Source organism: Suncus etruscus, chromosome 20 (genome assembly GCF_024139225.1).
Source record: "Suncus etruscus isolate mSunEtr1 chromosome 20, mSunEtr1.pri.cur, whole genome shotgun sequence".
Classification (NCBI taxonomy): Eukaryota; Metazoa; Chordata; class Mammalia; order Eulipotyphla; family Soricidae; genus Suncus; species Suncus etruscus.
The window spans coordinates 11,669,616-11,741,704 of NC_064867.1; the positions used below are offsets into that span (position 1 = coordinate 11,669,616).

General features: G+C 33.8%; 1 non-coding gene and 1 pseudogene across 1 annotated transcript; one reads left to right on the plus strand and one right to left on the minus strand.

The window, feature by feature from the left end:
* Positions 1-2,695: 2,695 nt before the first annotated feature.
* LOC125998538 (uncharacterized) lies at positions 2,696-2,813 on the minus strand (annotated as a pseudogene).
* A 37,146-nt stretch (positions 2,814-39,959) lies between these two features.
* Positions 39,960-40,092, plus strand: LOC125998464 (small nucleolar RNA SNORA51). Its single transcript, XR_007492031.1, has one exon. It is a non-coding gene; the product is annotated as a small nucleolar RNA SNORA51 (small nucleolar RNA).
* The last annotated feature ends 31,997 nt before the right edge of the window (positions 40,093-72,089 follow it).

The window sequence follows — 72,089 nt, forward strand, 5'->3', positions numbered from 1 at the left end:
TTTCATTTTCATGTGATTCTGTTTGTTGAATTAGTATAAATTTAGGCAGAATTTAAATGTTCTTACTTGAAAAATGATTAGTCAATAAATAAATTTGAGGCTAAAGAACTCTGTGAAAAATAAGATGATCAATTCCTTCAGGACTATGAGGAAGCCCACTTAAAAACTACTCAGCAAGGGGCCAGAATGATAGCACAGCTATAAGGCATTTGCCTTGCATGCGGCCGATCTAGGACAGCTCTTGGTTCAATCCCCAGCGACCCATATGGTCCCCTGAGCCAGGAGCGATTTCTTAGTGTAGAGTCAGGAGTAGCCCCTGAGCGTCACAGGTTGTGGCCCCCCAAAAAACAAATACTCAGCAAATTGAAATAACCTAAAGAGATGTGAAAACCTTCTAACTGAAACATTAAAAACAAAAAAAGAATGAATTATCATGTCTACTCAAATTGCAGAGAAGCAAAGATTTTTCTCTTAACCCATTTTTTTGTTTCACATAGAGTGACGAAAAGTGCAAAACGTTGGTTAGGTTTGGCTTGACATGACAGCCAAATCAATGTGAACAATTCCCTATAAATTCCCTAAAATTCCCTCCATTAAATACTATATAAAATGGCTATAGCTTCTGGCGATAAACCTGTGCAAGTATGGCAAGCTAATATTTTCATAAAATTTTATAAAACCTGAAAATGTTTTATTTATACATTTATAAGAACATTTTAGCTATCAAAGATAAATATGTGTAATAAAACAGATTACATTGTACAATTCACTATAGATTATAGAAATGCAATGCAGCCATGTTCGCCTATAAAATCAACAATCTTTTCTTAACAACTACTTCAAATTTATTTTAATAGAGATATACCTCTATATGGATAGGAGGGAAATGGGCATTGGCAGAGAGAAGCAAACACTGGTGAAGGGAATGGCATTAAGCATATACTTACAAACAATTCTATTATAGCCTCTGCCTTCTTCTCACCTGAAAACAATGTAATATACAGTGCCTAATATCTTTGGATCCCCTTATTTTAAATAAGCAAAATATAATATTGAAAAAATATCAATAGATTTTATCTCACCTGCTAACTCTTTTCCACTATCTAGTGTCTTTCTTGTTGAGAAGGATTCTGACACATTCTAAGTTTTGTAAAAATATATATACTCAATGGAGATGATCTCTCAGGTAAGGAAAGGAAAACTCATCATTTCTTTCTATTTTTACATGTTATCTGTAAGTGTTTCATGCTTTAACAGACATGGTAACAGACTCAGGTGAAGAACAAACAGCAACCGAGTAACAGTAGGTCTGATGCTGATTACAGTCTGTAACAGCAAGAATTGGAGACATATGCAAAGTCAGTTCTTTCTCTCAGGGTGATCCAAAATGAAGTTTCATCAATCAGTTAGATATTAAGTAGCTCTTCACATTATAATTGAACATTTTAGAGCACAGATATTCAGTATTGGCAAACCAAACATGAGCACTACCCATCACATGTTACAAGTTCATTAGTTCACTCAAAAGCTACACATTCCCCTTTTCAACCCTGATTGATCACAGGCACACACACACACACACACACACACACACACACACACACACACACACACACACACAGAAAATAAGAGACAAAAGCCAAACAAAACATTTAGACTCTTTTGTATCACCATGCACAAAAGCCAAATCAAAGTGGATTAAAGGCCTTGTTATCAGGCCTGCAACCCTAAATGTTACAGAGGAAAATGTAGGCAGAACTCTTTATTATATTGAAGCTAGAGGCATTTTTAAATAGTTAACTCCATTAACCAAGCAAACAGAAAGAAATATAAATAAATGGGAATATTTTATCAGTGGATTTGGAGGGCATCATGCAGAGTAAAGTTAGTGGGAGAATGACAATGAATGATCTTTCTTATTTGCAACATATAAAGAAATATAAAAAACAAAGAACAGAAGAGCTGGTCTTCAGTACAAAGCATGCTGCTTCTGGGGCAAAAAGAATGCACAAGGGACTGGAACCCTAAAACAAGGAAAGGAAGTGGTAAACTTGAAGGAAGAGAGAGACTCAAAAGGTACTAAAGCATTAAGCATGAAATACTATTGTCAGCAATGCTATAAACAACAGTGTCAACAGGGTGCGTGGTACTTCTTCATTAAGAACTGTGCAAACTACTGTGTCAAAAAGAAAAAGAGAGAGAGGTAAAATACCTGTAGCAGAGGCAGAAAGGGGTGGTTGTTTGAGAGGGAATCTGGCAGTGAGAAGAGGGACTGGTGAAGAGATGGTGTCAAAATATTGCATTGCTGGACCCCAATCAAGAATAACATGGTAATTCACAGTGAATTAATAAAAAGTAATAAGGGTTGGAGTTATAGTGGCACTTGCTTGACCCAGCTTTGATCCCTGGCATCCCATATGTTCCCTGAATCCTGCCAGGAGTGATTAATGAGCAAAGAGCAGGAGTAATTTCTGAACACAGGCTTGTGTAGCCTAAAACTCAAAATTTAATAAATAGAATTGTAAAGCAATAAATAATAAATTAAAAAATTAAAGATTAGTGACAAAATTTGGCACAGAAAACAAAAAACTCAAAATATTAATCTTCCTTATACTTTTCTTTTTGACAGATAATGAATCCAGACATTCCCAGTCAATATGCATTTAATTTTTTTTAAATTTTAAAAATATTTTTAAGCCTATAGCACCTAGTACTCCCAGGTGGTCTCCCTTTCAAGTACTAACCAGGTCCGACCCAGTTTAGCTTCAAGATCAGATGAAATCGGGCACTGTCAGTGTGGTATGACCATAGACCAAATACAAATTTTAATTTTGAAAGAAGAAGCTCTAACAAAAGGCCAAGAAGCACCGTCTACATTTCTTATCCCTTCATTAAAAGCATGGCATGAAGGCTGCTCTTTTTATGATCATAGACGATCAACGGGTTTGGGGGAACATTCTTTTCTGGTCCCTTATTCTAATGACTATTAGATTGTGTCTTATATGTAGAAAAACACTACCTTTTAGGATTCTTGTAAAGCCCAGTCACATCCATATATTCATGTAGAAAGTGAACAATCTAGTACAATGTTTCCTGGAGGGAAGCAATGACAGAAGAGAAGGCATGTACCAATTAAAATTTTGTAGCTTAATAATATTTTGCTTTAAAATTGTTTTTTTTTATTTGTTTTGTTTTGTTTGGGGGCCACACCGGGCCATGCTCAGGGGTTACTCCTGGCTATCTCCTCAGAAATAGCTCCTGGCAGGCACGGGGGACCATATGGGATGCTGGGATTTGAACCAACCACCTTAGGTCCTGGGTCAGCTGCTTGCAAGGCAAACGCCGCTCTGCTATCTCTCTGGCCCCTTGCTTTAAAATTTTACAGATGTTAAATACTTTGGATTTTGTTTTTTTAGCTTTCAGAAAAAATACAGAATCTTAATTGATGTTTGAAACTTAAAACTGCTATCTGAAAAAAGTGTTTGGTAACAACACAGAAGGAATTCCTTGGGTATACAACTCTAGGACTCATAGTAAAGATATTGTGCACAGATTATAGACAGTGTGGCATTAAAATTATATTTTTTATTATTTTTTTCTACTGGAGAGTTTTTATAATGATAGCATGCCTCAAGGTATTTAATTTTAAAGCCAATAAAATACTGTCTGTTTAGAGAAAAAATAATTGCAAAACAACCAACCTCAATACTGGGCCCAAACTAGGCAAGGGCCAGTTAATAATAATGTTATTCATTATGATCTTATAAATAACTGTCCAAGAACAGAAAGTAAACAACGTATGCACAGAGAAATTTAAGTGACACCAGTCCAGTGAAGACTGGTTTAAAAAATGTATGCCAGAAATTAAGTTTCTTTGTCACAATACAATTAATATTTTTAAAGTGCCCTTTACTTACCCTTATACTATAATCATGTTCTCTACATTTTCAAACTTCTACTTATCTATTTAGAATTCAACTAAATACTTCAGCCAAATAGTCACAAACCTGTCATTTTCTTCAATCTCTCAGGATAGGCTTCTCATATCACTTGGTCATCCTTCTATCATAATTTCCACAGTTTCATTGCATTATCAGCTTTTTTTTATACTGATTATTCCCTTTAAAAAGGCTTCTTTAAATAGAAAATAGAATTTATATTCATGGTTTCAGGGGAAGAATATCTATTGCATATACATTGAATGGGTCATTCCTTCCTTCAATCCTTCCTTTGCTCCTACTACTGCAATTTTTGATGGGAGTAAACATCTTTCTTCTAAGTAGAAAGCAATGTGAAGAATGTATTTCTCTGTTGACACACTGAAACTTTAAGAGAATATATTATTTTCCATTAATTGAGTGTACCACTTTTTTTGATTATCAATTTTAGTTATGACTTTCTCATTATCATTTCACTTATAAACATTCTCAAATAACTCATAAACAGCATTTTATATTATTATATAAATATATAGTATGTTAAATTATATTACTGCCTAACTTGGAGTATATTGTCAGCATTTGCCTATTTTTTAACTTTTTTTTATTTGTTTGTTTTTGGTTTTGGGCCACACCCAGCAATGCTCAGGGGTTACTCCTGGCTATTTGCTCAGAAATAGCTCCTTGCAGGCACGGGGGACCATATGGGACGCCGGAATTCGAACCAACCACCTTAGGTCCTGGATCAGCTGCTTGCAAGGCAAACGCTGCTGTGCTATCTCTCCGGCACATTTGCCTATTCTTAAAACAATATAAATGATAAAAGAAATCAACTGAACAATTAAGAGCTGTTGGAATGTTTCTTCATAGGATCTCATTAAATTCTTTTAAAAATCCAATACAGAAGTTCCTATGATGATCATTATTTACAAAAGAAACTTAACATTGAAGAACAAATATAATTAATCTAAGAAATTCAATTAGAAAATAAGAAAGTGATCATTTGTACTTGCATGCTTTTGATTCAATGTCCTACATTTAACAATATGTATGTACTGCCTCCTGTAAAATTCCCCTGCTCGAAACAAAAATTCTATTTAATATAACTATAGATTCATTGAAATACAGATGTTTACAACAAACAAAAACCCAGTGAGGAAATGAGTAACCAAAAAGTCACGCTACAGATTTTAGCATTCGATGGCTCTAAAGTAATCATGACTAGTTTACAGATTTGTGAATTTTGTAGGCAACAGAAAATTGGATGTAAGGTGACAGATGGTAACATGGTAGCTTTCTGATGAAGCTAACTTGTTTTGATTTGATAGAAAGGGAAAAGACATTCTAAGGAACTCCAGATGAAGTCCAATGTTTTGGGTGAAGGGTCAGATTGATGGCAGATGAAATTTCACTCAGAAAAGGGAGATAAAATATTGTTGGCAATGCATCAAATCAATATTCAGGTGTAGCCTTCTGGATATATATATTTTTTATCCTTCATCTAAAAGCCAGATCACAGCCTTTCAGTGTCACAGGAGTATAACATGGGAATGCAAGAGAATAAATACCACAAAACGATAAGTTTCCCTTGTAGCTTGCAACTGTCAACAGCTGGGCTCTAAACTGACCAAATGTTCTATGGAGAAAATAGTTTGGAGTTATTTTGGAGTTACTTTGATGATCTTCTTTACCGTGAAAAACCAATTTTCAAAAAGCAAACAGGATGCTTGTCAGAATGTGAAAAGGGAGAGAACCTAACACGGTGCAAAAGAATTATATTGGATTTCACTGCGTGTGCTTTAGAACCCAAAAGGAAAACAATCCTAGACCAAAAAGAAATAATTTTTTCAACAATATTTGGTCCAGAATCTAAGGAAGTATAGTGGGAAATGTGCCCATACATCTAGACTTTATGAGGTAAGAAAAAGTTAAATATTTTTATTTTTGCTAATGGCAGATACTGCATTCTATTTTAATGCCACTACTAACAATGAATGTGGAGGATAGGTCATTTGTCTTACACGTAGCAGACCTATGTTCAATCCTCCAACATCCCTATGGTTCCTTGAGCACCACCAGGGTTGATTTCCTGAATATAGAGCAAGGAGTAACCCCTGAATATCACAGGTGTGATCCAGAAACAAACGAAGAAAATGGTGTTCTTCTTATAACTGAAACCTAACTACAAACACGTTTGTAATCATGCTGAAATAAAGATATTATTAAAAAACAAAACAAACAAAAATATAGTGAATGTGAAATGCAGGTGAGATATTGGTGAGAAGGAATATCTGATTTATGCATTAATTTTTTTCTGTCTTATATGCGATTTTACAAAGCAAGAACTAGGGTCACAGGGAGGTAATGGCAAGTAAACAAATATATAAAAGGAAATTTTTCTTCTCTGCAGGATATAATCAGCTTGTGGCATTCAATGTCGCTGAAGGTCAGAGAGTCAAATACCATGGCTAAAGTTAAAAGGAAGTTGAATATTTTAAGATCAACGGTAACAATGATGATGGATAGCTAAGTGAGGGGTGGCCAAACCCCAAGGCAATACATGAACACATAACCTGAGAAGTCTCAAAAGGTTTGGTTTAGCCTTTGTGAATGTCCCTAATCTGGAAATATGATTAAACTAGTGTATGAGAGTTCAAGTACCATTTTACCTTCCTGCATTTACAGCTTTCAAGGCAGATAATATCAACTGAAGCTTCAAATAAATGACAGAGCATGGGGCATTACTATTTACTTAGTAATTCAAAGAAAGTCTTTGCTTATTCTTGAAGGACTCTTATGATGTGTGCTGGTAAAAAATTAATTCTAATTTAAGCCAGGAATTGTTCAGGGAGAAATTTAGAGTTCAAACACATTCCTGAAAGAAATAATATGAGACGACTTTACTTTTCAACTGCATATCAACTTACAATAAGAAGAGTTATTCTTCCACTTTTAGGAGTATAGTTAGGACACTTACATAAATGCCCATTTCAATATTCACCTGAGTGATATTTACCTTATGTTTATTTTTCTATACCTTAAAAATACCATCTAGAGCCATAGTTCAAAAGAGAACAACTCTTTGAAAATGTTATGTATTAATCCTTAAAACTAGTGAGTATATTATCTTAAGAGCAAATGGGGCATTCCAGATATGATTATAATATTAAAATGGGAGGATTATACAAGATTATCTAAATTGGACTATATAATCGCATGCATGCTTTTAAAAGTCTGTAGATGTGAGATAAAATAAGATGATATAAAGATATTAGGAAGAGAGTAAGAGAAAGAAAGGATGAGATATGAAGTTGCTTTTATAGTGATGTGAAATATAGAAACTATAGTCATGCATATATTCAAAAAATAGGTAGCTTCTGAATACTTGGAAATGCAAGAAAATCAAATATCCCTAAAGAGTCCAGAAAAAAACATGCAGACCTCCCAGCATGTTGATTTAATAACATTGGTATTTCAGAAAAAAAATAAATGCACATTGCTTTAAACCACTAAGTTTGTAGTAATTTGTTATAGTAGCAATGGCGAAGAAATACAAATTTTGGCAACCAATGTGGACTGACACTATGAAAACAAACCAAAAATGTGAAAGTGGCTTTGAGATTAATAATGGGCAGTCTAGAAGAATGTTGATGAACATAATTTAAAAAGTTTATGTTGGGATCGGAGAGATAGCACAGCAGTAGGGCATTTGCCTTGCATGCAGCCAAACCAGGACAAAATGGTCCTTCAACATCCCAGCATCCCGCAATCTCAGATATAGTCCCCCATGCCTGCCAGGAGTGATTTCTTAGCACAGAGCCAGGAGTAACCCCTAGGCACTGCCAGGTGTGACCCAAAAACCTAAAACAATAAATAAGTTTATTTTTCCTTGAACAGATTGTCAATAAAAAAAATACATGCATTAATGCAGATGTGAGAACTGGAAGAACTACAGATATGAGAAACACAACTGAGATTTATCATAATTGGACTAATACTAGATATATGGAATTCAAATGACTCAGAAGGAAAGGAGGAATACATTATGGAAGCTGGAGCACAGGGGATTCTTTGGGATGAGGGGGTTAGGGAAAGATGCCTCCAGGAGGACTCATATAGTGATTATCAACAGAGTGTGCTGAAGGTCAATGAAAAGGCCTGAGGAAGTGATGCTGCTCAGGTCTCAAGGTGCCAGAATACATAGGCCACGTCAGTGGTGCTAGAGGTCTCTAGGACCTACCCAGTGTTTTATAGGTGCCTCCAGAGTAGTACTGACAATGCTCAGGGGCCACTTGGTATCAGAAATCTAACCTGGGTTGAGTATATGGTAGACATACTATCCACTGTACCATCTCCTGTCTCCAGAAAAGGAGATAATTATAATTGCCTAAATTTTAGCTATGTTATGTTTTATAAATATGTAGAAAGCAGAATGTCAAAATGATAAATTAGAATACTTGGTTGAGGAGATATCTAAGCAAGTATTGAAGGTAACTCCTAGTGGGCTCACGGAACCAGATGGGCTTTAGGAGCTCAAAGCAGGTTAAGTCCTATGCACGGCATGACCCACTATACAATCAATCTTTCTTTTAGTTGTTTCTAATCTCTTATAAGAGGATAGAGAATAATTGAGTAAAACACTTAAGTCACAAAGCAAAACACAATCTCAGATTGTGATTTTTGAACTCATCAGTCAATCCAGATTTCAAATGATGTTAGGTTTTCAGGACTTTAAAATTGAATTGAAGCAGGCAGGCAGATAGAAACACCCCCCACCCCCCCTCACGCCCGTCCCAGGCAATGGGTTATTAAGATGCAATGAAAGCAAGACACTGGGAATGGAGAAGTTACTTTGTCATTTATAAGAGTCTTAACTGGTAACACTGCAGTTTCAGAGAAAACTAGATCCCCTAAGGAACATAGGTAGAAAGTTTCTTGTGGGACAGGTTAGGAAAATCCTGGGTTTTTGTTTATTTTGTTATGTTTTTTCTTCTTTTTACCCCTTTCTTTTTAAATTGATATTTATAACCTGTAGACAGACTCCTCCCAGTTTTTTGTTTGTTTTGCTTTTTATTTTTTTTCTCTTTTCTTTTTTTCATTTTCTTCTTTTCTTCTTTTTTTTTTCAAACAGTACCACATAATTTGAATCATCTTGTTCTGCTTCATAAATTGAATGGGAAAAAAATGGATGGTACCAGAATCAAACAGTCATATAAAAATTGAGTAGAAATAAAAAATGATCAGACTTAAACACCACACCCAAAGTCAAGGACAACAGAATCAATACCCAATCTTCAACAAGCTATACACAGAGGAGATCAGTTATACTAGCAGTCCAGAAGGCAAAAAAGGGGAATGCTGGGAACAGGGTTGTAGGGAGGACAACACTGGTGGTGGGAATACCCCTGATTCAATGTCACTATGTACCTTAAATATTATTGTGAAAGACTTGTAATTCATGTTGGTCACAGTAAAGATTATTTTAAAAAAAAAAGTCAACTTAGAGTACAGGATGTACACATATTTGCTCCCTGGACATCTGAATATGGTGCCCACATGCACACATTGCCCACATCTCCCCTCTTGAGATATGTAATTTCCTATTTTCCTATTTTCATGTTGAGCTGTGAGCTGGGTTTGATGCTGGGCTCTCTGCAATTCTGAAGCAGCCCATGGTTTCACTCTCCCTTACTCCTTACTCTCCTTTTTATCTCTTCCTCCCTTTCCTAAGGACCTCCTAATAAAACCCATTTTTACTTCACTGCTTGTCTCCTCCTTAAATTCTTTTCTGTGAAAGAAAGTGATAGACCTGAAAGGATTAAAAGTAGGATTAACCGTGTTTTTGTTTCAGAGCAAGATATTCCCAGACACTTTTTTGGGTAGGTTTGTTGTAGGAAAAAATGGTGACAGAGTTCCTTCTCAGGGTTGCCACCTGTCTCTCCCCACCTAACATAACCTTGGGATCCTGCACTGGCTTCAGAAATAAAATATAGGAAAATGATAATGCATTTCTTCCCACATTTATCCAAATATAGAAATATTTCAAGCTTTGTAGAAAAAAATGGATAGGCAATATTGTAATGATGCTTAAGGATCTATAGTAAGATTTTATAGTAAACTAAAAGGGATTTTAGACCTTCTAAAAGAAATCAACATATTTTGGAAGTGAACTGAAGCTATTATTATCTAAAAATAATTGATGAATTTTCTCGGTTTAGGCAAAATTTTAGGTCATAAGTAAAATTCATCTTATTCAATTTTCGTTATGAGGATGATTTTATTGAACAATTTCAAGATGACAGAGTGATTTTATGTTTATAACATAAGTAAGCTAAAGATTTTGAGGCAAGCAGAGAAATAGTGGCAATGAAATCTTGGAAGTCTAAATCAGGTAGTCTAAATATTGACTAATAACCAAGGCCTGACAAGATCTTTAACTGGCACCAAGACAGATCAGATCCAGAGAAGACTGAACACCCCTCTATGAGAAGGAAGCTCCAGCAGAAACGGGAAGGACTTTCAAGAAATAAGATCATCAACCAATCCCAAACTTTTCTCTTGGCAGCCACCCCTAAAACAAACTCTTAGCTAGGTAGAAAGATCTATGTGGGGCGTGTGGGGAGAAACTCTATACAAACCAACTTGGAACAAAGGCTGGCTGTACATGTGCTTCCTAGGCCCATGAAGATGGTTTCCATGTGCACATGTTACCTCCATCTTATTTTTCTACTTTGGTGCTAGAATGTGTATTGGGTATTGGTCTACTTTTAACAAAGCCCAAGTTCTCTCTTGGGCACATGCCTCTCTTTCTCTTTCCCTACCCTTTCTAGGAATATCCAAATAACTTGTTTTAACTTCTCTGTTCTTCTCTTCCTGAAATTATTTTCTGTGAGGGTAGGTAATGGACCTAAAAGGCTTGGATAGGGCTTAAGACTAACTCTGCTCTCCTTGCCAGAACAAGGTTCACAGATCTAGATTCCCCAGCTGTTCTCAGGATGACCAGAGGTGAAAAGAATGGAATCAGTAGATTCAGCTTCTTTCATTCCCACTTAACGTAAGTCACCTGAGAATCTTCACTGGCATCCATTTGAGTCCAATCTGAAATTAAACAATACTCTTGCTTTTCAAATTTTGTTTGATTATCTATGTCAAGCTAAAAGTAATATGTACAAAGGAAGGCAGGTATACTCATCATAAGATAACATAATTATCAATGTGATTTACATATTGATTCTCCATCTCCTTTACTCTTGCCTAGTTTGCACTTTTTATGATGAGATTGTCTAGATATACATTAAGTTAAGAATAAATATGTGTTGCTTCAGAGGCAAAATATTTAACAACCTGAAGAAAGATTAAAAAAGTCTTCTTGGGGCCAGAATGATAGCACAGTGGTAGAGCGTTTGCCTTGCAAGCATCCAACCCAGGACAGGCACCTGTTCCATTCCCAGCATCCCATATGATCCCCTGCCAGGAGCAATTTCTGAGCTCAGAGTCAAGAAGTAACCCCTGAGCATCACAGAGTGTGGTCCAAATCCCTCTTCCCCCACAAAAAGTCTTCTTGTCCTAAGACAAGAATATTGTCTAAAGTCAGAACATTGAATATGGGAGGGATTCCATCAGTCTGGGTTCCAACATGATTTTAATGAGAACAAGAAGAAGGTTTTTCCATGTGTGATAAGCAAGTACTATGAATAGAAAAAAAATATTTTATTTAAGTTCTGGAAATTTTTGTGTAATTAGTATGAGAGAAGAAACAATTTGTTTGTACTAATATACTTGATGCTCATAAGACCCCTTTATAAGCTCTAATAAATTCACTCTGCCCATGGGAAATAATAGTCTACTTCTACATGCAATTGCATTCAAATTTCTTTCACTAAATATGTCCAAAAACAAGCAGAACTAACCTATCCATGAGTAAAATAAGAGGGCGTGTCCTGCTATCCTTAAAAGAATATTAACTTGATATTATTTCTTATAACATTGATACTAACATTTCAGGTCTTTAATTAATAAATTGTCAGAAATATGTGATATCAAATTAGTCTATGGAATTTCACTGATTTTAGCATTAGAAACAAGTAAAGAAATGTTTGTATTTTTTAAGTGGTACTGCTTAACATACGAAACGTCTCTGTCTTATCTTTTAAGTGGGCATTGTATGTATGTGCAAACTGAAAATGCAGATATGTCTGTGATTAGCATAAAACTGCCCTGTCTTATCTTTAAAGTGAGTTTTGCTTAGATATACAACCCAGAAATGCACAAATTTCCATAATTGATTATACAAAGTGAAGAAGAAAACCACATTTATTATTACTGCTTAGAAATAAGATGAATGCTCTGGAGAGCATTTGAAGAACTTGGGTGATAAAACAAGCAATCCGGATGCTGTGACTCATAAATATTTCCTTTAGCAATACTAGCTAAGCATTTTCTTATTTCCCAATGGGAAAAATATAATAGTTAATGGCAAAAATCTGCATATTATTTATAGTTCCCTGCACAGAATTCATTTCTAGAGACACAGAAAAACTATATATAACTTTCATTCCTTTCAGTAGGGCTAGTGATTCTCAGGTAATCTTGATACTTTTTAGGAAACAATATAGCTAGAGAAGCTGTAAAAATTTTTTCCCATAAATATTAAAAGTGATTCAAGTCTGATGATCATTATGAGAATTCTAAGTCAAATTTTGCAGAGCAGGGCCTGGAGAGATAGCATATAGGTAAGGCATTTGCCTTTCATGCAGAAGGATAGTGGTTCGAATCCCAGTATCCCATATGGTCCCCTATGCCTGCCAGGGGCGATTTCTAAGCATAAAACCAGGAGTAACCCCTGAGCGCTGCTGGATGTGACCCAAAAACCAAAAAAAAAAAAAATTTGCAGAGCAAAACCAACTTCGTTCTTCTTAATATATTTTATTCCTCTCTGAAAATACATTCAAAATTATATTTATCTATATAGGTATACAACATAATACAAAGAACACACAAATAAAATGTGTGCATATATACCAAACTTAGCACTATTTATACATTGGGCCATTAATCCAATATTGTGGAAGATATCTCAGTGTAAGATGATGTTTAGAAATATGCCTAAACTCCACCACTAGGTGCCAGTAGTATAGCCTTTTGTGTGATTAAAAATGTCTCCAGGTGATAGACAAATGTCGACAGGAAAAATGTTTCCGGTTGAGAACAAACTAGACATTTATACTAAGTTACATATAATTAGTCTAGTAGGACTGCAATAACAAAATAACAGCATCTACAACAAGAGCATTAATCAGTTCTGGAGATGAAAAAATCTAAGTTGTGTGACCTATTATTGGTTCATGGCCAAAACCTTCTCACTGAGCCCTTATATGGTAAAATGGCCTCAGAGTGTCTCTGGAGTCTATGCTTAAAGTATGAATCTTATCCATCAGTATACTAGACCTTCTGACAGAAGCCTCTGTTCCTCCTAAGGCTCAATTACAAATTTTATCACATTTGGGAAGGATAGTGGTGGCAGATTTCAACATAAATATAAGGAGAGTTATATTCAGTATATAGCCATATTTTTTAGAAAATAGTCAAAACTTGTTAAGGTTCATTACAAACTCACCTAAAAAAGGAAAACAAACACAAGTTTTTCAGGAAAATAGATGGAAGGAAACGTCAAAAGTATAACTTTGTTGATAATGTATCCAAGTAATATAAAAGCACTTAAATTGTGTTCTTACAGAGTTGCCTCTATGCTATAGTAGGCCATGATGTAACATCAAATAAAATTCCGAATATATCTCAGGAATAAATGCATAATATATTTAAATTACACAAATAAATATTAAATATATTTAAATTCCTTAAATTACATCAATCAATAAATGGAAATCCACGTGGAGCATTTTATGATATAGTGATTCTGATTAGAAGACTTGTTCCAACATCCTTTTAGAACTGGAGGCACTGTACCTTTAAAGGGAACCCACTTGCAGTAACCTGTATTTCTCTCAAGGAATGTGGAATGTGCTGAGATTCTGTCTAGTCAAGCCTCTGGCAGGGCTGTGGCAGCTTTGTTTGTGGACAGGCAGCCTCCTCACATTTCTGTTACTTTATCCTTAAGAAAGTTGCCATGGAGACTGGCATGGAAATGGCAGCCAGCCAAAGAAGGAGAATTTTCAGTTGAAAGAAGCATGTATACACACACTCAACCTCTTACTCACACACATTCCCAAAATAAACACTTCCTTGTGTGTACATAATCAACTTTTTAAAAAATACAACTGACTGTCATTGCCTATTTGGGCAAATGGTTTAAGCATTGTTCTTCTAACTTGCCCAAGAAACAATACCAGTTAAAGAGCAGTTAATGAAGTAGCAAAATAGTACCTATTAAAAGTAATCTATCACAGCTCATGAACAGCCAGCTCGTAGGCATCTGATTGTAAAATATGTTTGCTTGGAAAAAAAGAATAAAAGATGAGAAAGATTTGTAAAAATGATACAGTAAATGGAGATTTCATTTGATGAAAACAAATGTCATTTAATCAAATTAAATATTTAAAAATATGGTCCAACATTTTGTTTTATGTGCACACACAAAATATGAAACTAGCAAAAGGCTTTGCAGAATTGGCCTTTAATTTTTAAAAAAAAAAACAGATGGATTGACAATTTCATTGCCATTAGAAAAGAACTTTAACATTTTATCCAATATTTGGTGATCTGAGGATTTTCATTTTAACCTTCAACTCAAGGTATCATTTCAAAACAATGATAAAATCCTGGAGCATGTTTAAGTTAGTAAGAGAAAAAAGCAGAGCAGTCATGTATCCTTCAGAATTCCTTAGCATCAGAGACTTTTTTTTATCATTCGTATATAAATCACTTCAGGTTTTTTAATGGAAGGCAAGTTTTTGCATATTAGGCACTTAAAATCAAAGTTTTCTTTTTCTTTTTTTTTTTTTTGGCGGGGTGGGGGGAGTTTGGGTCACACCCACAGCACTCAGGGGTTTCTCCTGGCTCTACACTCAGAAATCGCTCCTGGCAGGCTGGGGGAACCATATGGGATGCTGGGATTCGAACCACCGTCCTTCTGCATGCAAGGCAAATGCCTTACCTCTATGCTATCTCCCTGGCCTCCAAATCAAAGTTTTCTATATGCACAGAAAATACTCAGGAAAGCATCTGTAATTCAGCTTATTGGGGGAGAATTAGGCAAACCTATATAACAAATAAATAAATAAATACAGAGAAAATGAGAGGGAAAATAGCAGGAAGAAACTTTCTGCCTTTTAGGCCAATAATGATGATCATTCTAAATTATCAGAAGCTTCTTTTAATGGTCAATAAACTTAATTGGACACCACTATTATGAACTTTCTAGTCTTCATCCCTCTGTTCTTTAAAAATAATTCTTTTTATTTTTACTACTTATTTTCTACTATATTTTGGGTTTATCTTCTGTTCCTTCGCCAGTTGTTGAGATGTGTGTTTAAATCATTGACTTGGGTTTTTTATTCTTACTTCATGAAAGCTATGAATTTTCTCTGTAGTACAGCTTTAGAAATCAAGGAAACAAGGAAAATAATCAATAACACCAAGAGTTGGTTCTTTGAAGCAATTAAGATACATAAAACTTCAACTAGACTCACACACAAAAAAAGAAAGAAAATGTTCAAATAAATTGGATTAGAGAAAAAAAAGAAAACTTAGAACAGACCCTTCAGTCATTCAAAATAAAATGAGATACTCAAGATGTAATGAACAGTTTAAGCTGGAGAATATAAAGGAAATGGATAAAATTTAGTGGCATTGAATCTCCTAAAACTGAAAAACAGAGAAGTATAAAGCCTAAATAGGCCATAAGAAAAAAAATATCAAAACAGTAATTAAGAATCTCCCCAAGATCAGTTTACTGGTGAATTCTATCAAAACTTCAGAGAAGATTTACAACACCTTACTCATTAAGCTCTTCCAAAACTTTGAAGATGAAGGAATCTTTTCTAACACCTTCTATGAGCTAACATTACACTAAAAAATACCCAAAGAAGACAGAGATGATGCCAGAAAACATAATTTCAGACTAATTTACCCAGTGACATGTGATATCAGGAGGAGACAGGTGACAGCACTTAGAAGAAAATCTGCTGCCTTTTTTCTCTTTCCTTATATCTGCCACCCTGGGGAAGTGTCTGGGAAGATATAGGACTATATCTATCATCTATAACAAACTCACAGCTAGTATATAATTCTTACTTTTGTTTTCATTGTTTTGTTTTTGCTTTCCAAAGTAGTTTTATTTATTTAAACACAAGGTTGTTTATAATAACTATTTTTCACAATTACAGATTTTTATTGAGTTTCAGTCATATAGTTTAACACCCTGCAACAGTTGATTATATAATACTTGTTTTTTCACAGTTATAAAGTTTTTCATGATTGAGTTTCAGTCCCATAGTTTACAACACACTTCCCACTATTCCATTTTTCCTCCCATCCTCCTTTAGAGCTCTCTCCTCCACCTGCCTCAGTGGCAGATATTTCTCTTCTTTCTCTCGCACACTCTTCTTTTTAGACACTTTGGTATGCAATATTGTTACAGAAGGAGTATCATACATAAGACTTTATCATCTTTTAGCAAGGAGTTCTTGTTCAGTGATCATTATTTTTTTTTATTATTATTATTATTATTTGGTTTTTGGGTCACACCCGGCAGGGGTTACTCCTGGCTCTTTGCTCAGAAATCGCTCCTGGCAGGTGTGGGGGACCATATGGGATGCCGGAATTTAAACTACCATCCTTCTGCATGGAAGGCAAACGCCTTACCTCCTATTTCTCCCGCACCTGGGTTGTTTCCAGATTCTGGCTATGATAAATAATACTGTAATGAATAAAGAAATAGAGAGGGTTTTTCAGCATTGTGTTTTTGGATTTGTGGGTATATTTCTAGGAGTGATATTGGTGAGTCATATGGAAGCTCAATATCTAGTTTCTTATTTTTTAATTTCATTTTTATAAAACTGTTCCCCACTTGTACAGCTTGTTGTAGATTGGGTATTGATTCTCTTGTCTAATCTTTTTTATTTCCACCAAATGAACATATGACTGTCTGGTCTTAATTTCTAGTTTCTTGAGGAATATCCATATTATTTTCTAAAAAGACTGGACCAGACCTTCTGACAGGTAGAGGAAGAGGGGAAATCTTACCCAGCCCGACCTGTGGCACTCCGCCATTACAGAGGCTGGTAAAGGGCACAGAAAGATGAACCACATCTTCTGACAGGTAGAGGGAGAAGGGGAAATGTGATCCGGGCCCGACCAACGGCATTTTGCATTTACCGAGGCTGGGTAATTTTTTTATATATATAATTTTTTTATTTTGGGGCCAGAGCGGTGCATCAAGTAGTGTGTTTGCCTTGCATGAGGTAACCTAGGACGGACACGGTTTGATCCCCTGCCTCCCATGTGGGGTCCCAAGCCTGGTGCGATTTCTGAGTGCATAGCCAGGAGTAACTCCTGAGCATCATCAGGTATGACCCAAACGCCACCCCCCAAAAAAATAATTTTTATTTTGACTAAATTGAATTACGAATTTTTCACCGTAATATTTAAGGTACATAGTGACAATGAATCAGGGCCATTTCCAACACCAGTGTTGTCCTTCCTTCACCCATATTCCCAGCATGTATCCCATATATCTTTCATTTGCCCCTGGACTGCTAGTGTAACTGCTCCTCTCTGTGTACAGCTTGTTGTAGACTGGGTATAGGTTCTGTTGTCATTGACTTTGGGTTTGATGTTTAAGTCTGATCATTTTTATTTCCACTCAATATTAATATGACTGTTTTGTCCTGGTACCATCCTTTTATTTTCCCCTCAATTCATGAGGCAGAACAAGATGATTCAAGTTTTTCTGGAGCTGAAACTGGTAGCATGGAACAGTCCACATTTGGAGAGGGGTGAGAAGGGCCACACAGCACGAATCAGCAGCAGTATTGGTTGGAGTTTCTTGCAGGGGCATGAGATGTGGGACTGAGAGAATGTCCTTTCGTTTTGGGAGCTGGGTGATGGTTTATTGGGGCAGGAGATCGGTCTCAGTGCCTTATGAGTTAAGAACTGAGGGTCAAGAGGGTTAAAAAAGGATTAATAATGGATCAGAATTAGGGGATGAGAGGATAAAAGGAATTCTGAATTGGGGAGGAGGGATAATATATGAGGAACTATATACACTAGAGGCATGAATTGTTTACAATTTAGGTTTGGCCATTTGAGAGAGGTCCACTGTACACAAACCCATGCCCACATACAGACAGACATGAGAGGTATATTTTTGTTGGAGACCTGACCCTCATAGGATGGGTCTGAGCTCTTAAGAGAAGATTAAGCATTAAGAGAAGATAAGTAATTAGCTAAGATATATATTAGGAGAGAAAGAAAGGAAAAACAAGAGATAAGATAGAAAAGAAAGATAAGTACAGTAAAAATAAGTTAAATTCTGCTAGTGTGTTGGAGTTGGAAGTTTTTCTAATATCTAGGCACTTCATCAATGATGGGGTGGGCTTTGCTAAGTGAAGGTTTCAGGGTTAGATAGTAGCTAGAGCATTTTAGGATAAACATAGTTTTCGCATATTGAGTGTGAAGTAATATGGTAGTGGGGACTATCAGAGGTGGCTTACCCTATGTGGTATTGTCCACAGCATCTTATGTATCCACAGCTTTTTCTTGCTCTTTCTCATATGCCAGGCTCTGTGGTATGAGATATTTCATTTATGTTTTGTTTGAATGTTTGTATGTTGTATGTTTGCATGTTGTATATTATATGCTTTATATTTGTATGCATGTTTTGTAGGAATTTATGTTTTAGATCATTTTGATAAATGGCAGTGAATTCTTGATAAGTAATAAAACCAAGAGATAGATTTCAGACTCATTGTTGAGTCTCACCTTGCATCACTGAAGGCCACATTGGCTAGCAATTCTACTTTTGGCTATCATAGGGACTTAAATCATTCATTCAAAAGGATGTATCTACATAATTCATTACTATAATTATTGCAATAGGTAAGATATGGAATCAACCTTGGTGTCCAACAGTGATGAATGGCTTATAAAGATGTGTTAAATATATGTCATTGGAATCATGTAATTTATTGTAATATGGTTGGAACGGGAAAAGACAGAAAAAGTAAGACAAACATAGGATGATCTCACATATATGTGCTATATAAAAATAATCGCATAATTATTATTTAGGATACCTAAATCACTATCGACCTCTGTGCAAGGAAGAGAATAGAAAATAAATAAAGAAGGGAAGGAAAATGATAAAGTAGTAGTGGGAGAACAAGGGTCTGAGCTTAAATTATATAAGGGATATGGGAAAGTGGTATAGCTATATATCTAAAGCAAAGACTCAACAACACTAAAAATATAAGATATAAGCTGAAATCCCTGAACTTTATTGTGCCTACCAAGTTGCCAGAATGAGGTGGAGTAGAGTATGGGAGCACAGGTGATTGAAATTAACACTGTTGCTTGATGGTATTGAAATACTATGTCTACAAGTCAACGATTAGAATTTTGTAAACTATAGTTTTTTACTTATATATACATATATATTAAATTATCTTGGTGATAGGACTAAGTCATCTTCTTTATACCCCTGATTAAGTCAACCCCAAATATTTAGTCACAGTTAAATTTAAAGTTTTGTTTTCCAGGTTTGGGGAAGAAGAAAAATAATGCTTCATAATCACTGACCCCGATGTTTAATTGTCCTTCTGATGATCAACTGCCTGGATTTTATTGGGGTCCTTTTGCTACAATATTGATACAACCTGCTGAGGTTGCAAAAAATGACACAGTTATTAAAGCTGATACATGCCACATTAATATTATTTTAATCAGCATGTGGCAAATGTATTAGTAACATTACAGTCTCTCATTTGCACTTGATTACTATTCTTGCCCGATGAAGGATACCACAAAAATGTAGAAGTCTCGTGAAATAGAATTAATTTTAAAATTACTATTTTCTATGACCCATGGTAAGAGATGCCACATATTTAGCTCTATATGTGACCGTGGAAGATTATACTATAACATGAAATTTTAATATTATGGAAAAAACCCTCAAAATACTAAATAATAGTTATTTGGAGGATCAAAGCAAGAGTCTAACAGATAAGGCACTTGAAATTGAGCTTGTCTATTTTTCCTCTTATGTAACAATATATACAGTCCTAAAAAGGCACAATAAAAAGTTAGGGACATACACAACATGAGTATATATTTTAATCAATAAGTATGACTCATAAGAGTCACTATCATCTAACTTGTAGCATATTAAGTAAGAGGAGAATTGTGGGCTCATAGATTTTAAGTAGGGGCCTAATAATTCAGCCCCACTAAGGAAGATGTAGCAATAAAGAGCCACTGTAATCAAATACTTCAGTGTCCCAGGATTTATCATCACTATTTTCTCTGCCTCTCTGTGCATGAGAGTCTCTCAGACTCACAAAGACAGTTAATTGTTGAACTGGTACGTTTAAAGTTTTTTTTAATTTAAAGTTTTTCAAAAAATATCTCGGTAAACAAAAGGTTTACTACAGTATAAAAGGTAAATGAATTTGGGGAAACTATAACAACTTGGCCATCTCAGGTGAAGAGAATGTTTACCAGGTAAAGTGGCTTTCTTCAAACAGACAAACCTAGGATCAATCTCTAGGAACCCATACGATTCATCAAATCAACAAGTAGTACCTGAGCACAAAGTCAGGGGAAGGTCCTGAGTATTATTAGGTGTGACCCCAAAACCCAAGTCAAACAAACAGAAACAATAATGGACATCCAAATAATGCAAATCCCATTAATCTTCTAGTTCCAAACTGAAATGGGCAACAATGCAGCAAACAGAATATCAGGGGTCATAGAACCAAGAAAGAATGTTTTCCTCTTCACCATATAGTTTTGTAGTCAGAAATATACTGCCAATAAGTTATTGATATCTCATCTGAGAACAGGATATTGGAAAAGTTAATATCATAGATTGTAAAGCTATTGAGAAAAACATGTTTGCTTTAAAGGGAAATTAAAATATAGAGATAGAGATTATTATACCCTAGAGTCATTGTTTTGGCATGAATATCTATCTTAAAATGGACTACCCTAAGACCCTGAATCTAGTATATTTGAAGAGAATACAAAATTTTGGTAAAGAATTGGCTACTCAATATCCATAAAATAATCCCATCTAAAATATGTTCATATTCTAATAATTTATTTTATATTATGAATAACAATAAAATATATGCTAATCATGTAAGTGACTTTAAATTTTAAATTTTTAAATATTTTTAAAGTTGGGGCAGGAGAGATAGCACAGCAGTAGGGTGTTTGCCTTGCACATGAATGACTGGGAAGGACCCACTTCCAATCCCCTTCATCCCATATGATACCCCAAGCCTAGCAGGAGTGATTTCTGAGTGCAAAGCCAGGAGTAACCCCTGAGTGCCACTCGGTGTGGCCCAAAAACAAACAAAAAAAATTAAAGTTGTGTTTTTACATGGCAAAAGGACAGCTATTAAATTTTAATTATTTATATTTAATAAAACTTATGTATAAAATCTATTTAATAGAGACCGGGCTTAGCATTTGCCTGAACATGGCTGACCCAAGTTACATTATATGTCCCCTCATATGAGCCCCTCATAGGGCCCCTCATATGGGCCCCTGAACCCACAAGGAGTGATACCTAAATGCAGAGCCAGAAATGACTCTCACTGGGTGTGATCATTAAAATTTAATTAATAATATAAATTATATTATGTGATTTTACATAAATAAATTAATATTCATATCAAAAGTTAACTCATAGATCCTATTTACATGATGTGGTGTCACTACTTATTATTTCATCTCCAAAACAATAGGGACCAATATTGTATTATATCAGCCTTGGGAGCAATGTGAAATTATTTACTATGCCAAAACATTTAATATGTTTTCAGTTAATTGACTTGTCAACTGGTTGTTATAGATTTCATAAAGAAATAAACAATAATTTTTTACTTTTTAAATATTATTACTTTATTTAAGCATGTGGTTAAAACATGTTTATTATTGAGTTTTGGTCATAAAATATGCACGATACTTTACCAGTGCACTTTTTCCCACCATCAAATTCCCCAGTTTCCCTCCTACTCATACTCACACACCTGAACCTGGGGCATTTTACTTTCTTTATCTCTTTTCTTCTTTCTTTCTTTCTTTTCTTCTTTCTTTTCTTCTTTCTTTCCTTCTTTCTTTCTTTCTTTCTTTCTTTCTTTCTTTCTTTCTTTCTTTCTTTCTTTCTTTCTTTCTTTCTTTCTTTCTCTCTCTTTCTCTTCTTTCTCTTCTTTCTTTCCTTCTTCTTTCTTTCTTTCTTTCTTCTTTCTTTCTTTCTTTCTTCTTTCTTTCTTTTTCTTTCTTTCTTCTTTCTTTCTTTTTCTTTCTTTCTTTCTTTCTTTCTTTCTTTCTTTCTTCTTCTTTCTTTCTTTCTTTCTTTCTTTTTCTTTTTTTTTTTTTTTTTCTTTCTTTCTTTCTTTCTTTCTTTCTTTCTTTCTTTCTTTCTTTCTTTCTTTCTTTTTCTCTCTTTTTTCCTTTCTTTCTTTTCTTTTTTCTCTTTGACACCTTGATATGCACTCATCCTAATGTAGGGGTACCATGCATTTTATTTTAACCTCTTTCAGCACCTAGTTCTTGTTCATAGTGATCCAACTATTATTGTCATAGTGGACCCTTCTCTTCCCTAACTGCACTCACTGATCTTTGTGGCAAGCTTCCTACCATTGACTGGCCCTCCTTCTCTTCATCTCTATTGTCTCTGGATATTATTACTATCCTATCTTTTATTTTTGTTAAATACCACAAATGAATGAGAAAATTCTATGTATATCCCTATCCCTCTGATTCATTTCACTAGCATAAAATCTCCATATTCATCCATGATAAGAAAATTTCATGACTTCATTTTTCCAAACAGCTGCATAGTATTCCATTTTATAATATCCCACAGTTTCTTAGCAATTCATCTGTTCATGATCACTTGCATTATTTCCAAATTTTGGCTATTGCACTGCAGTGGACATAGGCATGAGAGGGCTTTTATGCATGGTGTTTATGGGTTCCAAGGGTATATTCTTAAGAGTGGTAATGTTGGAACATATAGAAGTTCAATTTCTAGTTTTTTGAGAAATATTTTTCTGAGTATGCATTGTAGGAGGAGAAGATATTTCTGGTCGGTAATAGAAAATAAACAATGACTATGCTAACTAAGAAATATTTAACAGGGCCAGAATGATAGTACATTGGGTAAGCCACTTGTCTTGCATGCAGCCAACTTGGGTCCTATCCTCAATAGCCCACAAGGTCCCTGGAGCCCAACACAAGTAATATTTCAGTGCAAAGCCAGGAATAACACCCGAGCACGACTGGGTATGGCCCCCAAACAAAACTAAGAAACAAGCAAAAAACAGAATCAGAAATCAAATAAAATACTTAACAAAAATATCAAAGACAAAATGTGATTTCAAGTTTGTCATTTTAATGCAACTTTCAAAGGATGCAATTTTATTCAACAGTATGATACACTGGCTTTACATTTGTCCCATTATCCTACTATATATAATATTGTATTCATACATGTATATACAATTTTAGAATTTTATTCTAAAATATATCTGGCTATCGCAAGGTTGTCATTTAGATTACAAAAGTCATGACAAATTGATATTAAATTACTGGGTATAAGCAAAGATATTTTAATTCTTACATTGATAAATTTGGGCAAAAAAACTGTGCTTATAGAATAATCAATTATTTTGCAAAAGGGAATGAGTCTAAGGTTAATAACTGTAAAGTAGTAGATATTGTAGTTCAGTTTCTACTAATGTGTATTTTGAACTACTATGGATGCCTCTCAAAATGCTTTCATCATGGAAACTGACCAGAGAGACCAATTTCCCTCATTTTATTGTCTGGAGATCCAGCTCTAAGGGAGAAGAAAGAAAATACTAGGCACATCAAAGAATTACATGCATAGGAGGTACAAAGCACATCAAGAAAGAGAAAGGAGAAAAGAAGGGCCGTAGCAAACAGCATAGTGGTAGGGAGTTTGCCTTGAATGCAACTGACCCAGGTCTGACCTGGGTTTGATCCCCAGCATACCATATGGTCCTCTAAGCCAGGAGCAATTTCTGAGCTCATAGCCAGGAATACTGGATGTGGCCCAAAAATTTTAAAAAAAAGGAGAAAAAAAGAACCTCATAACAAAGCAGGGTAAACCTGGCACATTTCATCTTATAAAAACCATTCGATTAGAATCTGTAATCACAAAATGGTACAGTGTGTATATATAAAGAATCTGGTATTAGGGATAGTGAATTAAAAATGAGCTTTCCCTCCAAAAAAAAACCCAAACAAATAAATAATACATCAGATATTGACTGTTTTGGCAGGAGGAGTACCACTGTCACTATTTTTTATATAAAAAATAAGAATATCACCTGAACAATTTATGGCAATCATTTCACAATTTATGTAAGTTAAACTATAGAGTTGCAAACTTCACATTTACACAGAGGTATGTCAGTAATTTCTCATTAGAACTGAAAAAAATGAAAGAAAATAGTTTTAAAAATATCAAAAATGAAAAAGTAAATATAGCATGATGTGAAATATTTTATAAACAATTATGCCTACTGGAAAACTATTTCTATTTCCCTCGTACATTCTCATTATTAGGATAGTTCAAAACATAGTTATTTCTCTCACTAAACTCATCCTTGTTTGTGGTGAGCTTCATGAGGTGAACTGTTACTTCCAGCTCTTTTCCTTTCGTGTCTGAAAGTTGTTATTGCAAGAATGTCTTTCATTTTTCTTAAAACCCATAGATGAGTGAGACCATTCTGCGTCTTTCTCTCTCTCTCTGACTTATTTCACTCAGCATAATAGAGTCCATGTACATCCATGTATAGGAAAATCTCATGACTTCATCTCTCCTGACAGCTGCATAATATTCCATTGTGTATATGTACCACAGTTTCTTTAGCCATTCATCTGTTGAAGGGTATCTTGGCTGTTTCCAGATTCTTGCTATGGTAAATATTCTTAAACACATAGAACCATGCCTAGTTTATGGTTGATTAAGAAAAAATATATTTTTGTGACTGCCATCTATTTTCAATAAGTTCATACAAGAAATTACTAAACACAGAAAACAAAATTATTTCTATTCAATTCCATGATGGTGAACAGGAGATATAAATAACAACAGACAAAAAAAAAAAAAAGGATTTTGTCTGTTTCTTAAATGGAACAGGCTGTTTGAAAAGGATGATCTATATCCAAATTCAGTATCCAAGGACAGTGTGAGAATAAAAACTAATGTCTAGGACTATGAAGGGAAGATAAACTCAAGAAGAGCAAGATATATAGTTGCAATAAGGAATTGTTAATAATTTATTATTTCCATTCCCAGAACTTAACCATGACCAGGGAGATGCTTGCATATATAGGTAAAAATCAATTGTTAATTTTAAAAATAAAATTTAAAGAGAAGTTTATATTGCTAAAGTCATTTGAGAAAATAATATCATTAATCAAATGATAGAAGTTCTGGTTACCAAGATGGGTCTCATTTTTAAGTAACCTGTTTTAAGACATAGTAACTATCCTTAGTTTTAATTAAAACTTGTAAATCTATATCAAAAGTTTTCAACAGAAATAAAGTGCATTCTGATCTTTGAGAAGCAGCAAGTGAAATGAATTAGAAATTCAACTTCTAAATTTTGAAGGGCTGTTAAGGAAAAAAAATACTGCCAATATGCATGCATATAGCCTTATAGTTCACCACTTTGAGTGACAATATTTCTATTGGATAATTCAAAACTTCTTTACTCTTTCAATAAAATGAGAACTATAAATATCTCAAAATCTATACCTGGCAAACATGTTCTTGGCAAATGAGAAAATGGTCTTGTCTAGTCCTACATTAACTATTACTCCTACTACAATCCAGCACTAGCCAGCCATAAAAGGGGTCTCCACCTTAAGTAAGACCCTAATTATAATTGGGGTGGAGAGATGTTGAAAGTAGATAAAACAGTTGAAGCAACAATTGGACTGAACTGTTTCTGCTCCTTGCTATGCCTGTTCTCTCTGATTTTAACAGACCTTCATCAGTGTTCTTTTTAATTATTTATCCCCTTTAAGGTTCCTTTGACTTGGCCCCCAATATGCACTTTCCCAGGCCCCAAACCCATCTCCCTCTCCCCTTTTCTCTCTCTCCTGGACTTTGTTGTCAAAGGCTGATAGGCTTCTCTATTTAAAAAGATTGAAATCTTATGTCAGAGTCTTGACTGAAAGGCCCCCATGGACACTGGCAGTGAGGGCCATCTCTGGAAGCTGGTCTCTGAGTCTTGAATTCCACCGAAGTGCAAATTATAGTGACCACATTAATTGCTGGCATCATATAGTTGTCCACACACGGAATCAGACACACCTAACCAGATTAAGGTGGAGTAAGACATGTCAATTTACTAAAAACGGAACCGATTATCTGCCTTTAAAATTATACTACAAATTGATACAGAGGGTTTAGCAAATGAGTGGACAAATTCCTTGTCACATACTTCTCCAAGTACTTAGAGGTCTGTAAACTTGCTTTCTATTCATGCCCATTGTTTAAGGGAATAAATCAATAATTACCTTAGCTGTTTTCCTTGATTTCTACCTTTTGTATTGGGTTTTAACTACAAAGAGAAATAGACGTGTGTTTCTAGCTTATAGGCCAAATGTTATACCTACTTCTTTTTCTTCATTTACCAACTCAGTGATTCAACTAGAAAAGTGTGACCAAACCTGTCTAGCCTAATACATACCTTATAAACCAAGTTATTTATTACAAATGTTCTATTACTCCCTGAATAGGTACAAGTTTTTCTTCCCTATTTTTGTTCATTGCTTTAATAGAATTTGAAAGCAGATTTAGAGGTTTATAGGTACTGTCTCATTGGTGACTTTTCCTTTTAAATGCCCCTTCTTTTCTTCCAAGTGGCTTTTCCTTTTAAATGACCCTTTTGTCTTCCAATTTATCTGTCTAAATAAGGAAGGGGAACAATGATAACTATTTGTTAAATAAATATAAGTTAATTATTGGCAATCATAAAGATATTTACACCTCAAATAAACTTGAAACAAAATATAAATGACAAGCTTAAAGTGACAAATATGCATATTCATAAAACCTAGGGCTATCTTCCTGCCTCCAGTTTTCCATGTCTCTCTTAAACTGTTTCTTTCTAGCACCTTCTCTCTTCTTCTTTATAATGCATATGCAAATAATTTTATCACTGTGGAAAGATTCTAGAAGTCAGAAGTAGAACTACAACCTATGGAACTAAGCCCTTATTTAATTAACTTACATTTAATTGCATAGTGATACTATGGCAAATTTGAAGAAAATATAGCATTTCAATTCATAAGACTTATGCTGTTATTGCAGACAAAAGTCACCTAACCTCTTTTATTGTGTAAGTCAATTGTCATGGTATCAGGTAACAAAAGAGATGTCTTAAATTAAGATATCCTAAATTACAATATATTCACTAATTTGTGTGATTAATGTGATCTTAGAAAATCACTAATGTCATCTTTGTATATCTAAAAAATAAGGACCATTTCAGAATTCATAATATGGAGTTACAAAATCTAAATTAGTACATAGCTATTTACATAATATATCAGAGTTCAGACTTGTCAGGGTCCCAAGTTTGATTTACAGCACTGCATAGCTTCCCAAGCACTGTCAACCAGAACATATTTAAATCATTGGGTTTACACATTGACTCATCTACATCCAATTAAATGTGGGAAAAATGGCAAAGATGCACTGGCCCCTGAAAACTATCAGTGAGACACAAAGGAAAATTAAAAAGTCATCAAGCTTTAAATTTTTTAAACTAAATATTTCAAGTGATAAATGGGATAGCAAAATATCAAATATATAAGGGAAATAAAAAAACATACTCTGCTCTCTGCCCTACATGTAATGGCTAACAGATGAAATAGAAAGAATAAAACAAAAGTAAATATCAACAACTATGACAAAGTAGGGGTCAATTCAGTCTTTCCAAATAATACAAATTGTAATAGAAAAGATAAGACAGGAATAAAACAGGCAAGTGCTGAAGTGTGTAGATTTAATTTGATCTAAGAAAATATTATGGGAATGGAGTAGTCAAAATTAAAGTTCAGAAAGTTTGAAAATAGCAGGTATTTATCTATAATATCTTGTAATAAAGAATAAATATTAGGTATTTTGTGCCTAAACCCAAAAGTACTCAAATCTTACTCTTATCTCTTAACTCAGGGAGTGAGCATATAGGATGGGAGTGATCAAACCCATGCTGGTTACTTGCATGACAGTCTAACCCATGTTAAAGGTGACCCAAAAGGAACAAATTTTTTAATAGGTCAAAATTATAGAAATGTTCTGATATGCATTCAGGCTATAATAAAAATCAAGGACTGGCAGGAAGTTTAGTAAAAAATAAAAAGAGATAAATTCAAATTAGTGTATTAGAAATATAAACTAATCACGTCTTTATAAAGACAGGTGCTAGGAACTATGGAATGAAGGGCTTTATATGTAGGAAAAGTAAAAGTCAAAATGTTATTATGTTCTAGAATTTTCTATCACAGAGTCTAAACTATCTTATGTGTGCTTACACATGTGAATGAGTGTTCTCATCTGTAAATTTATGGACACCTGTAAAATCATTCCTTATTTACACTTTTGTGACTTCTTTTTATTTGTTTTGATAGGAATAAGTTTTTATTCTCTTTTCTGTTTTGCAAGAGCTTCATCATATGCTGTTTCATTAAAAGCTAGAAGATTGGGATTTCTGGGGGGGCTTCTCAGCTAGCTTCTCAGTGCTGATGGCTGCAACCTGCAGCCTTCCTCCAGTATTCAATTTCTTTGTGTTCAGGCTTGACCCTAGGATGGAAGAGTTGGCAGCAAGGGGTGCTCCCCATGAAAGAAACAGTCTGCATCACAAGAAAAGGTGCAAAATGGCCCATGGGGTTGTACAGTCTCTATGTCTAGTCCTGCTGTTGCTTTCTTGCTGTTCTACCTCTGCTTCACCTCTGAGCTGTTTTTATTAGCCAGAATTTAACGTAAATCACCTGAGGGGCAGGGCTGATATAATTAAGGGTATTGTGCTAATTAACTCAGAAAAAGTGAAAGGAAAAAAGAAAATATAAAGAGTGATTTTATTAATTTCTTTAATATTACAAATGACAGCACATGTGTATACACATACATCTTTACACATCATCAAAGCCTCTTCCATGAGGGTACATAAAATATAAAACAGCTTTATATTCCTATGACTAAAAACAGATTCTGTCTTGAAAACTGACTTCAAGTATGGAAGTAAATCAAATATTTCTCTCACTTGAATTCTGTTTAAAATGCAAATGCAAAAGAATAAAAAACAATCTGCAAAAGATCTTTTGTATAGCTATAATGATTGTACTTACTAATTTTCATTTTCAATTTTGGGGCCAGAGTGCAGTGCTTTGGGCTTATTACTGGCTTGATAATAAGGTATGTTTCTGGCAGAGCCTGTAGCACAATACTGTACTGGGGTTAATCTTGGGCCTTCTGAATGCAAAGTATAAAGTCTTACACTTAAGATATTTCCCAAACTTAAAATAAACTTTTTTTTTTTTTTTTTTTGGTTTTTGGACCATATCCAGTGGCCATCAGGGGTTATTCCTGGCTCTGTTCTCAGAAATTGCTCCTTGGCAGGCTCAAGGGACCATATGGGATGCTGGAAATTGAACCCAGATCCATTCTGGGTCGTCTGCATGCAAGGCAAATGCTGTACCACTGTGTTATCTCACCGGCCCCTATAATAAACTTTTAAGAAAAAATGTTTTACAATCTTCTGTTATTTTATTAGTGAAAGTATAATTTCCTCTTTTCATTGAGAACTCAAAATAATATTCAGAAATATATCCTTTTATTGTCCTGTTTTATAGATAAGGAAACAGAGGCAGTTGTTGGATGAAAGTGACACAAATAAGAAATGTTGGATTAGGCAATGACATTCTGGATCCCAAACAGTTCCTAAATACTTCACCAAAACATACATCATATACTTATCTGTGAATATTAAAACGATGAAAAATAAAAATGTATGAGCCCCTCACCCATAAAAATTCTGATTTTTAATTGTATTATATAATTCAAGACTCCATTGCTACCAATTTTCCTAGATAGATGGTGATGTTTTGGTCTATAGACCACAGTGAAAAACAATACCCTCTATTAAGCTGCTCATTTCTGGGTAGAAGTAGAATATTATTATGTAAAAGTGTGAACTCTCATTTTCAGTAATCTTCATTTCAAGAAAATACTTTAGATCACTGATAGGGATATTACAGATTTTGTTTGAAAGTATTAGCTTATTCATTGAGCGTGATGATAGAACCATTTGAATCATTATGAATATTTAGGACTCAAGCTGTGTTTGTATTTTTCCTCTATATTCTCACAGTACTCCCTCTATTTTTATATATTGCAAAACAACTATGAACTCAGCACACTAATTGCAATGTATCAATATTATAAAGTGCTTCTAAAATTATAGAAGACCATCCACCTGGAAATGGATTGTGTAGCCTCTTTCTATACATCAGTACAATGAGAACCCAATATGGCAAACAGAATAAAAATATAAAATAAACCAGAAATAGTTTAATACCAATGAAAAGGTAAGAAAACTTAAATGTTAGAGAAAATTTGGTAAAAAAAATAATCCATCCCTTCCCTCATGCGGAACTTTTAAATTATTGGCTAAAATAAAATAATATGGGCTTCTCTGTATGAGAAAATGCCAATCAAAACAACAAAAAGTCTGATTAATATATTAAGTGAATTCTTAAGTATAGAAAGTGGAGATTATTAACATAAACTACTCTAAAAGAATTGTTTACAGAAATTCTCCAGATGGAAAAGGAACAAAGGAAGAATAAAAGATGGACACAAACATCTGAACAGAAGTGACAATAGAATCAGTAAAAATATAAGTAAAATACATTATTTCTCTTTGCTTTAGTTTTACAAATTATACTTGATGGTGACTAAATTATTATAAATAGATAAAATATTTTACCATTCACAAAAATTAGTGATATATAGAAATTATATCAGTAATCATCATATCACAGATTAAGTATTTAAGTAATAAAGTAATAATTAAGAATTATACAGCATATATGCTCAAAATAATTATAATTAAATAAAATAATAGTTTTTTTTCAGGAATGGGGAATATGGCCACATGCTACAGTGCTTAAGTACTACTCCTAGCTCTGTGCTCAGGGATCATACCTGGCAGTCTTGGTTGACAATATGCTATAAAACTGTAATTGATTATATGCAAAGCAAGTGCCTAAATCCCTGTACTATCTTCCCAGAACAAAGCTAGTGCCTTAAAAAATTGAAGTAGTACTCATGTACACACACACATAAACATACACACACATACAACTGAGAAAGAAAACAGAAACAATTCAAAAACAAATAATTAAAATGGAGGCTTAAATTTAACATATCAGTAATTATAATTAAATGGTATACATATGTAAATAAAATGCAGAGATTACCAAAGGCGATTAAAAGATATGACCCAGATAAATGCTACCTGCATGAAATTCTCATTAAAGATAAGTTTGAAAGCAAAAGAATAGAAGAAGATAATATTCAAAAAATATGCAAGACTATTTTGCATTAAAATTATACTTAATAGAAAATAAGATAATTACTGGTGTCCAGTGACACTATTTACTCATTAGAGAGTCAATCCATACAGAAAATATATTATTCCTAAATCAATATTCACTCCGAACAAGAGAGCCTATATAATATATTAACAAAAAAGTGATAAAACTGAAAAGAGAAATAAACAAGTCCTCAGATATGATTAGAAATGTTAAGACTGTTCCTAAAAAACTTGGTGGAATTAAGAGGAAAATCAACAAGATAAAGAAACTCAAACTACTTCTTGAAATGAGCAGTATCTAATGATGTTTAGATAGCTTTCAAAGTTTCTATGAAATAGTTACCAAATGAAAACTATACCCAGAAAAATATATATCAATAAGCTTAAAATAATTCCTTTAATATAAAAATGCATGCTTTACTATTGCTCAATTGAATAAAACAAATAATAATTAACCATACAGAAGAAATATTTCTAGGACCATATAATAACATATTTTATAAAATTATGAGTCAAAGATTAAAGGTATAAGAAACAAATGAACTCAATAAAAATGAAAATGCATTAAATTTGGTAGGACACAGTTGTATTAGTAGTAAAGGAGTCCATAGTGATTTAATCATTTTAATGTATGAATTATCTTAATTCATTCATTAAATGAGAAAATGCCCTCAAGTCAAGTATCTAGAAACGATTACATGACGATAGAAAAGTAAAATATAGCATAAAATATAGGAAAGAAAAACTTAGAAATTAATAACAGTTTCAACAGAAAAAACAAGCCTCTGAAAAAAGGATCAAAAATGTCATTACTCAGTTGAAAAACCTATTAGCATTAACAAATTACAAAGAAGTATACACAAATTATTGATAATTGGATTAAATTAGTGGATATTGCTAGGGATTCTATAAAACATCAAATGTATATAAACTATCAGTTATTCTATCCATAAATTTGAGTCTTTATTTAAAATGGAATAACTTCTCAAAAATCACAAGACTATCACAAATTACCCAATAAAAACAGATAAGAAAAATCTACTATTAATAAGGTAAATAAATAATTTAAAAAATACTCCATTTAAAATATCCAATGACTGTGAAGTATTTAGCTAAACTTTATAAATAAGATTTATTAATAACTTCCTTCAATCTGTTTTATAAATTAATAGAGAATGGAATTCCCCACAATGGGATTTATGAGACTAGTATATGTATCTAGATAAAAGTAATACAAAACCAAAACAATAATGAGAAGGAAGCTAGGTAACATCCCCCTCAGAAATACAGAGGCAAGTGTCTCTGAACAAAATTCTAGCAAATAAAATTTAGGAATATAATAAGAATTATACAACATTACCAAGGAGGACTTATTCCACGTATGTAGGTTGGTTCAATAATTTGAAAAAAATCAATGTAATCCCACCATATACCCAGGCTAAAAAGAAAAAAAATAATACATGATCAAATCAATTAATGCAGGAATAAAAATCCTTTAATCCTTTAATAAAACTCAGCAAATCAGTTTTATGATTAAAACACTCACAGAAAAAAAATTAATATATGAAAGCTTACAGAATTTGATAAAGACTCTACAAAATATAATAGTTAACAAGTATAAAGGACTGGCTTCCTGTATATATATAACAAGTATAAAGGACTGGCTTCCTGTATATGCAGGCATAAGTTTTATTCTCTAATTTAACTATTATTATTCAAGATAAAGAAGTTTAATTTCTAGCCAGTGAGTAAGGAAAGAAAGTGAGGGAGTCATTTAAATCAGAAATGAAATAACATATTATTATATACTTTCTGGCATGTTTATTCTTATACTGAGAGTTTCAAAAGAATCAGCAAATTCTCTCTAAAATTACTGAGTGTGTTTATCAAGAGCTCTGTGTGGAAGATATACTTTGTTAAAAGATATCAATTGTTTCCTCACAAACTAGCAATAACATATAGTGGCAAATTAAAAATAAAATATAATTTTTAATAACTCAATATACTAAAATAATCCTAACAAAAATATGGTAGAGATTTTATGCTTGACATGTGGTAAAATTAATTTTAAAAAACTAAGTAAAGGGAAGAGACAAGGTACATCATATTCATGGACAAAGATTCAACATAGTTACCAGCTGTCTAAAATTGGTAGGTAGTTTTTATGAATTTTTATCAATTATTTTAACAAGTTTTGGTGAACAATGTATTAATTTTCTAAGATGTTTGTGAAAACTCAAATTAAAATAGCTGAAAGAATTTGGGAAGGTTGAAATGAAAGATGAAACTAGTTAATTTCAAAATGATTAAAGCTACAATATTAAAAATAAAAACTGGCAGAGATACAAATATGATGAAGTTCAAGGAAATAAAAAATCAGGAAGTATAAAAAAAGTTATGATGAATCTGGATTTTTTAAAGGGGCTAAGAAAATTAAGTGGGGGAAGATACTAAATTTATTAATATATTGAAAAAATAAAATGTTAAGTGTGCCAAAGATCTCACATCTTACAGGAAAATCAACTCTAAATGTATGAATCTGATTTTAAAAATCTAAAATGATGTGAGTTAGAAAAAGAATTCATGCGTAAATCAAGGAGATCTCTTATAACTGAAGACACCATGACAAGCCCTATCAAGTTTCCAAGTCCACCAAAATGCACAGATCCAGGGTAAGAAGACCCTCCAAAGCGGTCATGAGGAAGGACAATGCAAGAATTACTAAAACAAATGAAAGAAACCCTAGCAACCGAGTATAAGAAATTCATGGACGAACAACTCAGCCAAATTAAAGAAGAAATGTTAAAGAACATGAGAGATTCCATACAAAAAGAAGTGAAGGATTTAAAAGACAAAATAACAAGCCTTACGAGTAGAACCACAGAGTTGGAGAGCACATCGATGAACTCGAAGGAAAACTGCAATATAAAAAATGATCAAGAAACCAACAAAGAAATAAAAGGCAAAGCACTGGAAGGAAAAATCCAAAATTCTAATGAAACAAGGACAAAAGAAACAATCTAAGAATTGTGGGTATACAGAAGGGGAAGAAATAGGGAAGGGGGGAAGAACAAGTAGTCAGGAGATAATAACAGAGAACTTTCCCACCTCTGGAAAGACAATTTAGGACAAATCCAAGAAGTCAAGAGAGTCCCTAATAAAATAGACCCTAATAAACTCACACCAAGACACATAATAATCCAAATGGCGAAAAACAAAGAGAAAGAGGAACTCCTGAAAGCAATAAGGGAGAAAAAAATCCTCAAGTACAAAGGAAAGGACATAAGAATCAAACCAGATCTCCCATTTGAAATAATTCAAGCAAGAAGACAGTGGAATGACGTATTTAAACGACTGAGTGAAAGAAATTTCCAACCCAGGGTCCAATACCCAGCAAAACTATCATTCATATGGGAGGGCAGACTAAATACATTCACAAATATGAACGAACTTGAACTATTTGTGCAAACTAAGCCGATCCTAAGTGACTTACTCAGAGACGAATTACACAATCCAAACCCCCGATTGTAACAACAACCACGCCACACAATACAACTGCACAACAGTCCCTCTTTATCAATAATTTCCCTAAATGTTAATGGACTAAACTCTCCAATTAAAGACACATAGTAGAGAACTGGGTTAGGAAAAATAAACCGGACTTCTGCTGTCTGCAAGAAACACACCTACAGTTACAGGATAAGCACAGGCTTAGAATTAAAGGATGGAAAGTAATTATTCAGGCCAATGGAAAACAAAAAAGAGCAGGGACAGCCATTCTTATATCAGACCAAATTGTATTCAACCTCAAGAAAGTGATCAGAGACAAAGAGGGGCACTACTTACTGACCAGGGGAACATTAGATCAAGAAGTGCTAACCCTGGTCAATATCTATGCACCTAATGTAAAATCACCAAAATATGTGAGGCAACTACTGACAAACCTGGAGAAACACATGAAGGGAATTGTGATAATAGTAGGGGACCTCAATACTCCACTATCACCACTGGACAGATCCACCAAACAGAAAAATAGTAAAGAAATAAGAGCTCTAAATGAAAAATTAGAAGAATTAGGGCTAATAGACTTATATAGAGCCCTCCATCCCCAGAAAGTAGAATACACATTCTTCTCAAACCCACATGAACCTTCTCCAGAATAGATCATGTCTTAGGATACAAAGCCAACCTATATAAGACCACAAAGGTAAGGATCATTAGAAGTACCCTTTCAGATCACTATGCAACAGAGCTTATAATTGATGTCAAGAAGAAGCAATGGAGGAAAACTAATACCTGGAGATTGAATAACATACTGCTTAACAACAGCTGGATCAAAGAACAACTCAAGGAGGAAATAAAAAATTCCTTGAGACGAATGACAATGAAGAGACAACATGTCAGAATTTATGGGATACAGCAAAAGCAGTATTTGGGGGAAACTCATAGCATTACAGGCCTATGTTAAGAAACAGGAAAATAACAAAACCAACAGTTTAAAAGATCACCTCAAAGAATTGGAACAACAGCAACAGAGAAATCCAACCACAACCAGAAGGCAAGAAATCATAAAAACCAGAGCAGAAATAAACAACATAGAGACTAAGAAAACAATACAAAAAATCAATGAGACCAGGAGTTGGTTTTTCGAAAAAATAAGTAAGATCGACAAACCATTGGCAAAACTTACCAAAAATAAGAGGGAAAACACCCAAATCACTAGGATCACGAATGAAAGGGGAGAGATTACAACAGAACCCCAAGAAATACAACATATCATGAGATCATATTATGAACAACTATATTCAACTAGGCTAGAGAACCCACCAGAAATCGACAGATTCTTGGACAAACACCCTCTTCCAAGACTGGAAAAGGAAGACCTAGAAACTCTAAACAGTCCAATCACTTCAGAGGAAATTGAAGACGTAATTAAAAGACTCCCTAAGAACAAATGCCCAGGCCCAGATGGATTTACAGGTGAATTCTATCAAACATTTCAAGAAGACTTATTACCACTGTTCCATAGGTTTTTCAAAACCATAGAAAAAACAGGAATCCTCCCCAACTCCTTTTATGAGGCTAATATCACACTCATTCCTAAAGAAGGCAAAGACACCACCAAAAAAGAAAACTACAGACCAATCTCACTAATGAACATTGATGCAAAGATACTAACAAAATCTTAGCAAACCGAATCCAACACCTCATCAAAAAGATCATACATCACGATAAGTGGGATTCATACCAGGAATGCAAGGTTGGTTCAACATACGTAAATCAATAAAGATTATACACCACATCAACAACATGAAGGACAAAAACCACATGATCATATCAATCGATGCAGAGAAGGCGTTTGACAAAATCCAACATCCGTTCATGTTAAAGACACTCAGCAAAATAGGGTTAGAAGGCACCTTCCTTAAGATAGTTACAGCTATTTATGAAAAGCCTACAGCCAACATTATACTTAATGGCGAGAAGCTAGAAGCATTCCCACTAAGGTCAGGAACTAGGCAAGGCTGTCCACTCTCTCCACTCTTATTCAATATAACCTTAGAAGTCCTAGCAATAGCAATCCGACAAGAGAAGGGAATCAAAGGAATTCAAGTAGGGAAAGAGGAACACAAGCTAGCTCTATTTGCTGATGATATGATGATATACATCAATAACCCTAAAGAATCCACAGAAAAACTCCTAGAAACAATCAACCAATACAGTAAAGTGGCTGGATACAAAGTCAATACACAAAAGACAGTAGCGTTTTTATATACAAACAATGAAGTTGAGGAGAGAGAGATTAAAAAATACAATTCCATTTAAGATAGTATCAAAAAATATCAAATACCTAGGAATCAACCTTACAAGAGAAGTGAAAGATCTATACCAGGGAAACTTCAAAACACTTCAGAAAGAAATTGAAGACGATCTAAAGAAATGGAAGAACATCCCATCCTCATGGATAGGTAGAATTAACATAGTCAAAATGACTATTTTACCCAAACTGCTATATAGATTTAATGCAATCCCTATCCAAATCCAGACACAATTCTTTAAAGAAATAGAACAATCAATTATAAAATTCATTTGGAACCATAAAAGACCCAGGATAGCTAAACACATTCTGAAAAATGAGAAGTTGGGAGGTATCTCCTTACCTAACTTGAAACTATACTATAAAGCCATAGTAATAAAAACAGCATGGTACTGGAACAGAGACAGGACCTCAGACCAGTGGATTAGAACAGAATTCCCAGACATAAACCCCCAGATATATAGCCAACTAATATTTGATAAAAGAGGCAAGAATATGAAATGGAACAAAGAAAGCCTATTCAACAAATGGTATTGGTACAACTGGAAACTCATATGCACGAAAGTGAAAATCGACCCATATCTCACTCCTTATACAAAAGTCAACTCAAAATGGATCAAAGATCTGGAAATCAGACCTGAATCTATAAAGTTTATCGAGAATAAAATAGGCAGAACACTCGAAGACCTTTATATCAAAAGGGTCTTTGAGACCGGAGCACCAATGGCAAAAACGTTAGCATCAACTATAAACAAATGGGACTATATCAAACTAAAAAGCTTCTGCATGGCAAAAGAAACCCTACTTAATGCAAGAAGACAGCTAACAGAATGGGAAAAAAATCTTTTCACTTGATATATCAGATAAAGGGCTGATATCTAGAACATACAAAGCGCTCAGAAACCTGAGCCCTTCAAAACCAAACGAAGCCATAAAAAAATGGGGAGACGAAATGAATAGACATTTCTCTGAGGAAGAGAGAAGGATGGCCAACAAACACATGAAAACATGCTCACCTTCGCTCATCATCAGGGAGATCCAAATCAAGACAACAATGAGATACCACCTCACACCAGTGAGGTTGGCTCACATCAAAAATAATGGGAACAACCTTTGTTGGAGAGGATGTGGTATGAAAGGAACTCTCATTCATTGCTGGTGGGAATGCCCCTTGGTCCAACATCTATGGAGAAAAGTCTGGAGAGTGCTCAAAGAACTTAGAATTGAACTGCCATTTGACCCAGCAATTGCTCTCCTAGGCATATATCCCCAAGATGGAAGGACATTCATTCCAAAATACATATGCACCCCACTATTTATTGCAGCACTCAGTATAATAGCCAAATCTTGGAACCAACCTCGATGTCCAACGACAGATGAATGGATCATTAAGATGTGGTACATATATACAATGGAATATTACATGGCAGTTAGAAATGATACAATCACAGACTTTGCAGCAACGTGGATGGACCTAGATCATGTTATGTTAAACGAAGTAAGTCAGAAGACAAAAGAAAAACACAGAATGGTAGCACTATTCTGAAACACCTAGAACACATAAAAAACAAAAAAATGACATTGAAGAAGCATAACTGCTAGAACCACAAAGAAAGACTTCATAAACTCCATTCCCTGATCTGCACAGCCACCAAGATCTTTAGAAACAGGACTGATTTTACCATCCAAGATAAAGTAGAAGTCTTCCACATACCACGAAAGCAGCAAGAGGAGAATAAATGATCTATTTTTTTGACGTCTTTATTTTGGTGTGGAGATTACGGTTGATGTCTCCAATATTTTATTTTATTTTGTTTTGTCTTTCTCTTTCTTTTTTGCACTTGAGTATGATTTGATTTCAGAACCGAGATTATTGTGTGGTGCCTGTCTTTATTGCTGTGGTGCTTATCGGTTATTTAATTCGATATTTTTTTTGTGTGTGTATTGTTGTGGTATTTTAATTACTTTTTTCACATCCTCTCTCAAACTGAGGTTGGAAGCCTCTAGACAGGACTCTGCCTATTTTCAGCATATTTGATTTTTGACTGAGAAAAGGACATATTAGGTGATGGGTATTCCCCTGATTCAATGTGAATATGTACCCAAAATACTACAGTGAAAGATATGTAAGCCATTATGAAAAAAAAATTGTGTTTTTAATCAGAAATTTTCTTTGACTTACATGTATTATTATTATATCAATTATATTATATGTTATGTTATGTCACTATATTATGTTATATTAGTTTACCTCATTATGTTAATCAATTTTGTCCTTTAAATGAATTCTTACTTTAAAAAAAAAAAACAAAAAAAAAACAACTTTAGTTTGCTCTGAAGAAAAAAGAAAAATAAAATAAATAAAAGATAAGATAAGGCCTCCCAAATCTTACCACAGGCTGTGTTCTTTACACTGGCTGTATAGAAAGAGGAGGTACAGTAAAGGCACCCCATATACACCTCAACACAGGCCCCTTGCCGGGTATGTATTGTGAATTGGGGGACAAAAAAAAAAAAAGAGAAAAAAGAATTCACATAAAAGGTATTAAATGAAGACTTCTTAAACTGAAATCCAAATAAGTGGAAAAATGGCAAATTTAATTTCATCAACATTAGAAGTTTTTAATGCAAAGGAGCTTGCAAAGATTAATGTAATTAACTATAGACTAAAAGCCACATATACAACAGATATAAGATAAGCCATATATATACAATAGAAGAGTGGGTCTAAACTCTGAATATCTAAACACTTTCAAAACCCAATATTATAGAAACCAAACAAGCTAATTAAAAAGTGGGTAAGGGAGGCCGGAGCAGTGTCACAGCGGAAGGGCTTTGCTTTGCAAGCTGCTGACCTAGGAATGACTGAGGTTCGATCCCCCTGCGTCCCTTATGGTCCCCAAAATCAGGAGTGATTTCTGAGTGCATAGCCAGGAATAACACTTGACTGTGGGGGGGGGCGGCCAAAAAAAAAAAGAAAGTGGGCAAGACAAATGCTAACAATTTATACATAGGATATGTATTATATGCACACTCTAAAATGATAGTCACAGTTAGGCATGTACTTAGTGGTAGAGCAATTCCATTACATGTGTGAGATTCTAGGAGGGAGGGAGGGAGGAAGGAAGGAAGGAAGGAAGGAAGGAAGGAAGGAAGGAAGGAAGGAAGGAAGGAAGGAAGGAAGGAAGGAAGGAAGGAAGGAAGGAAGGAAGGAAGGAAGGAAGGAGGAAGGAAGGAGAAAGGAGGAAGGAAGGAAGGAAGGAAGGGAGGGAGGGAGGAAAGAAGGAAGGAAGGAAGGAAGGAAGGAAGGAAGGAAGGAAGGACGGTAGGGAGGTAGGGAGGAAGGGAGGGAGGGAGGGAGGGAGGGAGGGAGGGAGGAAGGAAGGTAGGGAGGAAGGTAGGAAGGCAGTAAGGAAGGAAGGAAGGAAGGAAGGGAAGGGAAAGTTGGTTGAGAAAGGAAGGAAGGAAGGTATGGAGGGGAGCAAAGTGAGAAAAAGTGAGACAGATAGGTAGGAAGGTTTGAAAGAAAGCTGTTTCAATAGTATCACTCACAAAATAAATGATTAAACCATAATGAGATATTATGTCTAAATTTTGTTGTGATGTAACACTAAGTAGCTTTGTGGACATGAAGAAATGGAGGAAATAATATATTGCTAGAAAAAATGTCACTATGAAAACTTCCCTGTTTTTTTTTTTAATTTAAATATTTATCTACTATGTAATTGGTCTGCAGTGGTCCTAGAAATTTACCTCAATTAAAGTAAGATTTAGGTCTGGTGACAAAATTTATAAATGCTACAGCAACTTTATAATAGTCAAAAACTGGAATATAGAGTGAATCAATGCTCATCTAAACCTTAGTAAATCCAATCTATAGATTAATATTGAACAATAAAACAAGTGACTAAAATACATAATACTTTGATTTATGACTTTAATTATGCTGAATGATAATCAGAAGTAACCTATTTTTTATTATTTGGTTCCTTTTATGTTCCTAATAGAAGATGATTTTAAATAATTACTATTTTCCAGGTGTTAAGAATAAGAATGAGATTGGAAATATAGGCCAGCAGGAAAAATACTTGCGTTGCATGCAGTTGACCTGGTTCAACTACATATGGTCCTTTGAATTTTGCTGGGAATGATGCCTGAGCACAGATTTAGGAAAAAGCCCCAGGTACTGCAATGTATGATCCCCAAAACAAAACAAAAGAGGAACAGAGGAGAGGAAATGTGAAGAAAGCAATATTGGATGGCTCATCTTAAATACTTTGCTGAGTGATATACTCAACATACTCTTATTGTATGTATTTAAGACATACTCTTACTATAGTGATGTCAATATTCCTATGGTGAAGCTGTAGCATAGTTTTACACATTGTTATAATGGTGAGTGATAAATAAAATGTGTATAGAATTTTCTTTTATCATTTGTCATAATTACATAAAATTACAATTATTTAAAAATAGAAAGTTTAAGTTAAAAGTAGGGCCAGAGAGACAGCACAAGGGTTAAGTCATGCCTTGCATGTCATCAACCCCAATTCAATCCTGTGTACTTGTGAGCACTTCCAGATTTGATCACTAAAAACAGAACAAGGAGTAGTTCCTGAGGACCATAGGGTAAGTTCTACCCCCCTATAAATCACCAAATACATTAAAATTAGTAGAAATTTTATACTTCTATAAGATATAATTATTGATTTCTACATTTTGTTTGTGGCATATTAAAATATGCTTTTTCTGGTTTATGTGGTTATGTGTCTCAATGATCATGTGCTTTGAGTGTGTGAGCAGTTGTATATAAGACACATTTGTCTAAATACACTTATTTATATACTTGAATTGTAATTCACTAATTATGAATTTTGTTTCCTATATTACCCAAGATTTTTTGGAATTTTTGTAGTAAGGTTTTTTGACTGTAAAACTAAAAAGTATTCTTTTAATCAGGTGCTTTGTCTACATATAAAGATAAAGTGACAAAAATGAAAATAATATAAATGTCTATAGATATATAAATTAAATGTTTGAATAAAACATTTATCCCATTTATCCCTAGTACCATCAAACCTTATGTAAAATTAAAACATTTAATTTTTTCTGTTTGGGTTTTTGGGTCATATCCCAAAACTGGTTATGCACTCAGAAATTGCTCCTGGCTTGAGGACCATATGGGACACTGGGGGATCCAGCCACAGTCAGTCCTAGGTCTGCCATATGCAAGGCAAATGCTCTACCACTGTGTCACCACTCCAGGCCCAGATTTAACATGTTTTCTAGGAAATGTTCAAGCAAGTCATGAAAAAGAGAAAGTGGTGGTAATTGTGTACTGTTGAAATTACAGTACATTGTATGACTGCAACTCAATCATGAAAAACTGTGAAATAAAAAACTCACTATATTATGAACAACATCATAGCCATGTATTTAAATAAGGTAATTAAGAAAAAAGTAAAGAAAAAGACAAAGTCCAGCTACCATAAAATTTTCTTTCTGTTTATTATGTGACTTTTAAGGCTTACTTTCTTTAGACATAGTTTGATCTTTTGAGACCATTTTCTTTCAAATGCGTTGAAATCTTTAAATGTACTGAAGCTACATTGTGTTAAAAAAGAGAACATCTACAGTCTAAATATGAAAGGATAGGTTAATGGAGTATTTTTAAGGGCACAATTATCTTTAGTAATTAAATTACACTTGCCAAAAATTTGTCTTTCTGTCTTAGATATTATCTAGAAAAGAACTTTAAAATCTTTTTAACATGGCTACTTGGCTAATCAAGTACATTAAAGTATCATAGTAGTTACCACACTGTTAGTATCACAGTAGAAATGAAACACAACTCATACTCCTTATTCTGCTAATAAATTAATTTTTAATTTTTTCCCTGTGCTTGTGGTCCTTTTTTCCTGGAAGAATAAATTGAGGTTTACAAATGGCAGCCAATGATAGCTCAAAAATATCTTGAAAACCTCCTTTTTCTCTATTTTGATGAAGCTAGTATTTTTACAACGTAGGTAGTAGTCACTCTAGCTACACAATGCATATTTGGAATGCAGATAATAAAATTCTGTGGTCTTATTAGTCCATATATAAACTTCATTCAATGTATATTTTACATCATCCCCTGATAACGAATTTTACTTCCCTTTGGCTTGATGTCATGTATAATCATTCTGCAATTACAAGACATAAAGTGACATGAAATGTACCTTCTGCTCCTCTCTTGGTCAACCAACGGTGTTTACTTACTTTTTTTAAATCAAAATATTCAAATAAAGTCTAGCTTTAGTACTATTTATTTAGTTCACACAATTTAACAGTATCTACCTGACCAGTATCTCTAGGTAAATAGAAAACTTTAGAAGCTTCACCCCAGTATCCACTAAAAAACTTGATTTTTTTTACTCCAATTATACAAATATATTTATATTATATTATATTATATTATATTATATTATATTATATTATATTATATTATATTATATTATATTATATTATATTATATTATATTATATTATATTATATTATATTATATTATATTATATTATATTATATAAAGTTACTGTCCCCTTACTTTTTATACTCATCATGGTTTGGTCTACATTTGTGTTGCCTTAAATGCTAATAGGGTTGGTCTAGTTAAAAATGAAAATTAAAAAAATATAACCCATTAACTAGTTCGTGGCAAATAAGTAACATTTTAAACTTGAGTTACTCTGATTCTGCTAAAAATGCCAACAGGTTCTGGAAATAATTTGTTAAACTACAGAATAAGAAAGAAAAAGATCTATCAGTGTTCATCATTTTTTTAAAAGATAAATTAAAATCAATGCAAGGTTGCTCCAATGTCACTTCCATTATCTTCCTTATTATGCCTTCTTGAGAGGGAATAATATATTGAGTTGGATCTGCATAACCAACATCCTAGCTCATCAATGCTGAGGTACAAAGGGAAGGAATTGTTAATAGTTATGAAAATTACAAATTATTGGAATGCTTTCAAATTGTGATTCTATAGTTAGTTTTGCCTTCTTTTCATTTTTCACATGAATTTTTTACTAAGGAAAAATGGCAAAGACAAATGAATGCTACAGAATTATACCCAATCTACATCTTCATCCAAGATAAAAAGATGTGAATATTTTTCAGTGATATAATAACTGTGATTAAAAATATTATGGAAGACACATGTGAAATATAAATTTATCTCTTACTGGGACTGGGCATGATTTCTATTTGAGCACTGGGTTCTAATGATCACACTTGTTCTGGGAGACATTTAGCATTAAATTATTGTGTAAAATATTAACACACTTGGGGCTGGAGCAATGATAACACAGGGGGATAGGGCAATAGACTTGCATGAGGCTGACTTGGGACTGATCTTATTTTGGTCCCTGGCATTCCATATGGTCCCCTGAACCTTCTAGAATTGATTTCTGAGCACAGAGTCAGGAGTAACCCCTTAGTATTGCCAGGCATAGCCAAAAACCAAAACCAAAGCCAAACAAAAATACTTAGCACATTTGAGGGCCAAGAGATAGTACAATGGTAAGGTGCTTGGTGCTTGCTTTATATAAGCCAACCTAGGTTGAATCCCAGTTACACTTATGGCATTCTGAAACCCACCATGAGTGATTCCTGAGTGCAAAGCCAGGAATTAACCCTGAATACACCTAAGTGTGACCTACAAAATAAGAAGAGAGAAGAAAAAGAAAGGAAGAAGGAAGAAAGGAAGGAAGGAAGGAAGGAAGGAAGGAAGGGAGGAAGGAAGGAAGGAAGGAAGGAAGGAAGGGAGGAAGGAAGGAAGGAAGGAAGGAAGGAAGGAAGGAAGGGAGGGAGGGAGGGAGGAAGGAAGGAAGGAAGGAAGGAAGGAAGGAAGGAAGGAAGGAAGGAAGGAAGGGAGGGAGGGAGGGAGGGAGGGAGGAAACGAAGGAAGGAAGGAAGGAAGGAAGGAAGGAAGGAAGGAAGGAAGGAAGGGAGGGAGGGAGGGAGGAAAGGAAGGAAGAGAGGAAGGAAGGGAGGGAGGGAGGAAAGGAAGGAAGGAAGGGAGAGAGGGAGGGAGGGAGGGAGGAAGGAAGGAAGGAAGGAAGGAAGGAAGGAAGGAAGGAAGGAAGGAAGGAAGGAAGGGAGGGAGGGAGGGAGGGAGGAAGGAAGGAAGGGAGGGAGGAAGGAAGGAAGGAAGGAAGGAAAGGAGGGAGGGAGGGAGGAAAGGAAGGAAGCAAGGAAGCAAGGAAGGAAGGAAGGAAGGAAGGAAAGGAATGAAAAGAAAAGAAGAAAAAGAAAATATTAAACAATTTTAAGTATGATTCCCACATTAATAAAGTGAGTGATGTCACTAAGAATCAATGACTCATTATGTCCAGTCTGCTAATGTCTTATATAGAAATATTTAATCTACTTATTTCTGATTTACATACTTCAAATAGAAATGTCTATTTCAGAGAAGATGATTAATTTGTGCACTGTTCATTCAACATGTCATTCAATAAAAATCTGCCACATAAGCACTAGAAAAGACAGAAAAAATAGAGTATAAAATTTAAAAAATTAATAATCAGAATTTTAATGAAACATGTGGAGAACCATATAACAAATCTAGGTGGCAATATATCATTAGGTATCACAAATGGGATATAATTCATTATATAATACTACCGCAGGAGCAAAGGAGAATGTAGCATAAAGATAAAGATAAAATTTGTGTTCTCAATTGCACAGCCATCTAAGTAAATGTTTGTCTTTATAACTAATTTTGTATATATATATATAAATTTTGTAATGATTTCTCTAAAAAGTTTAAATTTTATCTCAAATTGCAAAATGATCATTTCCCAGAAAGTCTGGTATTCCTCTGCATTGGAATTTGGAAAGGAAAGGCAGAAAATTCCTCAAAAAATTTCTTCGATATTTTCTTTGCATCTCAATATCTACAATATTACCTAGCCAACGGTTTTCTGTCCCATTTCCTTCCCCTGCCCCACTATTTAAAGAACTACTTTGATTTAAAGACTTCTCTAGGGGTCAGAGTGATAGCACAGTGGAAAGGGCATTTGCCTTGCATGTAGCTGTCCCAGGTTTGATTCCTGCCATCCCATATGGTCCTGTGGCCCTGCTAGGAGTAATTTTTTTTGAGGGGTGCATACCCAGCAGGGCTCAGAAGATATTCCTGGCTATGCACTCAGAAATCACTACCTGGCAGGCTCTGGGAACTGTAAGGGATGCTGGGGTTCCAACCCAGGTCTGCCATGTGCAAGGCAAACACTGTGCTATCCTGCCACTGTGGTATTGCTCTGGGCCCCAGGAGTAATTTCTGAGTGCAAGCCTTGAGTAATTTCTGACTGCTGTCGGATGTAACCCAAATACCAAAATACAAAACAAAACGAACAAACAAAAAAAAAAAACGGGGAAAGAAAAAAGACTTCTCTTCCTTTTACAGAAGAAGTATGGACTCTCATTTTAAGTATGACTTACATGAAGAGAGATGTTGTGAGGGTTGGGGGCAAAAAGGAAGAGCAAGATCATCACGGCCAAAACAATAAGGAACTTGCTTTGCTATGGCCAATCTGGGTTTAATCTCCATCACCTGAATGCCACATGAATGATTCCTGAGCTCATGGCCAAGTGTAAGTCCTGAACACTGCTGAATGTGACCTCCCCTCAGAACAAAACAAAAACAACAATAGAAACCACTGATCACAATATTTGGAACCCAATCCCAGAAAATAGGAAACCAATTCAATTTAAAAATAATATCAGGTCTAGTTTGAACATAAGAAATAGCTCTCGGGGCCGGAGAGATAGCATGGAGGTAAGGCGTTTGCCTTTCATGCAGGAGGTCATCAGTTCAAATCCCGGCGCCCCATATGGTCCTCTGTGCCTGCCAGGAGCAATTTCTGAGCCTGGAGCCAGAAATAACCCCTGAGCACTGCCGGGTGTGACCCAAAAACCACAAAAAAAAAAAAAAAAAAAAAAGAAATAGCTCTCTGTTGTTTCTTCAAATGCCCATAAATGAGTCAGCAGTACTCCCAGAATCTACAACAAGACTGAAGCAAGTCCTTATTTTAAAATTTATAGGACAAGGGACATAACAGATCCTTATAAATCATAATGTCCAAGTCATATAAAATATGCATAAACTTAATTTTACCCTAGTATATTCATCACTTTGTTTTATGGTTTCTTGTCCTCATGTCATTGTTAAAAATACTTGATTGACATAATAATAAATTTTTATTCTAGAATTTTACTTTAATTATACATATAATAGTGTTGTCAAAATAACACTAGCAGCAAGAGTTTTGTGTTTTGTTTTGATTTGGGAGCCTTATCCAACAGTGAATAGGACTTACTCTTGCGTCTTATTTCAGAGATCATTCCTGGCAAGGCTTGGGGTGACCATATGTGGTGTCATAGCAAGTATGGCTTTGGCCTTATAGCTGGCTGATCCAGGTCTGATCCTTTACATTTGATATTTCTATCAATGCCCCTTTCTACCAGGAATACCCTTTCCCCCAATATTGATAGGAGTGATTCCTGAGTATTGAGCCAATAGTAAACCTGGACACTGCCAGATGTGCTCCTCACACAATAGATTTTAAATATTAAAACTTAAGTTTTCTATGTATAGGAAATTTTATCAAAATAATTAATTTTAAATTATGTTTTCAACTTCGTAATGGTGATTCTTACTGTGATTCAATTAAAAATGAAGAAAAATACATAACTAAAAAAATTAAAAATTATATAACAAAAGATGTGTTTCCTACTAATCTGAAATACAATCTCAGTAATTCTAAATTATCAGAAATACTTTCAAATATTACAAGAAACAAGTTTTGTGCTTTAAATCTATACATTTAAATATACTTAGATATAAATTATCGTAAATATTGTGGCTCAAAATATCTGGTTACATTTTTGTTAGAATTATCTGCTCACTATTCACTTCTGTGAATTTTCTTAATTTCTTGACTATTCCTGATTTTTGTTGCAACTGTTCTAATGTTGATGCTTATTTAGTATTCATAAAATAAGTATGCAGATGTTGTATATTGCTATATTTTTAGTCATTAATTTGAATGAGATACTTGTTTTCAAAGTTTATTAGCCATTGCTGAATTTTCTTCTAGGCATTTAAAATAATTAACTGTCTAAGCTGATTTTATGATACATTATTATAATGTACATTTGGTTATAAAATGCCAGCCAGTCAAGTCCATTTCACATGATAGAGATTCTATGCTAAATATAGAGAGCTTTAAATGAAGGGGTCATCCTTGTGTTTCAAAACCATTCAATAATAATATATTACTGTTATAGAACTTTATGTGATTATTGAAGTGCTTCCATGAGAGTTCTAATACCTTTGACTATTTTCATTCAAAGACATTATTAAGCAATCAAATGCAAAATTCTCTGAGTTTAGCCAAAGCAATTCTTTAAAAGTGCTACATTTTATAATGTATAAAATAGTGTTATACCTTTGTATGTTGTAAGGATGTAAATACTAGTCACTAGGTATATCTTTCATTTGCATATACTATATGATTAATATTAATCGCATATTATGATGTTTTTACTAAAAAATTTTTCCCATCTTTTAAGTTGACATTTATTCTTTTACCCCTAAAAGAGCTGAGATAAAAGTATTTCAATTAAAGCTACCAAAAAAATGAAAATTTATGAAACAAAGAAAAATTCTATATTAATATTTATGAGAAGCCTCTTTTATATTATTTGCTCAAACATAAACAGTTTATTAAAATAAATTTCACACCAATATCAGGATGATACCCACCTTACATATCAATAGTATTCAATTGACTTTGGCATTAAATGGTGGTATCCCGAGTAATGACATTCTAGGAGTGATGACTCCAGCATAAAATCAAAAGTAACTCAGATAAGATATGAGTGTGAACCAAAATTACTTGTTGCAAACTATGACTTCACATATAATCAATTACATTTTAAAACTTGCTCATACAGTGATTCATATACATATATGCATATTTGAAGCTCTTAATGGTGCCAATAAATCAAGTTAAAACTATAAAAATGTAATTAGGAACAAAGAAATGATCTGTCTTGATGCTGCCTTTTTTTCTTAATATGATTCTAATGTGATTATACATGGATATCTAATTATTACATCTGATGACCCATGGTCATAGCTTGATTTTTGTATTACAAATAGCCTGACATTTAATTATTTTGTGTGATTAAATTATGTAAATATGTACACGGTGACCAAATTATTAAAACTTTTTTTATAATTCTAGGTTTCCTTAGCACAAGAGTTAATTATTTCAGCCTACATAGGCTGTATGTGAATAGACTCACAAGAATATCTTTCTAATTGAAAAGAAAGCCATAGTTATTCAAATTAAGATTGAAAGATATATTGTTGAATTCATCTTGTAAGTGGCAGAGTGGGATGTTGTAGGATTTTAATCATTGTAAAAACTTCAAGCACCAAGGCATCAATTATAAGGATAGATGTGATAAACATGTTTCCCATTTCTCTTGCATTCTAATTTCATTCTCTTGGGAATTAATGTCCTGATGTGAATTTATTTTTGTAAGATATCTTAAATTATATAAATTTTGGCTTTCAGATCCAAATATTAAGTTTGGTTTCTCAGTCATTGTGCATTAGACAGAATACTTTGCTTTGCACCAAATCAACCTGGGTTTAATCCTGTAACCACATGTGGTCCCCTGAAGCCCATCAGAAGTGACCCCTAAGTTTAGAACCAGAGTTTGTCCTGAGCAATGTTGGGTATGGACCAACAACTACAGCACAAAATTTAATTCCCAGCTTATTTCTAGCTTTAATGTATCCAAGTCAACCATGGAATCTTTATAGCTAGACTCCTGAACTGCAAGAGCTCTAACTTCCGCAGTCCAGTATATCTATCGTATTTATATAAACGAGTTAATGGAGTAAGAAACAATAGAATTTCTCATAAGATAAGTTTATGTTGAATAAGACGTTATTTTAACATATTTAAGGAAAATTACAAGCACCTATCTTTCTTTTAGACTCCTTTTCATATGAAATTAATAAGCAGAACATTTAAAATTATCAAGAAATAATAATATAAGACAGAAAGTTAGCATCCAAAGCTACTCTTTATCTTTAATATTTTAGCCACTTCATTCAATTCCTGCTCAAACAGAGAATTTTAGCATAATAGATAACAAAGAGTCGGCTGATGTGTGAATTTCAAACATACTGATCTAGTTTGTTAGAAAAAAATAGAACTTTATAAATATGACTTTTTTCAATAAATATTTATTCTTAAATAGATAGATATACGATTATTTAGTAGGATTTATCTCAAAACAGTAAATTATCTGGTGGCATTTATCTTTTCACTAGATGGTATAAGCTATGTGTTTAGATTTTTTTATCTCAAATAAAAATATTTAAATTAAACATCTCCACCCATAAAAGTGTAAATATTGCATGCATTTAATTAAATGTATCATGTACTACTATGCTTAACTCACATATACCAATTCTCTTAATCCTCTGCACCTCTAGAAAGTAAATTCTACTATTTTTTCACTTTACAACTAAGAAAAATCATCTATTAATATAAAGCTTAGGAAAATAGAAATCCATAGTAGTTTAGTATGATCAGAAGGCTTTTCTATTAATTAATTTAACTCAAAACATTAAAGAAATTACAAGATAGGGAAAAGTAAATAATAAAATAAATATTAGCTACCAGGAGGCTATTTCAAGCAAAAATTAGGAAAACTATTAAAGCAGTAAATTATCCCCCAAAAAGGAAAATTTGCTTCAATTATAGAAAGAAATGATGCTCTAAAATACTAAAAATATCTATTATTGGAAATAGTCAACATGAAAATTTAAAACATTTAAGCATACCAAGAAAATCAATAAAATGTTATAAAAATAAAACAAACAACTGACTGCTAATGAAAGAATTAGATATATAGAACTATATACCTGCCTTTCTTGGTGCAATCAAAAAATAGAGCATTTTCTTGAGGTTAAAGATAAAAATATTTTAAATGTTTCCCATGCAAAATGATCATTCAACTATAACAAGAAAATCTCTATGAAACACATAAAAAACTCAGTGGATGTGCCTCATGTTTTGGGGGGGAGTCACATAAATTTATTTCTAGCAAAACAAGTAATAACACAGAAAAATATTGTTTTAGGAACTAGGGATCTGACAGAAAAAAGTGCAGGACATTCTCAGGATGACAGCTCTGCAGCAAGTTATTTATCTATTTAGTCTCGCACGTATTTTCCATTGTAAATCTAAACTAAAATGCACCAAATACATTCACAAGCTCTGCATCATTTTGAGAGCATCTGTCAGGGTGAAGGAAGAGGACAAAAGATTATTTAAGCAAAGTTTGGATTGGTGAGGGTATGGTGGGTGCTAAATTCATTCATGCAAAACATGAGTAAGATTTCAGATTAACTTGAAGATTGTTTATCCAGATCAACAAAAACCAAAGGCAATTAGCAATTCTGGAGGATCAGAGGGGTGACACGGAAGGGGAGGCAGAGAATGGAGGAGAAAGAGAGAAAGAGAGAAAGAGAAAAAGATGTGCAGATTGGGTTTGAGAGATAAAACAAGAGTTTATATGCTTTCCTTGCATATGCCTGACCAGGATTTAGCAGCAGTATATGGACCACCACGCTGAGCACTGCTGAGTATTGCCAAAAGACAAAAAAGTCAAAAGTATTGTCTCTTTTTCTTATTGAAATTTTTCTTTGCTTTTTGTTTGTTGCAAAATATTTTTATCAGAAAAATAAACTAATAGTAGTCATTTGCTGTTTGGTGGGTCTGTTTTGATCTATTTATAGCCAATTTTTCTAAAAGTTTCAGGTGTAATTAAACAGAATGATTATTTTGTCTTTGTTGAATATATTGTTCTTTTCATGTCTTCTTTTGAAGTCTATGAAAAATCACGATAACATTTTTTAATTAATGCCCCCTCTGGATAATTTAAAATTTGTCTTATGAATGTTTCTACTTGTAGGTAAAATATATTTTCTTGTGCTATACCTTCACTTCAGGAGCATAACTCATATGTTTGAGATTCTAAGTAGAACTCTGTCAGACTTTCTCATAACTTTATAACTCTCATCTATGTAATCTTCCATTTTCTTTCTATGATAAAACTTGTTTGGGATTTTCTGGTCTATTTACCACTTCCTCAACTATGCCCCAAACCTAATGTAATTTTCTGGAAATGAATTATTTCAGTAATTAAGTTGTTTATATCTCACAACTTTTATTTGGTTCCTCTTCAAATCTTCTATTGTATTTTTTTATAGTGTCTGTGCATTTGCATTTTGGTTTTGTTTTAAGTTGTTTATATCTCACAACTTTTATTTGGTTCCTCTTCAAATCTTCTATTGTATTTTTTTATAGTGTCTGTGCATTTGCATTTTGGTTTAGCATTTGCTTTTTGGTTTTTGAACATAGTAAGCAAAATAAGCCCAATAATTTTAATAACAAAAGTCAGAAAATTTTTAATCTTTGTAGATTCTGGAGATTGTTCTTCATGGTGCCTTATACTTTTGACTTATTCATTACCTTTGACTGTTTTGGATGCTTTCTTCTAAAATGTATTTGTAGGAACAATTTGAGGCATGAAATAATGGTGAAATCCTCCAGATGGTTTGATTTTGTTTGGCTTCAGTGAGGTGTTTAGAGCTATAAACACCTGGGTCTGTTTTAGTCAAGAGTGGTTTATTCTCTGGACCTCATGGATAAGATAATATGCCCTATTAATACAGACTTAGTGGAAGGTCCCTACAAGAATTATAAGTGGTTTTACAGTTATGTATGTACCAGTTGAACAGATATAGGGGAATTAAAAATATTCTGCAGTACATGAAGATAAAAAGTAATATATGAAAAATAAACAATGTTTTTCCCCCTCCTGCCCAGGCACAGTAAATATTGGGGTCATTCGAAAAGGGATTCACATTGTTTGTTTTGTTCTGTTTTTGTGGTGCTTAGCATTATTGTTGGAACTCTTAATAGATATTTGACACTTCATTTCATAGGGTGGAGTGTTTCACCTTCTTTTTCTCCTTCGTCTCTCAAACCGATGATGAGAGCCTCTAGAAGAATTCTGCTTATTTCCAGCGTATTAGACTTTTACCCCAGTTTATTATTTTTCTCCTCTTCAAACAAAACCACATAACTTGAACTACCTACTCCTGCCTCCCAATTAGAGGGGGAAATAAAGGAGGTATCAGGACCAAACAGGTGTAAGACTACGAAGTAATAGGATAGGTACAGAGGGGACCACATATTCTAGCAGCCCTGGGGGTGAGGGAAGAGGATATGGGAGGTAGGACAAAAGTGGAGGAGTAGGGAAGACAAACCGGTGATGGGAATCCCCCTTGATTTTATGTAAATATGTACCTAAAATATTATTGTCAACAAACTGTAAGCCACTATGATTAAAATAAAAATTATGTTAAAAAAATATATATATATTCTGCAGTACCAAAACACCTTATATGCTGGGTATAATGGGTATATACCCATCTGGATTCTTACTTTTTCTAAAACTTCCACTCCAGTATTCACTTACTATATTTTTTTAGATCTTTGACACTCTTAAGAATTTTAAACATTATTTTGTCTTGTATTTTGATTTAATTACTGGCCCAAATTACTCTGGCAGTCTTTTCCAAAAACTTTAAGTATTAATGTAACTTTGCTGGGAATTGATGTTGTCTGAACACTTTAATTTATGCAGACAGGTGAAATAATGTTCTATGCCTATGCCTCCCCAAAGGAAAGAACAATATTATTCAAAGAATAAAACTGTCAAAATTATTTCCTTTTTTCATTAGCTTAAATGATGATGAATATGTATTAATTTTGGAAAATTACATATTTACAACCAAAACTTTTTATTTCACATTTTGGTTCCAGGTCCATCAATGAGAAAAGATAGTGACTGAATGTAAAAAATTAACATTAGCACCACTCGTAAGCGTAACCTCAAAAGCAGCTTATTCCCTAAAATTTGTGAAACCTCCTCACTGAATTTGAGGTCAAGTTCTAAAATTCCAAGAATAGTACGGTACTATACAGCATCTAGAAAATTCACAGATGTTTGAAACCAAGTAAAACCTGGGAAAAGTCACTGAGTTCCATTACTACACATGACCAAATGCAGTAAAATGTCTAGCTGAAAAACAGCAAAAACAACATGAAATAAATGTAACCCAATCTGTAGTCCCAGACTAAGGTATTGGGAATATATGGTATTTCTTTTGAGTGTTCCTTCTGAGAGTGATCAGCTATCAGTGCCATGCTTCTTTCATAGGTTCTGTTGGTTTAATGTGTCCGTTGATTATGAAAAAAGGTAAATTTTTATATTTGAAGTTATTGTTTTTAAGTGATGAGTGTCAGTGATTGCACCATGATAATATTTATTATTTTCTACTTTCTGATAACTAGTAATGATGGAGCACAAGTAGATTTGGAATGAGCAAGCTGGTAAGCTTATATTTTATTTAAATAGAATAGAATAACTTGACTACTCTAATTCCAACATCTAAAATATTTTTTTTAAAAAAGCTACAGAAAACAAAATTTTTTGTTCATGATTTTCACTGAAATTGTTTTAGTAGACTGGAAAAATATAGTATGATTGTATGATCATGCTGACTCATAGACAAAATTTGGCATTAAGTATTGTTGGAGCAAGATTAAAAAGTGAAAGTTTTGGATCTAAAGTACAACGTTCGGGCCCGGAGAGATAGCACAGTGGCGTTTGCCTTGCAAGCAGCCAATCCAGGACCAAAGGTGGTTGGTTCGAATCCCGGTGTCCCATGTGGTCCCCTGTGCCTGCCAGGAGCTATTTCTGAGCAGACAGCCAGGAGTAACTCCTGAGCAACGCCAGGTGTGGCCCAAAAACCATAATAAATAAATAAATAAATAAATAAATAAATAAATAAATAAAAGTACAACATTCACCAACAAATTTCAATAGTATTATAGAAAAAAATAAGATCATTGAGCTATTTCCTGAAAAATAGTGTTAAATAATTTTAGTCTAAATTATCTATCAGTCCAACAGTCCTAAGTCCAATACGTATATGAAAAGAAATGAACTCTGGTAGATATTTCTTAATATTTATCAGTTTCACATACTGCAATGTAAATACTGCAATGCATTGCAAACTGTTTTTTATCAAGGGTGCTACTCATGACCACGTATTTTACTTTGAATGACCTTTGCAGTGCAAATCACACAACTTAGGACACATTTTTTACTTGAAAATATTATTTAAATGAATTTATGTGTGCATGAGTAAGTTTTTCACCACTTAATATTTTGACGCTTAGTTCCACACTCTAACTCTTCTTATTGAATTTCTTAATTAGTTCTACTTTGGGGACTATTTAATTTTTTTCAATCTAATTTAGACTGACTTTTAATACATCTAAAAAGAATTATGAAGAGGAACTATGAATAAAACATAATTTAGAATTTCAGGACAGGAAAAGACAAGAAATAAATAAAAAAGGTATCTCAAAAAACATGTATTAGATATAAAAATTAAAGAGAATATGCCAGTAGGTAACTTAGTTTTTGAAAGTATGGGTATAGATAAAGTATTTTCAGTCTTAAGGTGCCATAGTTGTCAGCAAGCATTCTGATAAACAATCACATTTTAAAATTAATATATTAATTTAATGAACAATCTATATAAAATTTAAAATCTGTTTCTCTTTTATAGCATCAATGATAAACTGTTTCAGAATCAATAAAAATGAGCCAGGATTTCAGAGTTTCCAAAAATTTCGGTCAGATGTTTGCAATTTATGGACCTTGAGACAAAACTGCCTGTTCTTGTCAAGTAGATTCACTAGGAAGAAGCAACACATTTGTTTATACATTGTCTAGGCTGCTTCTATGTTAAAGTAGCGTGGTTAGCTAATAGTTGTTACAAAAGCTCCATGGATGACAAAGTGGAATATATACTATCTGATCTGACAATTTACATAGAAAATTGAGAACAAAACAACAATATAAAAAGAAAAACGAGAGAGAGAAAAATGAAACCTTTGTTAAACTTACTACTACAATAGCAAAATAGATGTCCTGAACTGATTGTTCCCTCTACCATCGGCAGATCTAGTTATTAATTGATTGTATTTAACGGTTTTGTCTTGTCTGACCAGATAAAGATATGCAAACGATTGATTTTGGTGAAAATAATTAGCACAAAGCCCCCCTTCATTGGATGCATCTTCTCGTAATTGCCTTCTGAAAAAGAAGTAAGTTCTATCAATTTGTCTCTCATTCCATTCAGAAGAATCTATCATAAAAATGTTTGCCATTGATAAACATGTTTATACTCTCATTGCAAACACTAGTATCATTATTCATCAAAGTCAAATTAGATGGATTTATTCAACCCTAGTCAAGTTGAAAAGCAGAGTTGTAATCTTTTGTCTGTGCTTTCCAATTTCATTGTTCAGCTTGTTCTTTATCACATTCCAGCTGTCAATATTAAATGTCCTCATTTTTCTCTTAAAGTATCCTCATATCTCCTCTTCAAAATTAAATTAATTAATCATTCATTCCTTCTTAAAAAGAATTTCTTTATTTAAACACTGTGGTAACAAAAGTTTTCATAGTTGGGCTTCAGTCATTGAATGCACACTACCCTTCCTAATGAGTATACTTCCTCCTAGTCTTCCCTCCTACACATTGAAATGAAAAAGTTTTGCTTTTACATTTTAAAACCTCAAAGTTAAAATAAATCTAGTCAACTGGCCCTCTAACAGTCCTTCATTTCAAGTTACTTGGTTAAATTTGTGATTTATCTGTCCATAGATCATTGCAAAATGGGTTTTCTTCTTTATTTGTTAGACCACTATTCAATTGTAAAACTATTGTGTTGGTTTCAGACAGCTTCCTTAAGAGTAATGCATTTTTATTCTCCTAGAATTTGGACCCCAGAATTTCTTTTAGATATATATTAATTTTTTAATGTTCCCAGAATTTCTTTTTGCTATACTTACTCCAGAAAAGAATAGACTTAACAAAACTTTCATTATATCTCACAGGTAGGGAGATGTAGAAAAGAGTGGAAGAAAAAGCACCTACCCAGTTATAGTTTGAATGAGTCTGGGTAAAGTGATTCAAGTTATATTTCCTTGGACAGAAAAACAAAGAATAACTCTGGGTTTTAAAGAGTACCCGGGAAGGACTGTATGGAGGGTAGTGTAAATGCTAGAACCCCCAAAAATAGTCAGTCTAAATTTTCTATCAGATTGACAATGGGAATTTGGAGTTGGACAGATTTTATTTAAGGAAGACAGAAAGGGGATATATGGGATAAAAGTACCATTTGACCCCAAATAAATTAAATTTCAAGCAGAAACATGTACCATCAACACAGTAATCTAGTTTTATTTGTCAACAAAACATCTCAATGCCATAGATTTTTAGCTTACTTATCTAGAGATTAAAATCCAAATATAATAATTACCCAATGAAAGTAATTACTTTTCTCAGAATTGTTGTGTTTCTTGTGTGTTATCTGTTTCCCTTATACATTTATTTGTGATTTATTCTGAATTGTACTACTTTGGGGGTTGTTTTGGTCAATATATTATTTGTCTCAAAACCTGCTGGAAATACTGAACTTGCACATTAAGTAAGGGATTGATCAAGTTACTTAGTTTTACATTTCTTTAGAATTAACATTCTTCATTCTAATCTAATTACATTATAATATAGAATAAAGTTATAGCCTAAGGTGTTTCATGTAATTCTAATTGAATTTTTTTTCATTGCAATTATTTAAATCTTTAAATATAAAACAAAATTAATTTTTAGTAAAGTCATTTTTAAAGTGGTTCACTTATTTAGACAGTCTAAGTAAGATTTTAACATTATAATTTATCATTTGTGTTCCTTGAAATAATTTTCACTGATGAAATATTTCTTAGAAAAATATAAACATTGTAAAACAAATATGATATTTTATTGTCAAAATAACTATTTTGTAAAATTAAAAGCAATCATATTTGTAATTAAGATTTTCCATATGCAGCTGTTCCAATCTTTTCCTGTGTTCCTGGAAAGTGAACATTAAATTCAACTCATATATAACATAGAAAAATACATTTTTGTAACTTTCACAATGTATGTCTCTATACCAATATATACAATTGTTTGTTTATATATAATATAAATATTTTAGTCTATATAATGCCATAAATCTTGCTTATTCTAATAAAAAAGTATTACAAATCAGCAACAAATTATTTAAGAATTAGGGTCTATATAAAGCCTAACATTTTAAGGAATTTTTTTTTGTTTTTTGTTTTGTTTGTTTTGGGGCCACACCCTGTGGCTCTCAGGGGTCACTCCTAGGTCTAAGCTCAGAAACAGCTCCTGGCAGGCTTAGGGGACCATATGGGATGCTGAGATTCGAACCACCATCCTTCTGCATGCAAGGCAAATGCCCTACCTCCATGCTATCTCTCTGGCCCCCGTTTTAAGGAATTTTAATTTTTAATTTGAGATATTGTAAACTAGCATACACTTGTATATAAGAAATATCAGTCTTCAACATCCCTAAACAGAGACCCTGGCGTTGCCTTTTTCAAACTATGCCTGCCTCTCACCCAACTGGTACACTAATATCAAAATCTTGAAACTATTTATTTGTTTGTATTACCATAGTTTTATAGTTAAAAGAGTATTGCATCAATGATATGCATTTGTAATCTTTAAGACTGGATTATTTTCACTAAGCTCTTGCTTTCTTTTGGATTTTTTGATCATTTTTAACTTCCAATTTATTTATTTACTGTTTTAGAATTTAACTTTGCATAATCTTCTTAGTGATTTCTTTAATATATATTCACACACATATAAATATATGTACAGTGCCTTGCATATTTTCGATATTAGCCCCTTGTCTGATGAGTATTGGGTGAATAGTTTATCCCACTCCTTGGTATCTTAAGGACCATTTCCTTTGAGGTGCAGAAGCTTCTCAACATAAAAAAGTTCCATCTGTTTATCTCTGCTTCCACTTGTTTTGAGTGTCCTATTTCCTTCTTCAAGATGCCTTTAGTCTCAATGTCATATAGTGTTTATATCAAAAATATACAAGGTACTGACAGAACTTAATAAGAAAAAATATATAGTCCCATCAAAAAATAGGGAGAAAAAATGAACAAACACTTCCTCAAAGAAGGAATGCAAATAGCCAAAAGACACATGAAAAATAGTCCACATCACTAATCATCAGGGAGATGCAAATCAAAACTACAATGAGGTAACATCTCACACCACAGAGACTGGCACACATCACAAAGTCAAGAACAATCAGTGCTAGTGGGGATGGGGAGAAAAAGGAACTCTTATTCAATGCTGGTGGGAATGCCATCTATTGCAGCCTTTATGGAAAACAATAGAGATTTCCCAGGGCATATCTAAGCTTTTAGGGGGGCTCAGCCCACCAGATGTATCCTCAGATTTTCCTAGTGGGAAGAACTAATTTAGCCCCTATGGGGTTCCTCAAAAGGCCTGCTTTGGATGCCTTTTTCCCCTGCGTGGATGGTTGAGGAATTTCCAAAGAGACGCCTGGCATTACATTTTCAGCCAGTATTTGACTATCTCTCCTTTGTATATCAGGCAAAATAATAGCCTCTTTTAAATAATTTGGCTCAGAAATTTCAGCACCAAAGTTTATTTGAGAACTCCTTTTTCTGGATATAGTCAGCCCCAAAAAGCAAAGAGAATTTTTCTCTTTGCAACTGCAGTTTCTGGTAATCAAGGGCCTAACAAGAATGCAGATCTTGACTATTGACCCTGCTTTAGAAATAGGGAAGCTCATTCTTGGGTAATTGGTTCCTCCCTTCACTTAACTAAAACTATAGAGTCCAGCCTAGAAAGATCAAGTTTCTAGATATTTTCTACTCCCTCTTACTCCTAATTTTGCATTTGAAATAAGCTTGCAAAGAGTCCCCTTGAATGTAACCGTCTCTCTTGTAACTTAGAATTTTTACAGTCACACCCATAGTTTAGGTATTGTTGCTGTTTTACTATGCTTTGTAATTATAATTATTCTTCACCTGTGGCTAATTATACCCCTATAAATTCCCTTGCTTAAAAAATTAAACTTGTCGCACTCCTGCCAGAAACGTGTTGACCCCACATACTCTTGTGTGGTTTCATTTATTTCATATTTCATATTTCTCCGTAAGCCGGCTCGAGCAACCCACTCTCCCTGAAGTGGATTCACTGAAATCGCACTGGCGCTGTAAGACAGAAGCCACTTACAGCAGAGATTCCTTAACAAACTGGAAATTGAACTCCCATATGATCCAGCAATTCTACCCCTAGGGATATATCCCAGGAACACAAAAATACAATTCAAAAATCCTTTTCTCACATCTATATTCACTGCAGCACTATTTACAATAGCAAGACTCTGGAAACAACAAAGATGCCCTTCAACAGATGAATGGCTAAAGAAACTGTGGTTTTGTGAAGCGAACCTTTTTTTTAAAAAAAAAATCTTAAGCACCATGATTACAAATGTTTGTAGTTGGGTTTCAGTCCTAAACAGATTACCCCCCTTCATCAGTGCAACATTTCTGCCCCCTATCTCCCCCACCCCTGTCAGTATTTGCAACAGGCATTCTATATCTCTCATTCTTTAATATTGTCGTGCTAGTTGTTAGTGTAATTATTTCCCTAAGGGTTTTCACTACTCTTTTGTGGTAAGCTTCAATTTGTGAGCAGGTCCTCCCAGCCCTATCAGCCCATAACTCTATTGTGTCTGGGCCTTATTACAGTGATGTCTTTAAATTTTCTTAATACCTATAGATGAGTGAGACTATTCTGTGTCTATCTCTCTCACTCTGACTTATTTCAATCAGCATAATAGATTCCATGTACATCCACTATAGGAAAATTTCATAACTTCATCTCTCCTGATGGCTGCATAATATTTCATTGTGTATATGTACCACAGTTTCTTTAACCATTCATCTGTTGAAGGGCATCTTGGTTATTTCCAGAGTCTGGTTATTGTAAATAGTGTTGCAATAAATGTGGGTGTGAGGAAGGGATTTTTGTGTTGTATTTTTGTGTTCCTAGGGTATATCCCTAGGAGTGCTATAGCTGGATCATATGGGAGCTCAATTTCCAGTTTTTGGAAAAATCTCCATATCGTTTTCCATAAAGGTTGGACTAGACGACATTCGCACCAGCAGTGACAAAGAGTTCCTTTCTTTCCACGTCTCTGCCAGCACTGCTTGTTCTTATTATTTGTGATACGTGCCAATCTCTGTGGCGTGAGATGGTACCTCATAGTTATTTTGATTTGCATCTTGAGGACCATATATTGGTCCTTCGTGGACCATATGGAACACCGGGAGATCAAACCATGGTCCATCCTAGGTCAGCCACATGCAAGGCAAATGTCCTACCACTTGCGCCACTGCTCCGGCCCCAATAAATTAATGTTTATACAAGGTTTACAATAATGTATTATAGAAAATACTTAAAAGAAAAACTTCTATTAAAATTACATAGTGTTTGAGCTACCAGCTGAAGTCTGTGGGCTCTGACCGTCCACCATTCAGTTCAAACTATGTGAATCCTAGTTCATTGGAAGCATCTCTGGGACTTCTGGGGCCCCCTCAAAACCAACTGGATACTACCTTAAGACCCTACCACTCACAAGCCATTCTCAGGAATTTGGAAGCACCTCCTGGAAGCAGATCCAACCACCAGCTCAGATAATCTACAGCCCTCAAAACAGAAAAATAAATAAATGTAAACGTTTCCAATACCTCTATTGTACTTAGATAACCTCGCTTGTCTAGAAAAATAACCTCAAAAGCAGATACACCTCTAATAAGCTCCTATTCAATCAGTTCAGTAGACTACTTTCTTTTGTGTTTTGATTTTTTCTGGCGGGGGCACACCCGGTGAAGCTCAGGGTTAACTCCTGACTATGCGCTCAGAAATCGCTCCTGGCTTGGGGGACCATCTGGGACACATGGAGATCGAACTGCAGTCCGTCCTAGGCTAGTGCGGGTAAGGTGGATTCCTTACTGCTTGCACCACTGCTCCAGCTTCTCAGTAGATCACTTTTTAAAACTCCCTGAAACTCCAGCATTCCAGTTCACCAAATGCAAAGATCAATGAAGAAACTGAAGAAAACACCTGCAGCTGGGGATATGGAGGGAAATCCAAGTCCACTAAAGAGCCTCATAGATGAGGACCTAAAATCAGCATTTAATGTCTTTACAATAGAAATCAAGGAATCACTAGCCTGCGAAATTAAGAAGTCTATAGATGAACAATTCAACCAACTCGAAGAAGAACTCTATCAGAAGATGAAAGGATCCATACAAAAGGAAATAAGGGAACTAAAATTACACAGTGTTTTTACCGTCATTATGTTAAATTTGTAATAAAAAAGAGAGAGGGTATCCAATATTATGAATATAGAAAAGTTTCACAACTTTTCTGAATATATGAAACTATTCTAAAATTAAAATTATTATTATTTAACTTGCCTCTGACTATGGCAATGGACCTAAGTCACTAAGAGACTGAATATGCCTACTCCTTTGGTCAAAAAAAGTAGAAGAATTCAAATTGAAGTAAAAATCTGAGCAAGAATTGAGAATTCACTTCACACTTTTTTGAGGAAATAAAGGCTATTTACTCTTATTTATAAAGTATGTAAGATGAGCTAAGATCTTAAATGTAATAACAATCATGCAATAATCATATAAAATGTTATTTATAAAGTCAAGTGTGATTTAAAGAACATGTGATAGCATATCACAATATACCTCAAATTGTCACCGAGTGAGGAAATAGAATATCAATTAAGACATAACAAGAAAGGTTTTATCCTTTTGTTAAAGTCAATAATAAGGTAACTACATCATTATTTCTTTACTCACACAGGGGAAAAATTAAATTACAAATAAAATAAAACTAAACTAAACTTTAAAAAAATAAATATACTTGTGGCTCTGGAGAGATGTTTGTCCTACACACACAGCCGATCTATGTTCAATGACTGACCATCCCACATGGACCTCTCAGCCTGCCAGTTGTGATTTCTGAATGTAGAGCCAAAAGTAACCCCTGAGTGCCTCCGAATGTGGCCCCCAAACCAACCAAACAAACAAACAAGGAAACCAAATAAAACATACTTGTAATAAGTGATAAATCAAGACAAGCATTGAACACTGGCTACAATGACGCAACCCTAACACTCATTGAAGGTAAAAAGTTGACTTCTGTGATGAGTTTATAGACTGTGTCATAACTAGCTATTTACACTAAATAAACCAGTTATTCCTGACACCATTTTTTGTAAGTCAAGATTCAAAAAAATCCACTTTGCACTTATATGACCACTCCTAGATAACTCACAGTGGATTTAACGCTATAAATCCCTATGTATTTTATGAGTTATCTGTCAACATTAATTTTTCTCAAGAATGTTCTTTAATGTGAATGCAAATAGATTTTGTGTAAAATATTTTGTGCAAAATATTGGCATGGCTTTATTTGCTGTTTATGTTTTTTTTAGGTGCAGAAGCAAAAGTAAATTTAGAAAACCACTGGGTATGGCCATCAAACAACCAAGCAAAAAGAACAATGACTGCATTTTTCCCATTAATGTAACAATAAATGGTAATGGAGTTGTTTTTATGAATGGGGTTTTAAAAAAGAAGTTGCTGAACCAAAATTTATCATAAAACATCACTTAAGTGATTCATGAGATTATGATATATTTTCTATGTAAGCACTAATTTTGTTCAAAGCTGAAAAGTTGATAGATTTACCTTTAATGATTCATATATCTATTGTTTCTACATTTTATACACTGCATTTTGTTTCACCAGCTCAAAACTAAAGTGTGATCATATATATTTATGCAACTTAATGGAGATTAAACAAAATACTAAATTATAAAGTTGAAAACTGACTCTGAGAAGAATTGAAGAAACAAGCAGTTAATTGACACAGGATGTGAAATCAAACTTGGTTTAAACTTTTAAAAACTTTGTATTGTATTCCATAAAATGTATATTTTCTTTCAATTTTTAATTTCTTATCATTTCATTCCTATATTCCTTTTAACTGATGTTTTTCTATATATTTTGTGACTTCATACATGTTTTAATTTCACTGATAAAATACTTTATTATTTATCCTACCAAGGGTAATGTTGAAATAATTATAATAAACTAAATGGTTTTCAATATATCATGGTAAAAATAGTAAATAGGAACAATTTTAGCCATGAAAGATTAAACAGATCAAAATGTTTAGAAAAGACACTTCTATTCCATTATAATAAAAGAGTACCCGATTTCAGAATACTCAGTAGGCAACACACTTGAATGTAAGATTAATTTACTTTTACACTATCCAGTTTCACATGCACATTCAGAGGAAAATTAGAATGTTCCCACACTTGGTTCTGTGTAATAAAATAGCATTTATCTGCATAGTACATTATAATATATAGTGGTATGAAAGAAAGAAGTCCATTTCATGCTTTCCCTCAGATAGGAAATAATAAACCTACAAGCATTTTCCAATGCCTGAAGGTGCTAAGTCAGTTCCTTTCGATCAGATTTCTAAACACCAGCTGGGTTGTTGTGAAAACAATGCTGCATTTCAGAGCCGAAAACCATCTGCTACTGCTCTGGGTAAAATATTTTCTACACCCCAAGTTGAAAAAGAAACTTTTTGTTGTTGTCTTCTCAAGATTTCTTCTAGACTTAATTCTTCTAGCAGTTAATTCTGAGGCACTGAAATGGACACAATATTCAGTATTGTTGGAATTGGACACAGTATAATATAAAACATGCTCACCATTTGCTTTTCAATACATTTGGGCTTAAAAAGCTCAGGGAGATAAAGAGCACAGCCTTTGAGACCATTGTGGAAGTGCTATGAATTTTTCTGGGTAAAATATAATTATATGTTTTAACATTTTATGAGATCCTAATAAATAAGTTTTTGAAAGTTATTCATTAGAAATGACTTCTAAAATTAAATGTTTGGTGGAAAGATACAGTAATAACACAATTGATCAACTTTTGATTCCTGTGGCAAAGGAAAATGGAAAAAATCATGAATCATCTATAAAGTCAGATCATCCTTCAAAAATTAGCAAAGAATTAGATGCCCAGAACCTGCTCCCATTCAACATGACAAAGTCTAGAAATGTTCAGAATCGACACAGTTTGTTAATTGCTACACAAGAGTTATCACATTAATGTAACTTGAATGTCAAGAAGAGTTTAAATGAAGTTAAATGAGTAAAGCATGACGAATGCGTTTCATTGTTCAGGCTTATGGATAGTCAGTGAGTTGTATAATTGGGATTTCTAATGTTCCCAGCTCATTTAATTGTCTACTATATTGTGTGAACCCAAGAAACACCTGGCAAAATTTTTTAAAAAATGTAATTGTCCAGTTCCAAAGATTTTTAATTGGTAGATAATATTTTATATAATGTCCAAAGGCAATTTACTTTTAGATTTGGTGATGGATAGAAACAAGCAGATGTGTATTGGGAGAAGTGAAACCTATATAACATCAGGCATTTTAGTTATATCATATTAATGCCCTCAACCCTTAAAAATACTTCCTAAAAGCAATATATGTTTCATCTGGCAACAAATGAAATTCATTCATATTTTTGGAAACAAAACAGTGGAAAGCTGCTGTGAATAAGAGAAAATTTAGATAGGATGCTTATACATATGCTACTTGCAAATGATATCACCCTCACCCTCAGTTTTTAAATTCAATCCATTAAATTTACTTATTGATTAATCAGTTTGAGGGCCTTATGCAGTGGTACTGCAGACAGAAGTATGGAATATAAAGGATTTTCTCCTGAATTTGTGCTCAGAGATTGCTTTCAGTGTTACCCTGAGAAACAGGAGTGTAAGGAATGGAACCTGGATGTCCCACAGCAGAACAATATTTGTATACACTCAAACTGTTTCACCAATATTTTTATGTTTAATAATTTCATTTTTATTTAACTTAAAACAATTTTTAAAAGGTGGTGCTACAGGGGATTAAACCAGGGTTTAATATATGTGAATATATACATATATATATACACTTATATATAAGGCAAGTGTGCTAGCACAAAACTACATCACCATACCCCTAATTTTTCTGTTTTAGAAAGCAATGGAAAAAATAATAAAGCAAATAGAACACCTTATCTTATATTACTACATTCTTCTTACAGTTTTTGCTAGCTTACAAAAAATAGAAAAATGTTGACGTTAGCTTATTTTCAAATATTTTAAAAAATAAATAAGAATATAAAACTAGTGTTTATTTTATCTGAATCAATTGCATTTTAAACTCTGGTTCTTCCATCATATAATATTACCTGCAGAAATAAAGTTATCTAATACCAGAAAGAGTAAGCTCAGTTGAATGAGCAAAAAGCCTTTCATGAAGATCTGCGTTTGCATTTTGTCATGTAATGATTTTCTGAGAAGCACCAAGAGTGAACCCTGAGAACTGTCAGATAGCCCCAAAACTAAAATAAATATTAATACATTAATTTGAGAGTGATTTCCAATAATATCCTATAAATTGAACATTCTTTAAGCAAAATATTGTCAAGATACAGGTGTGACCTACATAAACACCATGAAAAGTTGCTAAAGTGATAGTGCAACTGTTATGGTACTTGCTTTGCACATGGCTGACAGAGATTCTATCTTCAGTATGTCATATGGTCCCCTGAGTCTGCCAAAAATGATCCCTAAGTACAGATATAAAAATAAGACCCAAATTTTGGTGGATCCAAAACCAAAATACAAATAAGCAAACATTTCATACTGTCTTACAGTATGAAAATTATCTCCATAACATCGTCATACATCATCAAGTGGTAACTAAAATACAAGTGATATATGATATATAAAAGCCCATATTTTAGGGACTGAAGAAATAGTGCATGAGGTACAATGCATCACTTGCATATTTTACCACAGAGTTAATCCCTTGTACCAAACATGAACCCCAGAGTCCTACCAGAGGAGATCACTAATTGAAGAGTCAGAGTCAGGAGTAATCCCTGAAAAGTGTTGAATATGGTCTAAAACACCAAATAAAAATCAAAGAAACAAAAAGACCCACACATTTTAAAAGTCACCATTTTATTTATAATAAAAGTATCAATTTTTTTCTAGTTAAGACTAAATAACAAACATCACTGGTTTATAGCATCATACAAGATGCTATCCTGTATTAGTAGTTTGAATTTATCTTAGTAGAAATAAAGACTATAAAGTACATACAATATTTTCACCTTGAATCTTGGCTTCTAAAGTCCTAAATAAATTCTTAGGCTGGGATTATTTCTGTCCACCTCTAGACTTCTTACTGCTCAGTCTTTAATTATGCTATAATACAATTAAAATAATTTTTAGATTTGTATGTGTTTCGTTAACATACTATGAAAAACATCGGGAGAGGTTCATAGACACTTAAAATTGAATGTATAAATCACCCTGTGAATTAAAGACCAAATTTTCATTTTAAAGTATTTAGGTTTAATTATCATAATCATTGGACAAAATCCCAACTGATTACCTACTAAAATATATACACCAGCAAATTATATTTCATGGATGCCTAATTTATTCTGAAGGATCCTTTTAAAAATCTCAATCAGTTGATTTAGCTTAAATGCCTAAAATTAACTTCAGGAGTAAAGACTATATTTTATTTATAAATATGAAGAATGAACATTGTAACTGTTTGAGCCAAAGCAAGTTAGAGGTCTGAAGTAGAATAAACTTATGACTAATGAATAATGACTATGTCATTATGAATAATGACTTATGACTAATGAATAAACTAAGACCATAATAAAATTCTGGTCTTAGGAGAATGAAACTTAACTTCATTTACCTACATGTTTTATATTTCAAATGGGTGTTTTAGGGAGATTTTTAATATTAAAAGTGTACTTTTGTAAGTGCTAAAAAAAGTTAGGTGGTATTATGAAAGCATTAAAGTAGCATAGCTTAACAAATTACCATAATTTGTGTTAACAGAATTTTGAGACTAGGACTCTTCCTTTAGCCTTGGAAATCTCAGGCTTGTATGACAAATAACAACAAAATGAGATCAGAAGGAACTGAAAGAGGAATGATCCACTAACCATGTCACAGTAAGATAATAAAACTAGGTGAATTTTTAAATTATCTCTAGAAAGCTCTTTTCTTAGCAAACCATCTATGAATTAACAAATTATAATTACTGTCAGGTATGGGAAAGCAAAAGTTATGGCATTATCTGCCAACTATAATTGCCCTATGTCAACACCTAAATTCTCATTGAGAGCCGGACACCTGTATTTACTGAAATTATCAGTGATGCTGCTGAGCGAGGAGTGGGCTTGAATAGCAAACGTCGGGTTCTTTAAGTCCCAGCAGTATAATATTCAGCTGGAAGCAAGTTGAGCAGCGGCAGCTTCTCATAAACATCAGAAAATGCTTCATTTGACCAGACACAGTGGAGAGAGGCTGTAGGTTAAATATGACTCTGAGATAAAGCAATGACACAGTAACTCTGGCACTATTGAGACCATTTTTACCAATATCAAAATAAAGGCCATCCTTGAGAGCTAAGAGCAGCATGTAGAGAAGTGTTTGTAATCCCTCCTGGTCCCAGCTTGAAGGAGCATTTATAGTAAACATTCATGTTTGAAAGTTTGCTTTTTCTTATGTGTTAAAAATTTGTTTCCCTCGTCTCAATTTCTATGTGTATCCACATTTTACTAGGCCATTAAAAAAAAGTGTGGTCTACATCGCAGGGCTCAAACGTACTTTTAAGGAGATAATATGCATATCTTAATTACATAAACATATCTATTAACTATTAGAGTAATGGCATTACCATACATTTATAGCCTATAGAAAGCTATAGTGCAACTTCAGAGAATTCAAATAAATTATAAACACTGGTGCTATCATTGAGACAGCAGACCTCATAAGCCACCTGGAAGAAAAATCCCAAGGTCATTGGAGAAGTGCTGCTCTGAATAAATAAAAGACAAAGTTCAATTGTTTTTATCTTTTTCCTATGATTTTTTTTTACTCTTCCTCCAAATGATGAGAAGTATAATACAATTTAATATAATAATATTACTTGGTTTTTACAAACTGTAATGCTGTAATCATAAAGATGATGTAGAGCTGAGAAGATAGTTTAACGATGGGAATGCGTACTTGTATGTATGAGTCTAGGGTTCTATCTCTGACCCCACTAAGTACACAGCTATTACTAAGTATGACCCACAAGCAGCTAGTTGGTTGTATCTCCTGAAGACCAGCTAAAGTGACCCAAACCTAAAAAAAATCTAAAAATATTTTAAGACAATGACGAACTGAAGAATCGTAGACATCCAAGAAAGCTGAAATTAAAATAACTGATAATAACAATTTAGTAAAGATGTAGAATGATTAAAATAATCATACACCACCCAAGAAAAATGTAAATCTTATAAAATCTTACAAATGGGGAATGTAAATCTTTTTTGTTTGTTTGTTTGTTTTTGGGCCACACCCGGCTTTGCTCAGGGGTTACTCCTGGCTGTCTGCTCAGAAATAGCTCCTGGCAGGCACAGGGTACCATGTGGGACACCGGGATTTGAACCAACCACCTTTGGTCCTCGATCGGCTGCTTGCAAGGCAAACGCTGCTGTGCTATCTCTCCGGGCCCGGGAATGTAAATCTTACAAAATGTAAAAACTGTCAAAATACTTAAAATGATAGAGACATATTACCATATATTATTATTCTTCTGATCCTAATTATTTACCCAAAAGATGAAAGTATACTAAAATTGACATATGACCATTTATAGTGTATTTATTGTTAAGAATTAAAAACTGGAAACTATAAAACTAAATCAATAGGTTGGCTGACAAATAAGCTTGATAGGTATACATAAAGAAACACTATTCAGGGGCCAGAGCAATAGAACACCGGTAGGGCATTTTTGTCTTATAAACAGCTGACCCAGGACAAACTTCGGTTCCATTCCTGGTGTTCCATATGGTCCCCCAAGCCAGAAGCGATTTCTGAGCACATAGCCAGGAGTAATCCCTGAGCATCACCCAAATGTGCCCCCCACCAAAAATAAGTAATAAAAAGTAACACAATCGAACAATTGAACTAGCTACCCCTGCCCCTACTTAGAGGGGGAAATAAGGGAGGCATCAAGACCAAACTGATGCAAGACTACTAAGTAGTTGGTTAGAGACAGAGGGGACCACATATTCTAGCCGCCCTGGGGGTGAGGGAAGAGGAAATGGGAGGTAAGACAGAAACGGGGGTGTAGGGAGGACAATTTGGGGATGGGAATCCCCCCTGATTTTATGTAAATATGTACCTAAAATATTATTGTCAACAATATGTAAGCCACTATGATCAAAATAAAAATTATATTAAAAAAAAGTAACACAATCAAAATTAAAGTGCTACTGAAATGAATATCAAAATAACATTGCTTTGAAAAAGGCAAGTCATAAAATCAACAAAATTAAAAGATAAGACATTAAAATCATTGAAAATAACTTTTTAGATATAGGATTAATATTATATAAGAGCTCTCAAAATTCAACAAGTAAAAATTCAATGAAATAAAACAAAACTTAATCCTATACTAAGTTCCTTCCCATATGGGAGATTCTTTCCTCCTTTCCTTTCCTTTCCTTTCCTTTCCTTTCCTTTCCTTTCCTTTCCTTTCCTTTCCTTTCCTTTCCTTTCCTTTCCTTTCCTTTCCTTTCCTTTCCTTTCCTTTCCTTTCCTTTCCTTTCCTTTCCTTTCCTTTCCTTTCCTTTCCTTTCCTTTCCTTTCCTTTCCTTTCCTTTCCTTTCCTTTCTCCTTTCCTTTCCTTTCCTTTTTCCTTTCCTTTCCTTTCCTTTTTCCTTTCCTTTCCTTTCCTTTCCTTTCCTTTCCTTTTTCCTTTCCTTTCCTTTCCTTTCCTTTCCTTTCCTTTCCTTTCCTTTCCTTTCCTTTCCTTTCCTTTCCTTTCCTTTCCTTTCCTTTCCTTTCCTTTCCTTTCCTTTCCTTTCCTTTCCTTTTTCCTTTCCTTTCCTTTTTACTTTCCTTTCCTTCCTTCTTTCTTTCTTCTTTTCCTTTTCATTTCCTTTCCTTTTATTTCCTTTCCTTCTCTTCTCTTCTCTTCTCTTTTTGTTTCTTCTCTTCTCTTTTCTTCTCTTCCCTTCCCCTCCCCTCCCTTCCCTTCCCTTTCTTTCCTTTCCTTGCTTTTACTTTTTTCCTTTCCTTTGCTTTCCTTCTTCCCTTTCTTTTCCTTCTCTCTCTTCTCTTTCGTTTCTTCCCTTTCCCTCTCTTCCCTTCCCTTTCCTTTCCTTTCTTCTTTTCTTTCCTT